Raw genomic sequence first — 72089 nt, 5'->3', positions numbered from 1 at the left:
GATCTATTGACAGAAATGCAATTTAATATGCATAACTATGTCTTCAGAGGCGTATAAAGACCTCACATAAGGAAGCGTTACGTTTTTATTACTTTAGAATGAGCTATTTTTGTCATCATACACCACAGGTCCCCTTACATGGAATTCAACATGTTGTTTCTACAGTAGCCCTAAACGGACAAACTGCTCTGCAGAGCATGTTTCGTGAATATGTTTTCTCCTTCGCCAAAGAAGCAAAAACATGACAATCTAATTTTCCCTCTGTCTGCCACAGTAGTCATTCAAAAGTTAGGAGTGAGTGACGGACTTAGCCGTTGGTTGCAATTTGCAACCTTAATGCTAGATGCCACTAAATTTCATACACTGGACCTTTAATGGGATCCGATTGATTACATTATTTTTCTTCTCTGCATCTGCTTGTTAAATTATTTTGGTGTTTTGGAAAGAGGAAACGGTTAGATGGTAGAAGTCCCTTTAAAAAAAACTTAAGAGCGACCAAAGTTTAGCAAAGGTCTTGTAGGGTAAGTGAATTCTAGGACAGTTTCACAAATCAAGAGGCCACATCCCAAAAGTAAAAATTATGTTATATATATTAAATTATGTAATGTATACATTACAGAAGAAGAATTATTCATTTGAAGTTAAAATGACTGAAGGTCAGACTGAATGGCTGAGAAAAGGTTTAGCATTTAAAAAGTTTGAAATGAGTTTATTGGGTATTTAGGACACATTCTCTCTCTCACACACACACACACACACACATTCTCTTATTCTTTCTTTCCCTATCATAATTTTCCACTTTATTTTTTCCTTCACACACAGAAAATCCTTCAGATAAATGACGTCAGAGCCGCTGTGCCTCTGGCTTGTTAAACACAGGTCAAGGTGAACGATTAAATACATGGACTCTCCATCAGGAGTTTCAGCAGAAAGTAGAAGACCTGGCACAAGCCCAGAGACCCCAGAGACTGCTACAGTAACAGCATCAGCCACAGAATTCTTATCTTCGTTTTACAAGAGCCCGAGGGACGTGAGAACTCCAGTATAATCAGAAGAAGAGTCAGGAGAGAATGATGATATCGAGTGCCCTTCTCTTGTCTCCTTTAGTGGGAACTTTGAAATGAAATTAAAGTTCTTTGCATTTTGCTCGACAATTTATATCATGGATGTGCATTAATATTTTTTAGGGTGTTTCATGTTCACACTTATAAAGATAAGGTCTATATTTAACCACATTTCCTACATATGCATCTCTTTGAGATCCTTTTTATAATATGAATATTGCAGCATAGGCTCTTGTAATGTGGGAATGTCTGAAAGGTTATGACTAATTTATGCTTCGTGGACTGAACCAAATGTTTCCCACTGGACTTCTGTATCAACAGGAAGGTAGAGAAAAGTAATCAAGATGTCTGCTTTACGACAAAAAGTGTAACTCAAACTTTAATCAAAAGAGTTGATAATGATCCACTGTGGCTTCAAGCGACTGTGTTCTTGAGCTAACGTTGATTTAATTCAAAGAAGTTGTTGGTACAATGGATAGAACAAGATGCTTGAGTCATTGAGTTTAGTAGATGATGTTTATTTTTCTGACAGTTGTTTTAGGCTGTTGGGCTTGCACAGTGTGAGTCAACCAACCCTGTTTTCTTTAATTCCTCCGATCCACCCCCACCTTTCCTCATTCTTATATTTCTGACTCAATGGAGCGAAGGGGGTCCTCCAGTCTTATATGAGAGCTTTACATGTTCTTGGTTTGTAAACGTGCTTTCTGTATTGTGTTTGAGGAACATCTCTTTGGGGTGGCAGGTGTGTACAGATGGTGTTTTAGGTTATAATGACGACTTTTTCTATTAACCCCTGGCCCAAAATCTAATTTGGTGTGATTACTTATTTATCACATTCTAAACATTTAGCACCTTTTAAATCTCTTCTGACTCTAGATTCTTCAAAACTGTTTACATTTGCTTTGTTAACAGTCTCATTTTGTGCTCATTTATTTCTCCTTGTATGGTTTCTCTTCCATTCTTCTTCTACTCCTACTCATTTACAGCAGCCGCTTGGCTGTTGCATAGGATTGTTCAATGTCTGTTAGAGCCTTGCAAGGCATTCAGGCCATGTGCGAGTGGCTTTCTGACTGGGCCTTGAGCATGGAGGTGCCTCTTGTATTTCCCCCTAATTGGGTTGGAAATAATCGCGTTTCACCGCTGAATGGTTAAGCCACAGCAGAGTGGAGAGAGGGTGACAGCCTTGTCTCACGGGGTCTCATGGGTCCTTATGCTGCTGATGCAACAGCTGCCTAGCTCAGTGCCGCTTACCCCACCCATATTCTGTGATGGGAAAAAAAACAGTGAACAAACACCTGAGAAAATGTATATCTTCATTCAAGTGTGTGCATCTGCTCCCATCCTGTCCAACTGATTAGTTGTTTAATGACGAGGTGGCAAAACTGCCAACCCATGATAAGGTTGAGCGCAGGTTATAAAATATTCACTTTGACACTTGAGAAGAGAAGGCTAATTCATGAAACAAGACGGAAATGAGCTCTATATTTAGAACATGCCCTTTAGTCATTCCATGGCTAATTGTAATGTGCTTCCTATAATTTAATAATTTTTTCGATGTCTCATATCCACACCACACATGAGGACTCATATATGTTAACGTTTGTATCACGACTATTTAAAACTTCTAACTAAAATCTCAGTGTTGCCCATAGACCGTAAAAAAGATGTCTGTCCCCATTCACTTCCATTTTAGGAGAAAGAAGCAAAGATCTCTAAGATATGGCCGCTAATATATTGTCCTGATGACGTCATTTGGAGCCAGAGTCTGCGTAGTTAGAATCAAGGTTCCACCCATATTCCCTGATAAGTCATTTGTAAATTAAGGAATATGTTGCCACGGCCCTTTTTATTACATTTTATAACTACAACCGAACTTATTCGAAAAACTAACACTTTAACTTACAACAGCATAATAAAACTAACTTAAATGAAAAAAGCCTGACAGCAGCAACCTCAAAGTATTTTATTTGAAACTTGATTTTGTTTTGCTCACGTTCATTTAATTCACTTTCTCTCTCTCGCTGTCTTTCTCTTTATAGCAGGCATGGCGCCACCTGGAGTTGGCGATCAGTGATAATAAACATGCTCCACCATGGCCATCATCACAGGTGCCAGGCCATTGTGGAGGAACCGGAGAACGATCGAGAGGAGAGGATTTTGGCAATACTAGGGATTATAGGCACTGTGCTCAACCTACTGGTTGTCATCTTCGTCTACATTTATACCACGTTTTAAGATCCTAAGTTACAAGATGCCCTCATTAGCTGGAGGAATGGCAATAAGGCAGAGAAGAACAACTATGGATAAATACTGGCATCATTTGTATTCAACAAAAACCATCAAGCAGTGCCTGACCTATTCAATCACAACATACAAGTTAAAAACTTTGCTGAGATCTTCTAGATTCAGTTTAGTATAGAAGGTAAATGTTATATTTAATTTGTGTATTATTAGGATTATTAAATTATTTATTATTACATTTTGAAGTATATATATATCTGTTCATATTGTATAGTCTGAATTATAATTGCATGTTTTCTGATTTCTACATGTGTTCTAAAATGTGTGTAAAGTTCACTTACACCTGACCTTGGTGTCTAGACACAGCTAGTCTGTGGGACAAGAAAAGAGCAACATAAAGTAGGCACTAAATTCTGCTTTGAGAATGCAGAGATACTGTACTAGACAGAATCATTATTACATGTGCTGTTTTACTGCTACGGTCAAAATCCTCTCTATATGAAGCACAACACAGCAGAATGCAGCAACTTTGATCTGTTCTCAGGTTCTCAGGCATGGTCCAGGCTAAGCAAAAGTGGGAACATTTACTTGAAACGTGAAGGCACACTGACAATTGATGGTCTCTTTTGTTGCCGTCACACTCATAATGTGCACGTTCTACTCAATGTATCTTTTTTCATTTAACAAATTTGAACCTGAGAAGTAAGTTTTGTATGACAAATGTGATTTGACATTCTGTCAAATATGAAAGGCATTGGTTATAATGCGCTCTTCTGCAATGTTTTGAAAGAAAATAAAACATAAATGTCAAAGAAAAGCATCCAAATTGTTTAATAGTTTAGGATATTAAATATGTGATGATATCATGATGCTATCATAATTTACCTGCCCTCAGAGTGTTTCAAACCTGTATACATTTCTTTGTTCTGTTGAACATGATGAAAGATTTTTGGAAGAATGTTAGCAATTGTTAGCAATGTTTGCATCATTCACCACCATATTATGATTTTTTTTGTATATATTTGTTCTGTTGAACACAAAAGAAGATATTTTGAGGAATTCAGGAAAGCAAACAGTTCTGGGGCACTTTTGACTACCATTTACATTTTTTCTATGGTAGTCAATGATCTGAAAATTGCTAACATTCTTAAAAAAAGTCCTTTGCATTCAGCAGAACAAAAAAGATTTATACAGGTTTGGGACAACTCGAGGGTGAGTAGGCTATATACACTATGTTGTCAGAATTGTCAACTATCCCTTTAAGACAATGTACAGTTTTCTTCTATTGATTTTTCCACATTCTGTTTAGCTTGATTTGAAATGATGAGTAACTGTTAAAATCCAGCTGACAAAAATGGCGAAATAGTTATATTTACTAGGCCTTTTTGAATTTGTAATTTGTTGTTAGTGCAGTTAAAGCCACTGTTTAAGTAGCTAATTCTCTTAAATAAGACCCCTGGCATAAGTTGCTCTCTGACACCACAGTCGCTGGAAAGAAATGTTGAATCTCCAAGATGATATGTAAAGGTATAAAAGAAGAGAATTCCCTCACTCATATATGCTCATTGGTTAAAATGACGTAGAGGTAGGGGTGAGGGAGAGCGAGCAAGCAGAAACCACTGGGAGCTGTAATGCCCGCAGCAAACACATGCCATCTGCTCTTCTCATGGACAGTAGCATTTCCCAACACACAATCTTATTGTGACTGTAAAAGTAAAAATATCTTATGTTGTTGTATATTCTATATTAGATATGTTCTGTATGGGATATTTTTGTATTCTAAATTATTTGTATACTGTATATTCTACGGTATATACAAGTCTACAATTTTTGTCCTGTTTTCAATCATGCATTTCATACAGCACATATTAAAATATACATTTTTAGTTTTATGAACAATGCTCATGTGGCATGGACTGTCCGGAGATTGAAGACCAGTGAAGGATATTTTTATAACATTCATAATCTTAAAACAATTATGCTTAATATTTTTGTCTATCATATCAAGGTAAAAGTGTCAGGTGGCTATTTTGTTATCATATGACCATCCTTATTTATCATTGAACCATATACAGTCTAATGTAATTCTTTCTATGTGTGAGACAAATTAATCTAATCTAATACATTTTTGACTTACTTTATATTATAAACTTGTTTGATTTGCATTCAGTCATACTTAAATTGTTGCCATCCACAAAAGCTTAGAGGGTCACAGCTTTAAAGTGATACTTCACACAAAATTTTAAATGCTGTTATATTTTACTCACCTTCAAGTTGTTCCAAATCTGTATACATTTCTTTGTTCTGATGAACACAGAGATAGATATTTGGAAGAATGCTTATAGCCATACATATTTTGCACACCCATTGACTCCCATAGTAGGAAAATGTACTTTATCTTTTTACAAAAGAAGATGTTTTCAATAATGAAGGACATCAAACAGTTCTGGATAATTTTTGACATTGTATTTTTTCCTAATATGGTAGTCAATATGGGGCAAAATCTGTCTGGTGACAAGCATTCTTCCAAACATCTTTCTCTGTGTTCCTCAAAAACAAATACATTGACACAGTTTTGGAACAACTGTAGTTTTTTTAAGTCTTCACTGAGTTCAGTCTGTTGACGTACAACAATACAATGTAGACAAAACAATGCTGTCATATTCCATAGTCCCATATCTTTTAAAGCTATGAAAGTGTGACAACCAGAGACCTACAGTATATCTTTCAGATGCACATATAAATATGTATATTCTGTTTGGTTTTGTCCTTTTCTTGAACTCCCAGGAAAACATGACTATATTTAGAACCAGAAACGTGTATTTTTGTCCCTAATAAGGCATCTTGTCACTTTATCAACCCAACCATGTCGAGAGGTTGGAAAGTTCAGCGTTTGGCAGTGTTTGTCTTCAACACAGCTCCACACATTGTCCCAAGTAAAGCATTTACATTTATTCATTTGGCAGACGCTTTTATCCAAAGCGACATACAAGTAGTTTTTACAGTGGCACATTGGCCACTGTAAGATTGGCAGAGCAATCAGGGGTAAGGTGCCTTGCTCAAGGGCCCTTCAGTCATGACCTGCTGGCACTGAGATTAGAACCGACAACCTTCTGATCACAAGCCCAACGTTCTAATTAGGCCACAAGCGTTCCCTTACAGTTGCAAAACTTTCACTTACAGTTGCAAAAGACACATCAGTGTCCTGCCGTCTGTGTCCTGCCGTCCATCTGACTTATTTTTGACTCTTGTGTTCCCCTGTCTTGCCCTAGATTGGACATTCCCCTGTACTCTTGTGTTCTGTATTGTATTTAACTTATTACCCTGTTTTGTTTGGTCACTGTCTGTCTTGTCTTGTTTGTGTCTTGAGGAGCGTCAGGTTGCCGCTCCTTAAGGAGAGCCTAGTCTAGTCTAGTCTAGTCTAGAATTAATTTTAGTCTTGTTTAAGTGTAGTTAGTCTTAGTCCTGTCCTGTCTTGTCATGTTATTATTTTCCCATCATTTATATTTTTATTAAAGTCTTGTGTTAACTCTTTCACTGCCAAGTAATACAAGCATTTTTGATAATTTTCACAAAACCTTCATGGCCCCCAGAGTAGTTTCTTCTAGGAATACATGAAGATGCAATATATCAAATGAGAGTGCAGAACCTTTGTTTAAAAATATATATTTTAATTTGTTCATTTATCTCACTTCATCCAGTGCGGATTTATAGAGCATTTGCTTGTATTTGGATCTGTAAATGCTGTAATCTTTTAGAAAATTCCCCCTTCTTCTGTTTACACAGAACAAATACCGTAAAAAACATAAATGTGTTTACATGTTTTACATGTAAATTTGCAGTCTTTTTCTGTAATTTCACGTTTTTCAAAAACATAAATGTCCTTAAAGTTACAGTATTTTACATTATACTGTAGGTGACAATCAGAGAAAAGGGTTAATATCATCTAATTTCTTCAGTGTATAAAGAACAAAAAATGTATGAAAGACTTTGTGTCAATCAAACAGACTTATGTTTGACATTCAAAGATCTGGCTTTACAAGATTAACCCTATAGCTGGTCTTTACGTAGCCTATAAACTAAAAAAGGAATTCTAAATTGTATCTTTTAAATTCACTTTTTAATTTAATACTAGTGTTTGTTTTTTGGCTCTGGTCTTATTGTCCTTGCCTCTTTTGAACTCTAGCCATAAAGACGTCTGACCTCCAATTATTTCGCAACTCCTCATTAGGAATGTGTCCAGGTGAGTTCAGGGTGGATGTTATACTGTAATTGGCCGTCTCTCTCTCCCTCTGTTTGAATGATATCGGTGCAAATAACATCTTGTCGGCATCTAGGAAGAAAAAGGCTTTTGTTATTTTTCTCAAGGAGGAGTCTATGGTTGATGTTTTGGTTGAGCAAGGGTTGTTTTTGGAGATGTGTTTTGCCAGTGTTGCCGTTACTTGGCCAAAAAGGTGATGCTTTCTAACGTACCTCCGTTTATATCAAATGATTCACTTGATCCCTTACTTAGTCGCTACAGTAAAATAGTGGGACGGATAAAAATGATTCCTCTTGGTCTTAAAAACCCCAAGTTAAAACATGTTATGTATTTTGACACCAGGCATACATGTTGCTGAATGCAGATAGCCGATCTTTCAATGTTTCTGCATAAATGCCGATGCCAGGTGAAGTTTACAAAATATTTTTTAGTACGGATACAATTAAATGTTTTAAATGCAGCAAATGTGGGCATACTAAGCTGATGTGTACAACAACTACTGAAGTTGTGAATCAAGCTGAGAATCAGGCTGTGAATCAAGCTGAGAATCAAACTGTGAATCTAGCTGAGAATCAAGTTGAGAATCAAGTTGAGAATCAAGCTAAGAGAATCGGGCTGAGAAAATCGGGCTGAGAGAATCGGCTGAGAATAGGGCTGAGAGAATCGGGCTGAGAATAGGGCTGAGAGAATCGGGCTGAGAGAATCGGGCTGAGGGAATCGGGCTGAGAGAATCGGGCTGAGGGAATCGGGCTGAGGGAATCGGGCTGAGGGAATCGGGCTGAGAGAATCGGGCTGAGGGAATCGGGCTGAGAGAATCGGGCTGAGGGAATCGGGCTGAGAGAATCGGGCTGAGAAAATCGGACTGAGAGAATCGGGCAGAGAGAATCGGGCTGAGAGAATCGAGCTGAGGGAATCGGGCTGAGAGAATCGGGCTGAGAATAGGGCTGAGATAATCGGGCTGAGAGAATCGGGCTGAGAATAGGGCTGAGAGAATCGGGCTGAGAATAGGGCTGAGAGAATCGGGCTGAGAGAATCGGGCTGAGGGAATCGGGCTGAGAGAATCGGGCTCTGGGAATCGGGCTGAGAATAGGGCTGAGAGAATCGGGCTGAGAGAATAGGGCTGAGAGAATCGGGCTGAGAGAATCGGGCTCTGGGAATCGGGCTGAGAATAGGGCTTAGAGAATCTCGCTGAGAATAGGGCTGAGAGAATCGGGCTGAGAGAATCGGGCTGAGGGAATCGGGCTGAGAGAATCGGGCTGAGGGAATCGGGCTGAGGGAATCGGGCTGAGAGAATCGGGCTGAGAGAATCGGGCTGAGGGAATCGGGCTGAGAGAATCGAGCTGAGAATAGGGCTGAGAGAATCGGGCTGAGAATAGGGCTGAGAGAATCGGGCTCTGGGAATCGGGCTGAGGGAATCGGGCTGAGGGAATAGGGCTGAGAGAATCGGGCTGAGGGAATCGGGCTGAGGGAATCGGGCTGAGGGAATCGGGCTGAGAGAATCGGGCTGAGAGAATCGGGCCGAGAGAATCGGGCAGAGAGATTCGGGCTGAGAGAATCGGGCTGAGAGAATCGGGCTGAGGGAATCGGGCTGAGAGAATCGGGCTGAGAATAGGGCTGAGATAATCGGGCTGAGAGAATCGGGCTGAGAATCGGGCTGAGAATCGGGCTGAGAATCGGGCTGAGAATAGGGCTGAGAGAATCGGGCTGAGAGAATCGGGCTGAGAATAGGGCTGAGAGAATCGGGCTGAGAGAATCGGGCTGAGGGAATCGGGCTGAGAGAATCGGGCTGAGAATAGGGCTGAGAGAATCGGGCTGAGAATAGGGCTGAGAGAATCGGGTTGAGAATCGGGCTGATCCTGCTAAAGTAGTGCAAGCGAATAGTGAGGGGGAAAAGAATGTACAAACTAAAATATTGTCTGTAAATAAAGGAGAATGTCAAATTCAGCCTGCATTAGCAGAGCGTGAGGTTGCTAAAAGTGAGATTTCTATTAATACAGATACATTTACATTTGCATTACAATGCACAAAGTGTTGGTCGAGAGCATTTATCTTTTTTGTAATTGTCTGAGGCTCTTTCTCAGTGTCCTGAAGATAATATTGTGGTAATTGTACGTTGAATTCACAGCTAGATAATCATGATGAAGCCCATCCATTATCTGCTGAAGCTTTCAAAAAATTTTATTAATCAACATAAGATTTCAATCATTGAGACAATGGTGGGACATTGACAAATGCCATATTAAAAGTCTTTGTAAGTCGTCTGGGTTGGATGGGCTTTCAGTAGAATTTTACAAGCATTTCTAGAAGTTACTGGGCAAAGATTTGCATGATGTACTTATATATATTAATGAAGAGACTATGCCTCTAAGTTGTCGAAGAGCAGTATTAACACTGATTCCAAAAAAGGAGATCCTATGCGGATGATATAGTTATTAAATATTCTGAAGATGTAAAAAAATTTGGTAACTTGTTTAAATGATTTTCAAAAAGCATCATCAGCTTCATCAAAAATATGCATCTTTTTTGCTTGGCGAGTGGCATATTTTAGGACCTCCAAAATTACCAAGACAAAGAAGTTGGGAAATAAATGAATTTAAGATGCTTGGAGTTTATTTTGGAAGTGAACTGTATGAAAACAGAGAATTGGGAGGGATTAGCTCATAAAAGATCAATGGTAGACTTCAAATATGGAAGTGGTTATGGTCACAACTTTCTTTTAGAGGGAGGTGCTTGGTGGTTGATAATTTAGCAGCCTTAATGTTGTGGCATAAATGTATTGTTTTAGGCCCTCTATTGACCTATTGATAACTGTTCAAAAAGCATTTCTAAACTTGACTGGCTGTCATTGGCTTCCCCCAGGTATTTTGTACCTTCCTGTGGCAGAGGGAGGTCAAGGGTTTATACATTTGGAATCAAAGATCTTAGCTGTGAGATTACAAATGTTGCAGAAGTTATTGTACAGCTCGGATAACGTACTGCATTTTTAATGCAGAGATCTGTTGATAAAAAACCCACTGAGCTGAATGAAAATTTTTATATTTCAGTACTTAAATCTTGGAATTTGTTTTAAGTATTAAGAACAGATGATCTACATTATGGGTTAGAACATTTTTTTATAATCCTTTGATACAACTTCCATCAAATGAGTCAATTTCTTTGATTAATCGATTTTTAAGTATGGGTATTGTTAAAATTATAGATTTGATTTATGCAAGCACTGATAAATGGAAAATCATGCAATTACTTGTTGACCAGGTTGGTTAAAATTCTGTTAGAATTGTAGAGAGCTTTGTGAAGGGTATTAAAGCTGCTTTTCTCCAAATCAATTGAAGGTCTTATTCATCAATAAATTAAATAATGGTTTTGTACTGCAGGAATTCCCTCAGTTAAAGGTGATTCATAAGAACTGTGGAATTTAGGAAGATGCTGATTGTAAAGCTTTATTAAAATGTTATGGAGAATTGTTTTTTGATTGCATAGAGAAGCAGACTTTGCATATTACATTACATTTGTGGGAAAATTTATACAAAATTGAGATCTAAAGTGATGATTTTTTCCCATTTTGAAGATTATAATGTACAAATCTCATATTCCAAAAATATGTGGAGATCTCTCTCCTTATGCAATGAACCCTGTGTCAGGTGTCTTGCTCATGTAAACACTGTATTTAAAGTTTATCATAGACTATATATACCTTTAACTTAATATTATTTATATTTTTCTGTTGTGATGTATTTTATAATAATTGCACTGTTTTTGGAGCTGACTTGACCTGACCTGGCCTCTGTTTCATTGCTGGTTGTATATTCTCTATATGTATGTGACAAATAAAAATGAATCTTGAATCATGAATCTTTTATCTGAGGAACGTCTCTGCTGTTAATCCTGCTCCAAAGGGCTTGGAGTTTGTGTACTGAAAGCTAAAATTACCTTCCCTTTAAAAGTCACAGGACACTTCCCAAACAGAAGGGTCTTGTTTTTTCTCTTTGGATTATACATTCAGTAGGTTACTGTCATTACAAACTGTTGAGGACAAATGAAAAAATGTCACAAAACGCATGCACTATATTTATAGACTATATCTTTAAAGCAATTTAAATAGTTTTTCAATAAAATCATGAAAAATCTTGCCTGAGAGCTATGGTCATTAATGACTTTTTACTTTATGTAAAAGAGAAGTTTGAGCATTCTGATGTAAACACATGGAACAAAAGTTTTTTAGGTGACTGATTCTTTTAAAGAGCAATAACCCTTTAAAAACATAAAATAATCTTTCATCTGTACTCACCTTGTGTTCTTCAAAAGAAAGAAAGTCATACAAGGTTTGGAATGACATTAAGGGGAGGAAATGGTAATGTTGTTGTTTGTTTGTTTTTATGTGAACTTTCCCTAGAATGAAGACAGATTATTCTTTTATCCAATCAATCTCGTGTATTTATTCGTATCGATTAAGTAAAGCCCTTTTTCTCTGTGTCTTTTTGGTAAAGCAGTCAACAGTAAGAGGCTGTAGCCCATCAGAGGATAGACAGAATGTTTTGGTGAGGTTGGGGGAGAACACAGCAGGATCCTTTCCATTCCTGATCGTAACCCCATGCAGTCCAAAACCAGTGCACACCAGATAATAAATGTGAAGCAGTCCATATTTGAAGAAGGGCTCTCCATGCATCCAAAAAGGCACAGGCTGTAACCTGACTCTTTACAAAAGAACTCCAGAGGAACGTGCAGGAGAAGCTTGTGGAATGACAGTAGATCCAGTCAGTGAAGAGAGGAAAGGACATAAAATCCATTTGCTTGATAGAAAGAGGAACAATGGCTCAGGACGATGCACTTCAGGTAAATCAGGTTTATCATAAATGTATTATATAAAACTAACTCAGATGTAAAATGGTTGCAATGTCTGGGTCACTTTCGATCTGTCTGAGGAATGTAAATTGGAGGTTAACTCATGTGTGCATCTATTGAATAATAAAATACATAGCATACATACATACATACAATAAACAGGAGATGAATAGTGCCTTTAAGTTGTTTAAGACAAATTGACATGTTCCTTCTGGCAGTGCTTTTGTGTGTTAATTTCTAACACATTTGAAATGTTGCTGGCCAAAACAATGGGTTTATTGTGTCTTTTCAACATTACTTTTTAAATTGTTGCTGTTTTGTGCTTCTTGTTTGTTTAACTGTTCATGCATGGTTTAAGTCGTTGGGGCATGTTGTCATGCTCCGTGTGGTGAAACGATTTCTTTGAATTTTAGTGCCATCTAGTGAATATGACACAACAGCACAGATTTAAGCCTTACCTTGATACAAAAATGTTCCCACATTTCCTATTTTCGTACACATCAGGACTTAGATCAAAGAATATTATTTTTCTTTACATTTTGACAGGGCTGGAAATGGGAGGAAAGTGAATTTCAATTGCTTTCCATCTCACTAATAGTCTCCAAATTCTAAATACGCTACTTTTTACTTGAGTAGATTTATATACTGGTAATATTTTAAATGTACTCAAGTACAATTTCATCAAAGTAGTAGTACTTGTTTTTCAGTATTACATTTTAGTTCTTTTTCCACCTCCGGTTTTATCTCCTCTGTCACAGGAATCGCCTACAGAAGTCGTAGCATCGGTCCCTGGTGAGGAAGGTCAAGTGTCCATTGAGGACGATGACAGCAAGGACTGTGGAGAGAGGATATTCTTCCTTATTGGTGTCTCTGCCATTATCCTCAATCTTCTAGTGGTGGTGTTTGTGTACATTTACACCCCCGTGTGAAGAGAAGTTCATTGCTTTTGACTAGACACCCAACCATCAACCTTCAGACATCTGGACTTTTTTACCACTCAAAGGATTGGGCACACGGTTGTTGACTGAGCAACATTTTGTTGCTTGATGTTTTGTGATTTATATGTATTTTGTTACAGTGTTAAAATGCACATCTGTGGCAGAATAAGGTTTCGGTTACATGCAAGCGTCTTGATTTTAATGCTTATTTCAAATTGATACAAAATGTTAACCTTGCATAAATAAATAATGAGAAGCTTGTGAAAAACGATGTTTTATTTTCTTTTTGATTTTTTAACACTTACTTTTGATAAATAAAAATAAATAAAAAAATAAGAAAATAAATTAGTTTAATTATTATTGTATATCATTACATATGCATTTTTTATATGATTAGTTAACAACAAAAAATTAAGTTTGTTTTGATTGTGGCTTTTATTTTGATAATGGGGAATATAAGAGTGCAGCTCCCCCTCATGAAAATATGAATGAATAATAAATTAAACCCGTATAAATAATATGATAAGAATAAATTATGTGAACCAACGATATAAAACTATAAAACACGTTAATACGAAATTACATTTTTTAAACTGTTGATAATTTTCAGGTAATGTTTACAAAGTCTCAAGCGTGTCGCTCTCTGAGTCTGGGCTCTGGTTGGCTGACTTCTGCCTACAAGGCAGAAATCATTCTGATTGGCTGAAAGTCTTTTGCACCTCTTTCATTCATGTCACTCGTGAAGTCTGCGGACTGAGCGCCAGAACAGAGATGGAGAGAAAACGCCGATACAATGAATGAGGAACCAGTTACACTGATGCATGAGTGATTTTGTCTTTCAATCTCAGAGCAACACAACAAAAGTAATCAACTGAAAAGTACCGCATTCGGAACAGCGATGTCAGAACAGAGGAGACTGTCTTTCTGCATATCTGCAAGTCTATTTATAGCTGTTATTTCACTCGCGATCGCAAACTCATCAGTCAATGATCAGTCATCGTCACATCACATCGGTCATAATAACAACGATTCTGCGCAAACCCGGAGCAAAGCACAGAGACAAAGACCTCAGACCAACACTACACGATTACAAGTTGATTTAAAGGGGTGAGTGCGTTCTTTGAAGTCATCTCAAACATCAGCCTTGAATTGAATTTACAGAGGCTTTAGTAGGCTACAATAAATTAGACACTTTCAGTTCTATTTGTGATTTCAGTATTTTTTTAGATTCCAAAACAAATGAATTCAATCAATAATTGTGCAATTAACATTTAATCATTTTTTAGAAACTTTGGTTATTGTTATTATTAAGTTAGGCTACTTAAAATAAAAACAAGAGCCAATGATAACAGTACTGCGATGTCAAATTTGACGTTTTAGTCCAGATGCAAAGCAAAAACTGAAAGTAGAAAAATATAGAAAAAGGGAAAACAACAAAGATATTTAAAAAGGGTTATTCATAGGAAGTGCCTTATGTATACATTCAAAGAACATTAAAAATGTTTTGACTATATACCAGCAGAACTCCTTGCAAAGGAGGCCGGTCATGCTTTTAACTAAACATCCAATCCTTGTCTTTACCGATGTCTAAACTGTTGCTTTTTGTCTGGTGTATCATAGTGTTCTACATTTACAAGCCATTTATAGATCCCACAAGACAGCTCCTCACTTAACTTTAAACAGACACCCCACAGTTATATAAAGGATTATCATAACACCATAAAAACTGACCATAAATATCTTCACGGTGGTACTAAGGACCCTAACTTTCACCCAAAGCTTTCACCGGAAGTGTTGATCCTTGAAGAATGAGAGGAATTCATGATTATCCTGCAAAAGCTGAGACATATCGACTGGTCTTTTTAAGCCATTACAATGCAGAAAATGACTTCCTCTTTTTGCATTCATATTGAGCTAAATTGCAATTGAATCTCTGCAAAAGTTAACCATGCACCACTGCTCTTCTGAAACAATCCCACAGACCCTGGACGTTGTGTGTATATCATTGTGCCTACAGGTCATCCAAGGACATTGACTAAACGTTCTTTGGTGGCAGGGAGGAAGTATATAGTAGCGTTTTCACAAGCTGTGAAAGGAGAGGGAGGTGTTGTTGTGGAGTTTAGTAATGCGAACAGGCCAAATGCAGGTTCAGGAGTTCAGAGCACGAAAGGCAAGTTTTAAGAACGGGCTCCAATTCAGATCCCATCAACGGTGCCTTTGACACCTCTGAAATTTTAAAGGGGGACAGAAACACTTTCATTCCTTATTGATGGTGGTGGCAAGCAAATGGGAGCTTTGTGATAATCCAGCAGTTAACGCACATGTTTGACCTCGATGACTGCAGTCAAAGTTTTATAGGAGCCTCTGTTTGGAGCTCTGTTATGGGGTGCTGAGGAAAAAAGTTGGAACCAAGAAGAAAACCATAAACTTTGTATTTTTCTCTCACTCTATTTGGAATGCAATGCTATTAATATAGTTTTTTAAAACAACCTATTTGTTTGAGGTGCTCATGCTTGTTTTACTTTGGGAAAGATTCGCTTATTGCTCTAGTAACTTTGTATTAGCACCTATTGTACTATTACTCTTTAAGGACTTATTGCTGCCTGAACTCGCTAAATCGCTTTGGATAAAAGGGTCTGCTAAATGACTAAATGTAAATAAATGTGCAGCATTGCACTTTTGAAATCTTTATCTGTCTCTCTTTGTTTGAGGTGCTCATGCCTGTTTTACTTTGGGAAAGATGTAAAGACTCGCTTATTGCTCCATTCTGTTTGATGCCTTAGAAACATTGCCTTCTTTATTCGCAGCTCACACAGGGAGAACAAAATGTTAAATGTTGCCTTTAGGCCGAGAGATGCAAAACAGCCTGTAAAGAACAGGCGTTGCATTCTTGAGACGATACCCGTACACAACATAATTGTTCTCAAAATTATGAGTGGATTTTAAGTTATCCTTATTGAAAAAAAAAGAAAAACAATTTACTCAACCTTAAGTTGTTTCAAATCTGTGTAAATTTTGTTGTTCTGTTAAACATTTAGAAAGAAAGACATTTATAAGAATGTTTGTAACCAAACAGATCTGGGGCACTATTTACTTCTGTATAGGGAACAAACTACTATGGTAGTTAATGGTGCCCCACAGCTGTTTAGTTTCCGACATTCTTCAAAATAACTTCTTTTGTGGTCAACAAAACAAAGATTTTATACAATCTTGGAACAACTTTGGGGTTAGTAAATGATTACAAAATATTCACTTAAACTATCCCTTTAAGTACTGCAGTTTGTCTGTTGTGTCATGGTTACCACATGGAGTAATTTGATGTGAGGGAGGTCACTCCCACTTTCAGCTCTGTCAACATTGCTAAGGTCTGATTGGGAATGTATCGTTTAGGTGTTGAGTCCGCATTAAAACCCAAACTGGGAATAAAAGCGGACACTAACTTTCCATTCTGCCAGTGCAGGCATTTCCCTATTTGGGTCTAATAGTGAAGGGTCAAGGCCTTTATTTATGAGATCAGACAGATAGGCTGGGGTAAAGGAGCTCAGTGTTCATGTCTGGGACGTGAGAGTTTCAGTTTGAGGATGAACAGAAGCATATTAATGTTTCTGTAGCATGCACTATTATGAAGGGAATACTAATACTTAAAGACATGCTTATGGAAACTAATACTGTGCATTATAGTGTGTGCTGTTAATAGATTTTGGTGTAAAAAATCTTTCAATTAAATAATGAGTCATGAGAAAATAAATTTATATATATATATAAAATTATATTTTTTATCATTTACATTTTTACATGTGCTTGTAGATAAATCTTTGTATCTGTGTCTTAGAATTTTATTGTAGTTTAAAGGGGCAATGTGAGAGATTTACTGTGCGTTCACACCGCCAGCGACACCTAGCCACAAATTTGAATGTATAAAATTTTGTTTGTTGTATGTTCCTGTCATTCTACTAATTATTTGTTTATTTTTCATATTGGTTCATGAATGCATTTTAAAGTTTTCTTTACATTGTTTTAATTTAGCTACATACAGTATATAACTATAAACTATATAAATATAGTCATTATTTATTTTTTGTTATAATTTTAGTGCCTCAACTTAACCTCTTGAGACGCACTCGTTCGTTGGCGTTATTGACGTCACTATCTTTAACGTTGTTTACAATGTGACTATAGATTATAGTTTGAAAATATCACAAAATATACATTGTTAAGAGTGTATTATGCTTTACTGTCAGTATATGATCTCTGTTTTGCGATAAAGATGCTTCAGCAACAGTAATATAGTCATTTGTGACGGAAGTGCAAATAACAACATGCAGAATAAAAATGGGACTTTATACCTTTGTTTTTGATATAACGATCACGATGAGTCAAATCCAATCTGTCGCAGCTATGAGAAAAGTTCAGGAAAATACATGAATGTCTAGGAGAATACATCCAATGGCCCATTTTTGCCCCCAAGAGCGCAAAAACTTTCAGTTGCCAAGGCTATAAACATTTCTATTTTCGTTTATATGTTCAAATATTTAGATCTGTTTTACTTCATTTCAATGAACAGAAATATTTTAAGTAAACTAGTTTCATTAAACTTTAATAACCTAAATTAGTATTAAGTACTCTTCGAGTTCTATTGAAAGGTTTTAGGCCATTCTGGCCTCCGATCACCAATACAACTTCTGTCTCAATCAGCTTGTGCTGAAAAGAGATCACATATCTCTCTTCCTCACATAAAGCTCCAGTAATCTTCTGAAGCCAGACAATAAAAGCACAAAACTGTAACTAATTAGAAAGTCCCTCTCAGAGCTGCAGAAGGGTTTGGAGTTATGCACGCCGGTCAGTGTTTAAAACAAGTCGTGGGGTTGTGCTAGTGTGCTATTACCTTTATGTCCCAAAGCCACTAAACACATTGATGCTGCCGGGCATCTAAAGGAAAACTCTTAATTCACTAAAGTTTACCCATCTGAAAAGTGCTATGCCTACGCTGCTCTGGGAAACGCAATATTTCTCATGTGCCTTGGCGCAGGGGCAGAGGCCCAACAAGAGGGGCGTCCATAACAAACTTCCACCCCGTTTTTATTCTCCGCCGCTATTTGTCCAATCTGAATACAACACAGGGTGAAGGGTCAGCTTAAACTCAAGGCTATTCACCCAGTCAATGCATCTTAAGGGGCCCGGGGCCACCAATTGTAAGTCTTTTAAAGCTGCTCTTTCAGAGGTGTTTAAATCGCAATTATGCCCGACAGATTGAATTTGCGTGGAGTCTGCAATAAACAGTCAAATAAGCAATGACGTTTTTCTCAACTGTACACAGCGTGATGTGTGTGAAAATAAAGGATGGTTTAGTTTGTGCTTATGCTTTTTTAAATCATACAAATCACCCCATCACCTTTGGTCTCTCTGACACTGTTGATCTCTTTTTGCAGACCCAACGTTTGTGGCACTAGGTGTTGCCTTTCATGGCTAGTCAACCCCAAGACCAGACAATGCACAAAACGTGAGTAGATTTTCAGGCTTCACTTCTGATGAGTTAATACACTTCATGTTGATACAAAGACACACACACACACACACACACACACACATATATATATATATATATATAGATATATAGATGCCAGAATCTATCTTGCTCAAATCCGTTTATTTTGTCACACTTGTAAAATGTGCAGGATGAACAGGAGTATCAACACAGCTGGCTATTGTAACATCTTCATTCATAAACAGAAGGGGGATGATGTGCAAAGCCAATGAGCTTTCATTTAAACAGGATGGATGACGTATAAAACAAACCTTCCAATAGTAATTTGTTTAAACAGAATGTGTCACAGATATGATCTTATACGTGTGTAAATGGAAAAAACACACAGATTGTATGACATCAGTCATAATTTGCTTCTCGGATTATGCTTTAACCCTTACAACAAACAAATTATGTGAAAAATTGGGTGCAAGTTTTAGGTCAGCCTTGTATTGTCTTTAATACAACTCTGTCATCATCAGAAGAACACAAAAGAAGGTATTTTGAAGCATGTCGGTAACCAAACATTGGCAGTTCTTATTCACTTGAATTGTATTTTTTGTCCATAAAATAGAAGTCAATGGGTACCGCCGTTGTTTAATGGATCACAATTACGATTACGTCCATGTCACTGTGGATGGAGACAGTTTCTATTATACAATAGACAAGCCTCTTTTATTGCCTCAAGTGATTCTTAAGTTAATGGTCATTAGTGAACACATGTAAATCTGGTTTTGATTTAGTTTTACTGTACACAGGGTTCTTTGTTTTAGTGTGTAGCTGTTGTTGTTGTTATTTGTTCACAATTCATTCTTTGTTTATTCCGTTTTTATTGATGTATTTTTATTAGGCTTATGTGGGGCATTAAAGATTTGCACTCACAGAAATCCCTTTGAGTTTCTGCCGTAAAAACATACTTTTGAGTTTGAACATTATAACATTCCTCTTAAGTAGGCCAAAACCACCAGGCCAATACCAGGTTAAGGCAGCTTTCAACAGCCTGAGCTCTCGACCACAAGTAATCCAGTACCTCAGCTTTCTTACATAATCCACCCATTGCTAATCCTTGTTTAGATAGATTTACACTCTAATAACTAACCCCTTGACCCAGGTGCCTTTAAAGGGCCAGTGCAACTTGGTAGAGCAACCAGAAAAACTGCCCCAGATCCTGTGGTTAAGGGGGAATAGCCCATCTCTTTGCACAAAATGAGTGGGGCTTCCCAACACGTTTTGGTCCTGAGACCTGTAAAATTTGTCCAATTTCTGAGTTTCTGTGGGGGGCTGCAATGCTCCGTTTTACAAGTTGTAAAAATATTAAAAGAACGTTTTGCCACGTTGGCATAAAATACAATATATATGTTCTGTCTGTATGTCACGGTCTCACTAGCAAGATGTCATCCCCGATGCCATAATAAAGCCATTTGTCGTCGGTTGAACATCTGTCAGTGTCGTCCTGGATTTCACAGTCATCGCTGTCAGCACGCTAATGTTTCCTCAACCCCGAGCTCCTGGTTTGAAGCACAGCATGGTCCCACCGTACCCTCAACTACAGCCACACCGGCAGTCACTGCAGTTTTCACCACCACCCGCCAGAACGTCTCCATGTTTGACTTGGACCGAGCTCCCAGAGATGCCAAGTCGTATTCATTACAGTGGCAACCGCTCAAGTAAGTGAACTTTTGTAAATGTATGGTAAACTTTTAACTGTGAGATGCAAAACAGTACCAAGAAATGTTAAACGCTTCAAATTAGGAGAATGGCACTTGTTATCACCTCCAAAATAAACACTTAAGGTAATTTAGAGTAAAATGTATCAAAACGCTATTAATCCTATGCCATTGGAAAATGCTATTATATAGTCATGGCGTGCTCTAATACTGCCAGAAGAAAGCAGATCCCCTCCTTTATGTCCATAACGTAATCATAAATGGCCTCACTGCGTCTCATTTGTACAAATGATTAAAATATTGATGTCTGAGATTCTGTGAGACTGGAGACTGTAGTGTATACTGAGTTTATAAATGTTTCGCCTAAATAACTACCTCATAAATGGCGGAATGAGTGGAGGCCTGGACCCGGAAACAGTACTCCTTACGTCGCGACTTAACAAGGCGATTGGAGCTGAATGACAGGTCACATTAAAATGTAGCCGGTTGGAAAACCTTATTCTTCATGATAATTCTATGAATTATTTATATACTTGTGTACTATGCATCCGGTTTCAAAAGCATTAGTCATCAGGTATGCCATGCATATCTAGAACTTGCAGGTCCAGAATATACAAGCTGTATGCCGCAAAAAAGTATGACTATGTTAGTAGGAAGTACGAGTATCAACAGTGGGAGAATGGCAATATGTGATTCTGAACAATCCTATACACTTAAACCTGTGATTTGACCTTTACTCTATGACATACACCCCCCCCAGTTTATGTTAGGAGACACATTAAAGTGAGATCATATCAGTTACGCATGTGAGGGTGAAAGTAAACAGTTGTCTTATTTATTTTTTTCTTGTAAGCTTTAAAACGTCACATTTTATCAGTGACAGTCCTGCTGATGGAACCCATATGACTGTTATACTCGGATGCCTGTTTTACTCTCCAAAACCCACACATGGAGCCGTGGTGTGCTGACCATGCATTGTTTTGCTCTGATACATCTTAGGAAAAAAACACAAATGTTGGTGCTTTTACAAATGCTTTACATTACGGTTGTATTTGTTAACATTCGTAAATCATGAACTAACATTAAAGGAGCAGTTCACCAAATTGTTCCAAGTCTGTATTTCTTTGTTTTGATGTACTCAGAGAAAGATATTTGGAAGAATGTTTGTAACGAAACAGTTCCTAGCCACCCTTGACTGCCATAGTAGGAAAAAATTGCTTTATAAATGTCTTTGTTCTGTTGAACACAACAGAATATATTTTGAAGAACGTAGGACAGCAAACAGTTCTGTGGCACTTTTGACTACCATTGAATTTGTTCCTACTATGGGAGTCAACTGTTTGATTCATTCTTCCAAATATCTTTCTCTGTGCTCATCAGAATGACGACAGAGTTTTCATTTTTGGGTGAACTGTCTCTTTAACCAACAATGAGCAATATCGTTTTTAGCATTTATTAATGCTTGTTAATGTTGGTTAATATCAATACAGTTGTTCATGTTAGTTCATGGTGTATTAACCAATGTTAACATTTGCAACATTTGATTTTAAACTAATTATTAAATGCGAAAAAGGTGAATAAAGGCTTTAGAAGTATTGTTCATTGTTATTTCAAGTTAGCTATTGCATTAACTAACATTAACAGATACAACCTTATTGTAAAGTGTTACCCAAATGTTTTTCCAAAAATAAATGTTGTTACTAGAACTTGTCCACAGGGGGCACTCTCAAACTCCAGATTCACATGATCCACTGTAAATTCCCACACTACTGTATCCCGCAGCCAGTAAACGGCAGCACAACGCTTGTATAGAGTACATCACTGTAAAGAGGACACCTAAAGCACTGATCAAGTTCCTTAAATTAACACTAAATAAGGACATTTTATGTTTATATTTAGGATTTTAATTCTATTTAACATGTTCAATGCTGTCATAATATGAATCATTGTAACAACTGTAAACAATTATGTTGATTGTCTTCTCTTTTTGCAGTCAGAAACCTTAAGTAACCCTTCTCTTCACATGCAGTATTCCACCCTCATCCAAAAACTTGAGCTATCACACTAATCTCACCGGGATAATCTGAGCAAGAAGAAGGACTGCTCACTGTTAAACTGACATATTTATTGTGATTGGCACGTCCAATGAGCAGATGCTAATTTATGAGAGTCTTTTGTATTCCGTTCAGATGCATAATAACAAAAGACGATCTCTCTTTAAAGATTTAGAAGAAAAGTATTATGTTTGGAGAGCCACACCTCATCTGATCTCAGATTGATGGGGCAATGAATATCACAAAGTGAAAAAGTCTTGTCCTTTGGAAGTCTCTGATCTGAGCTTTGATATCCAATATGGACCGTATCTACTCTCTCTCAAAACAAGATAGAATTGAAGATTTGGTGTATTGAAGAAAGTGTATTGGGCTTGGCAGTCATGGTTCATGGTCGTCCAGTTGCATTTGGGAGCAGAGATTCAGATGTGTTTTTGAAGGAACTCATCAATGCCAAACAAGAATGACTAGTTTACCTCTCTGTCTTCAACCTAGTGATAATGGATTTTATTTGCATGTGGTTCGCATTTATATTGATGAAATGGTTAAACTCAGACGTTCCACCATGAGTTGTACCTCGTAAATAGACTCACATGGAATAAACAACTATTTTCCCAAACTGTTCATTTCGCCTGTCAAGAAGCTGCAAAATCTCTGTCTGATGTAGTATAATAAAAACCATTTATTTTATATAAATATAAACTACAACAAATGTTATAGTTTGGGTTTGAGTTCCAGTGCTTTATTGCCTGTTCTGAGGTAGTTTAGACCCACTTGGTCTATGCCATGATGTCAGACTGTTGAGCAAGATAGTCAGAATTTAAGTTTGGGAAGGAAGGGCCTGGTCCTGTGGAAACAGCTCGCTCACAATAGGCTATTGAAAAGCTCCATTTAAGGGTCCGCTTCATCTGCTGTACCTGACGGGCCAATGTTGCTTACCCTGTACTGACAGGCTACAATTTCCTGAGATTTCAACAGCTTTTTTTGATATCAGATTCAATGTATAAACAAGATTGCATGATAGGTTTTCTGGTTTTGCATTGCTCCATGCCTGGCAACCTGCCCCATGGAGTGTAAACAACTGCAAAAACAACAAAGTTCTGCTGTTATTTCCACGGCTTATCTCTATACGAAAGCGTCCGGTATGAAAGGTATGGGGTTTATGTTCAGTATATATTTTAGAAACGTCTTTGTCTAAAATGTTCTCCGAAAGGTTGTGACTCATTACAGAGAGGTTTACAGAAAGGGTTCCTGACTATAGAAAGTGTTAAGGGGATTTTCTTAAAAGCATAAAATAGCAAACAGAGTATTAGTGTACACAGACCGAAATGTATTTGGGTTTACAATCCAAAAGGAATATCGCACTTGGAAGAAAACTACTTTATTGTACAGTATATATGTTCGTGCGTTTGTTTAAAAAAATTGTTCATCTGCAAAAACAGTCACTTTAGGAAGCACAACAGTCAGTTCCACGATCTACAGTAGATGTGAAAATTTTTCATTTTGTTAGAGCTTAGAGCAAATATTGTAAATCCTCAGGGCTGTGTATTAGGATCTGCCCACTTGTCTTATTTCATGATTTTCAGTGAATAGGACCTTGCTCAAATCATCCCAAGTGGATATCTGGTGTGTTTACATTCATTACGTGTGTGTGTGTGTGTGTGTGTGTGTGTGTGTGTGTGTGTGTGTGTGTGTGTGTGTGTGCGTGTGTGTGTGTGTGTGTGTGTGTGAGAGGCACTGGCTGTGTGTAAATATGAATGTCCATAATCTGTTTTGCTATGGACTCTCACCAGCATGTCTTTAAAGTCTGTGTTCAAGAAAATTAGCTTATGTTTTAGTCAGCCATAGTACCAACCTGTTTCTTTTACATGGCAATAAGAAACATGATGCCTTTGTATGTGTGCCTGTGCCCATTTCATTTCTGTATAAATATTCAAACATGATGTCATCTGTAATGTCAAACCATTCCCTGTCATATTTCACTAAACCTCCGTCATGTTTACTTTGAGTCAGGCCGCAGGTTTGGAGCGGACTCGCAACATTTGGTTCAGCTTGGACATGCAATTGTTCAGGAAACCGCTGCCATGTGAAAAAAAAGTTGGTTTCTGCTGCTCTCTTGTAATATTAGCCAGATCTCTTTTAATATTTTTAATGGACTGTAAAACCATGCGCTATTTGAATTCAAAGCAGAAATATTAGATGGCTTGAATGGCTTTTAAGTGTTACAAATGTCTGGAATCATGGTGGGTTCTATTTTTAATGTACTTCTTTATTATGAATCAGAATACAAAACATACTTTGTATGCTGCACCTAACGTCAGAGTCGTCATTCGCTGAAATGCATATACATCTTTTAAATATACATTATATTATTATATACTATATTATTACATTATCCTTCTACTGTATATATGTATCATAATATTTTACTGTAATATATGCAGTGTATGCTTCTTATTGGATATAGGTATTTTAGTCTTCAAAGAGGAAGCATGTACTTGTTTCATTGTAGGTTTACTGTGTCTCAGGTCAGCCGTACTGAAGAAAGCTCTGACCAGTAAAACTGCTGGAGAGAAGATCACAGGACTTATACTGAAATACATTGAATCAGAGCGAAGTAAACTACAGTCCTCCTCTTCTACTCAAGTAACAACAGTCTCCAGCACAAAGAACTTTCACACACAACGGGGCCAGTACACCCTCATCTACACAGCAGGTCAGTCCATACAAACTAGACCAATGTTTAAAATCAATGTGTTTTATGCAAAACGGACACCTTACTGTATAGGTCTTAATAGCTCAGTTGTTTCTACTAAACAGCACTGAGATTAAATAAAGGCTTGTATTATGCGTCTCAAAAAATGTATCCTGAAATAGTTATCCAGTAATCTGTCATGTGACTCCTCAAGATTTTTAGAAGAAAACAAAGTCTCTGAGGTTTCTTGAAGTGTTGTTATGAACTCAAATATTTCTCATTAAATAAACAGATTTGAAATGTGGTGCTCATAGTTATATCATAGTACTGCACTTTATATAAATAAATATCATCGCATTTTAATTTTTTGTAGCAAGGTTTCTGTTTATTATTTCTTGTTTATCTGTTAATTTTAGTTTCTGGTTATTCTAATAAAATAAAATATTAGATTAATTTAGTTTCTGTTTACTATTAATTATTATTTAATGTTTATCTGTTTATTTTAGTTTATGCTTGGTGAAATCAAATAAAATATTGGCCTAAAAATGATTGGAAAAACTTAAACTAAACGGAAAATTGAAATGTTGCCTCAGAATCTCATCTCAATCTCATTATAAAAAATACACTGATAATAAAATATCAAAAACATATTGCTAAAAATGTAACCCAAATTAATATTAAAAACAAGAAAACTACCAATAACATTTCATTTAAAATATTAATAAAACTAAAATAACTGTAAATAGGCACAGAAGTTTCAAAACGTAAAGTCATTTACTGAGTTGAAACTAAACTAAACTTTCTCTATGATAAAAAAGCCATGGGTAGTTGACAGACTAATATAATATGTCAACTGATGTATGGAATGAGACTTTTTCTATAATATTAGGACTGTATTTATAAAAGCAAATTGTACATTCTAAAGTTAAATATGTCAGTATGTTAACCTTCAAGAAGCAGCAATGGCTTTAGAATAAACATAACTTGCTACATTATATCTTGTTTTGATAATTTGGCATGTTTCCTGGTTTGAAAACTTTTAGGCAGCGACAAGGTTTATCTGTCCGTAGATTCGGGCTAGTTTGGATTTGGACAGTCCCTGATACGCCATTGTAGCTGATTCCTGCAATTGTTTAGTTTGGCCCAGAGGTGTTGGTGCAGTAATTACTCAGGAGATGAATGTGGTGTTTGGTTAATGGGAACCCCTGTGTCTCCATGACCTCAGTGTTGGAATGGCCCTCTGTGGTTACAGATAGGAACTGTGGGGAGTCTGACCCCATTTTCACTCACTAACACACACACGCACATCACAGGACACATGTCTGCTGTTGCTTGTCTGCAGATTTATGGTCTTGAAGCCCTTAAATAATATTCCAGATCTGATAAATGAAGGATTAGGGATTACTGACATTGAACTGCGTGTCACTGCATCTTTTGGTAATTCAAGGAATTTAAAAGGAACCATGACTTTGTTATGAAGATGTTTCTTTGAGCTGGCATATACAGTTTTACTTTATCCGAGTGCAGTTTTACATAATGATGTGCAAACTTTAGCAGAGGCCACAAATATTTCCCAGAAGGCCCTTTCTTCATCAGTCCTTGGCTTTTGAATTGAGAGCCAATTTGTAAAAAAAACCAAACGTAACCTCAGGGCTTTCCTGCTCACCTTTCTTATCTGTCATGTTAACATTAAACACTACAGTAGTAAAATACATCCATTATCAGATTGTAAATGGTTTTCGGCTTTTGAAATGGAAATTAAACCAGAGACGTCACCTCACGTGGAAAAAGAAAGGGCTCCTGCCGAAAGCCAAATCTCTCGAAATCCACCACCAAATGCAGACTGTAAAGGTAGAGTCCAAGTTTCCATATCGGGAGAATTTGAAATGAGTGACATAGACTCTCCACATTCCGAGTGGAACCTTTTTTATTTATGAATTACCTATTTTAGCGATAACGTGCAAGATGGCACACATACATATTTACACTCGTGTTAATAACATGAAGATATTGCAGTTGGCCACAGTGATACTGCTGTGGCTGGACTTGATGAAGACATTACTGTAGATCTTTATTGATGGAGTCAGGAGTGTTGCGCAATACCTGGACTCTTAAGCGCTCAATCAAGATTTTATTGTCCAGTTTGTGTTGCCAAATGTGAATGCTTGTGTGAGATGTTGTTGACAGTGGATTTAGGTATGCTTGTGATGAATGCTGTGATGACTTTCTTCGGTGTCGGTTTGTCCGAAGCCAATAGCAATGGTAAATGGAACAGACCAAATGGGGGGAAAGCAGTTGTAGGTTTGAAAACAATCTTAAAAGTACACTTGATGCTAAATCCACACTACATAATATTAAAACGAGTGGACAAATGATCTTCTCAGCTGTTGTAATGAAGTGATGGTCAGTTATATGGTGTTTATTTTTCTTCCATTGGCAGATACTTGACTAAACATTAGTCATTTTGCTTCTCAATTAATTTTTTCTTAATTTAAGAATTTTGAGCATTTTTTATACTACCTCTGAAATGTCTTTTTTTCAATGCTGCCCATCTAAATTAAGCATCTGTAACAACCACCCCACCACCATGTGAAGGGCTTTGCTGACAGTCTGATAAATATTTTGTGATATAATCGTAGTCGTACCAAAGACTGGTTGCCAAGGTACGGCATGTTTTTCTGCCTCATTAATATGTTAAGTCTGACATCATGACACATTTTGACAAGTACTCTCAAAGTGACTGACTTCCCTGTCCAGTAATAACAACTGGTGTGCATTATACTTTCATATATACGGCAGTCATGGTATGGGGTGGGAATCGAAAAACAATTTCAATTCTGGAATCAGAATCGAAAGCTTAAGAATTTGATACTTGATATAAAATTGTAATTTAAATTCCTCTTAGGCTATCTATTCCACATGTTAAAGGGATAGTTCACCCAAAAATGCTAATTGTATCATAATTTTGATTGTATGAAATTTCTTTGTTTGGATGAACACAGAGAAAGATATTTGGAAGAATGTTAGAAATCTTGCCTCCTGGGACACTATTGACTATCATTGTAGGAAAAAATTCAATGGTAGTACAAGATGCCCCATTTTTGGGTGAACTATTCCTTTAACTTATGATCTGCTAATATCTCAACAAAAGCCCTAATACAAATGAATATTTTTACTGTAGCAACCATAGTTTAAGTATGATATTTGTTGTAAAGCACAGTAACCACAAATGTACCATAGTTACATTATACAGGTCCTTCTAAAAAAATTAGCATATTGTGATAAAGTTCATTATTTTCCATAATGTAATGATAAAAATTAAACTTTCATATATTTTAGATTCATTGCACACCAACTGAAATATTTCAGGTCTTTTATTGTTTTAATACTGATGATTTTGGCATACAGCTCAAGAAAACCCAAAATTCCTCAAAACATTAGCATATTTCATCCGACCAATAAAAGAAAAGTGTTTATAATACAAAAAGTCAACCATCAAATAATTATGTTCAGTTATGCACTCAATACTTGGTCGGGAATCCTTTTGCAGAAATGACTGCTTCAATGCGGCGTGGCATGGAGGCAATCAGCCTGTGGCACTGCTGAGGTGTTGATGCTTCGATAGCGGCCTTAAGATCATCCAGAGTGTTGGGTCTTGCGTCTCTCAACTTTCTCTTCACAATATCCGACATATTCTCTACGGGGTTCAGGTCAGGAGAGTTGGCAGGCCAGTTGAGCACAGTAATACCATGGTCAGTAAATCATTTACCAGTGGTTTTGGCACTGTGAGCAGGTGCCAGGTCGTGCTGAAAAATGAAATCTTCATCTCCATAAAGCTTTTCAGCAGATGGAAGCATGAAGAGCTCCAAAATCTCCTGATAGCTAGCTGCATTGACCCTGCCCTTGATAAAACACAGTGGACCAACACCAGCAGCTGACATGGCAACCCAGACCATCACTGACTGTCGGTACTTGACACTGGACTTCAGGCATTTTGGCATTTCCTTCTCCCCAGTCTTCCTCCAGACTCTGGCACCTTGATTTCCGAATGACATGCAAAATAAGCTTTCATCCGAAAAAAGTACTTTAGAGCACTGAGCAACAGTCCAGTGCTGCTTCTCTGTAGCCCATTTCCTGCACACGCCTGTACACGGTGGCTCTGAATGTTTCTACTCCAGACTCAGTCCACTGCTTCCGCAGGTCCCCCAAGGTCTGGAATCGGTCCTTCTCCACAATCTTCCTCAGGGTCCGGTCACCTCTTCTCGTTGTGCAGCGTTTTTTGCCACACTTTTTCCTTCCCACAGACTTCCCACTGAGGTGCCTTGATACAGCACTCTGGGAACAGCCTATTCGTTCAGAAATTTCTTTCTGTGTCTTACCCTCTTGCTTGAGGGTGTCAATGATGGCCTTCTGGACAGCAGTCAGGTCGGCAGTCTTACCCATGATTGCGGTTTTGAGTAATGAACCAGGCTGGGAGTTTTTAAAAGCCTCAGGAATCTTTTGCAGGTGTTTAGAGTTAATTAGTTGATTCAGATGATTAGGTTAATAGCTCGTTTAGAGAACCTTTTCATGATATGCAAATTTTTTGAGATTTTTTGAGATTTTTTGAGGGAATTTTGGGTTTTCATGAGCTGTATGCCAAAATCATCAGTATTAAAACATAAAAGACCTGAAATATTTCAGTTGGTGTTCAATGAATTTAAAATATATGAAAGTTTAATTTTTATCATTACATTATGGAAAATAATGAACTTTATCACAATATGCAATTTTTTTTAGAAGGACCTGTACTTACTACAGTTTAACCATGATGTTGTAGTTAAACTACTGTAATGAATCAGACAAAACATGGTTACTTTGTGATACACAATACGGTGCTCATAAATACTGTATATATTTTTGCAAACCAGTTAAGAAGTAGGCTAGATTACCATTCAAGGTTGACATCTACAATGTTGTACTTCAACCTGGGAATGTTGTAATAAAATGAACAGAATCTGAATTGATAACAAAAGACGAAAGCCAACCTTAGTTATAATGTGCATTGATAACTTTGTTTAGAATGTGAAATAATGCAAATGAGCCACATCAATTGCGTTCTAAATGATTTGGTTTTTTTCGCTAAAAGAACGTGGACGAAAACATTTATTTGAATTCAGTTAAATACATTTTTACATTTTCCTTTCCAGAGGCAAACATAATTTATTTGATAAAATCTCTAGAAGATATAATTGAAAGACTAAAGCAGGAGGTCATGTGGGGTGAGCGGGGTTGGATCCTCCCTGCGGTAATATTGTTAATTTATCGTCCCACAAGGCTTTCTTCCACCAGCTGCAGAGACTCGCAGTCAGTGTTCTGGACTACAGGTGTCAGGGAGAAATGTGGTCTTCTCGAAAATGAGTTACCCCTCGAGGCCCCCAGATAGAAAACATGGTCATTTGTACCAGATTAAAAAAATGTGTTAAGTCGCCTAATTCTCTGCCATTTAACCCATTGTTGGTGCCTTTCCAAAGGAATATTTTTTGCTCAGGGTTGCTCTCTAACAGCTCTGTGATGTTTTCTTTATTTAAGAACAATAATAATATTAAAACAAATGACACTAGTGTAAATGCTACATTACCATTTGGACACTTTTATTAAAAAGTGAGATAAATAACAAAGCGATCCATCCAATAAAAGCAACAGCTATAGGATGAATATGGATAGAACTCAGATCATTTAGTTTTGAATATAATGAGACATATTTGAGTTCATATTTAAATCTTGTTCAGTTTTTATATCTTTGTTTGTTGTTTGTATGTTTTTATATGTATCCGTTGTATGTTGGTATGAAGTCTGTTTATGATATAGATAATAGTTCATCCAACAATGAAAGATGTGTCATTTACTCATGTCGCTTCGAACCCTCTCTTATGTACAAGACAAAAGGTGGAATATTATCGCTGTCAGATGTTGTCAAGCTCCAAATTGACAAATGATTCTATTAAAGTGTCAAACACAAATTCATTTGACTTGGATACTTTATACAAATCTTTTGTTTTTATCACATGTAACACTTTTAATATATATCTTAATACTGGTATACTATATTACCTAGTATACCTACCTAGTATATCCTTCAAAGCATACAATTTTGTGTTCCACAGCACAAAATTATGTTCTCTCTGCTAGCTTTGAAACAACCTGAGAGCGAGTAAATGATGACACAATTTTCATTGTGGGTGAACTATCCCTTTAATATTTGGAGAACACTGCAGGAGAACAATAAAATCTTGCCAAATGACAGTGTTGAACATGCAGAGCGAAAGAAAAATACCCTTCATCTACAAGCCTCCAGTACTCACACACATGCACATTTAAACAGCGCTGACCTCACCCCCATGTTCAATGCCAGAAACTCAAAGTCTCTCCCCCTCTAGTTTTCTCTCTTTCCTCTTCTCGTTCACCGCCCACTCTCGTTTCTCCTCCTCATATGAAGGAGAAACTTCTCCTCATGTAACGAGTGTACGTAGAAGTCTGTCAGTGTGTTTGTCTGCACCGAGCAGAAAGCGTAGGGCAGCGAGGACCAGTGAACACCAGTGGGTGATGGATACAAACTCGACTACACGAAGCGTTTGGATCGCAGCAAGAGTTTGCTTTTAGATATCCGGACAGCATTAGTCACTTTTATTCACTTTCTTGCGCTTCTAAACATTTACACACCCTTACAAAGCTGCGCAGTGTCTATGCATACACAGGTGTGAGTGGCACACATTACCCATTATTCTGTGCACTGTTTGGCATCGTTCTTTTCATTGGGATATTGCAGGGAAAAACAGACACAGGAGGACGTTGAGAAAAAGGGTCAATTTACTCCTTCATTTTCGGGAACTTGGCTGGCTTGTGTGTCCGCATGTGTGTGTGATACGTCTGTAAACGGGTCTCACCATGCATCCTCACAGACTGACTCTGCTGCTTTGCTTTGGCTTTGCTCTCTACATCTGTTTAGTTAACGCTCAGCCGTCATCCGGCCAACATTCGCCCGGAGTCATACACGGGGGTCCAGAGCGGATCAAGGTTATGTTCACCCCCACCATCTGCAGACTGCGCTGCATGCAGGGACGCTGCACCAACTACTGTGAGCGGGGAAATGTCACCACTATCTACAACAGTGAACAGGGACGACAACCGGTGCCCGGATCTGGCTTCAGAGTTTGTGAGTACACACACACTCCTAACCCAAAACAACAATTCTGTCATCATTGATTTTCCCTCATGTCATTTAAAACCTATTTGTGTCTCTTTCTTCTGTTAAGCACAAAAAAGATATTTTGAGAAATGTCTCAGTGTTTTTGTGTCCATACAATGGAAGTCAAAGGGGACCAATGTTGTTTGATTACCAACGCTCTTTAAAATATCTTCTTCTGCGTTCATTTATACTTTACTTGGACAACCTAAAGAGAAACTTTGTCAGGTGTACTGTAGCTAACCTCTGTGGACACATTGCTCCCCAAAGTATGTGAAGCACACTCGCACATGCACAGACCTGCAGGTGTGCAAGGCATTTATCTTCAAGTATTTACGAGCAGTCTTTTGTATTTAGACATCTGTTGCGTCTGTGTTATTTAGGAACAACAAATGTGAGGGGTGTGACCTTCGCTGATGTTTAGCAGACCAGATAGTTTCGTCTGTCCTGAGAGATGAAGGTCATGACCTGAGCATCTGGATTGAGATGCTTTATCAAACGTTTTGTTGTTCTTTCTTTGTTTCTTCCATGGTAAAACCAGGGTGTTTATATAATATTTGGGTGTATAGGTGCACATGCAGAATCAGAATACTGTAGGGGGGTCAAAATTAATAGGTTTGGCTTATGAGCGTTATTCATAATATTCTGTAGGTCACTGTTTAACATTTACAGAACTTTACCTTGGTCTTAAAGTTGGCATTTTTTGTTGGTATTGGAAACCATTTTGTAGCATTGTGTCTGTTATGGTACGGCCACGGCGATGTTTATTCTGGTCTTTTTTGGATTAAATAAAACCCCTAGGCGAGTGACACTGGTTTGCACTCAGGACCTGGTTTCTATTCAGAGGAAATCGGCTCCAACAACCCAGAAACATTGTGACCTATTTATACAAGTGCCGCCTGTAATCTCCATCAAGACAAGACCATTATGGGCCGCTGAAATGAACTTGTAAAACAACAAAGCCTTCTCTGACAAATTTTATGCAAGGAGATGGTCATTTGTGCTTTAGTCTGGTAAACATGCTTCCCCTACATAAAAGGAGGAGATGATTTATACACATTATCCAACGGTGTGGCACCCATATGCGCTTGCCGTGAGCTGTTAGGAGGTAAATGTGCGTGATTTGCGGATCAAAGAAATGGCATTGGGTTCCAGTTTTGAGATGCTGTAGCTGCAGGTATGTGCTGTTATTTAACATTGTCTCAGACTCCTTAACTTCTGCCTATGTTGTCGAGTGGATTCTGGAGTTTGGATCTTCTTCAGTGTTTTTGTTGACCTGGAGTGGTATCTTCAACAAGTTCAAAACACAAAATGTATCCTAAAGACCTATTGTGTACCTTTAAATGGGAAGTTCACCCACAAATAAACTTTGTGTGATTTGTTTACTCACCCACATGACGTTAAACAAAATACCGGCTTCAATCGATATATTCTCCTCTGTCTTTTCTGTGTATGCCGTGCGTTTGGACGTCACCTAAATATTTTCATTTGTGCTCCGAAGACGCCGGAAGTTCTCTAAACATGTTTAACGTTTTGGGTGAACTTACCCTTTAAATGTACAGATAATGTTAGGGAAACAAAACATGTAACAATAGGTGTTTAGGGGTACAATTATGTAGCCAAAAAAATATATACCACCCCAGTAATGGCAATGTTTGTGCAAGAACCTTATTATGACCTATAATTATATTTAAAAGATCAAAAATGTTAGTATTGCATCACGTGTGATGTCATAAAATTACATTTGAATGCTGGACATAAAACGTGTACTTTTCAGATGGTCCCTCATCCACTGCTTTTCCAATATTTCATATTCATGTATTTTGCCGGTATTGAGGTTTGTGTTCCCTGGCCTTCTTGTATTGCTGATGTGATGCTTCACCATTTGAGTTATATTAATTTCTGATGAGCACGCAAAAGAAACCCCACAAAACAATAAGACGAACGTTCATTTGGCCGGGAAAGCAGCATGTTTTAGTAAACACTCCTATGGATTATATTTGAAGGAAGTGACAAACAACCTATATGGTCGTGTGAGTTGGAGGATATGTTACCAATAGCATGCAGGTTCTGGGTGAACCAAAAGAAAAAGCTTGCGATCGTTCAATTGCTTTAACTAGAGATGAATGGCGATATGCACTTCCTGTGTGCATCATTAATGTGCCTGTCTGAAGAGCAATCAAGCAGCCATTACTCCTCACACTGTACATGTGTTATATATCTCAGGGTTAATTCGTTTACCTGCAGTGGACCTCAAGGGCCTGAAAGACAGCTGGACGATGGCACAGGGCCAGAGAATATCAAGGGTGTACCTCAATCTATGTTAGCGTATGCGTGTGCATCTCTTATTCCACATGCATTTACACATGAGTGGATGATCCATAAAAAACCTATTAGTGCAGCATCCATTTGACAGAAATGTACATAAACTTATGTATTAATGGATTTTAAGGGGATTGGTGATATATTGCACAGTAAACTTTTTAACTCCGGTGTGTAAGATACATTATCATTGTATACTTTTTTCATGGCTCTTTAGGGACTGCCAACCGAGGCCATAGCAGGCCGTTGATAAGAAGACACATGATTGGTGACGTTTTCTATTGGGGTTACTGCTGTAATGACGTGGTAGAGAGTAAATGTGAATAAATGTAAATGCGAATAAATGAATAAGGCAGTGAATAAATGTAAATGTAGATGAACCCGAAAGCAGAAATTCTAAGCTTTGCATAGAGACCAAACTTGAAAAGCTGACAGCAGCGAGGGTTGTTTGTAGGCGTGTGTCCGGCCATTTTGGAAACAGTAACAGTGACTTCCTCTTGATCAAGTTTTGAAGTGTAAATGAGAACGTAACCGATCTCCGCTACCTTGGAAAAATTATTTTTTTCACTTTTCTATCCTATCAACGGTTTTATAATTTTGTTGTTTCAGTCAAGCAGAGCATCCCTGGTGTTTCTTTATTTCAAAAGAATTTTATTTACATATTTTTCTGATTACCGAAGGGGCTTCCTGTTTTATAGATGAAGCCAATATTTATCTGAACCCCCGATAGTTTAAAAACAACTGTGTATCTATGGTCTAACAATTCCCAAATTGATGGTAGAAAGCTAGAAAATAAAGGGTAATGGTTAAAGGGAATTTTCAGTTGAAGTGATATGAAGTGCAATTTTATTGCCAGCTGTTTATATTTAGATGGATGGGCTGACGGGTAAACTATCGTCCTGGTATGAAGACCACCACACCTCCTTTATCTATGAACTACAAACCTCTGCCACATCATATCCAAACAACGCCCTGCTCACCCGCTCCCTCTTTTTTTTCTCAATTTACATCTGGAACGGTCTGTGTTTGAAGAGAGGGTTTATACAAGGCTTAGTCTTGTGTGTTTGTGTGTACAATACTACATCCACGAAGTTCATAGGCTAATGATTTAGGTAAAATACAAACTTCACAAAATATACGTTTAGCCATGTATTAGAAAATGTATTGCCAGTTCATGTCATGAGGTATTCCTTTACTGGACTTATAAGATGACATTTAGTCTTTATTGTCCCTAAATGGGGTCATATTGGATGGCTAAAATGAACATTATTGTGTGTATTTGGTATTTTCTGTAAATAAAAACACATTCAATTTCACATACCGTGCATTACTCTGTGCTCCGCCTTTCTTAAACGCCTAAAGTTTTTGCGCTGTGTGCTCTTATTGGCCAGCTTCCCATTGCGTTGTGATTGGACGTATACCTCAAGCACGTGGCGGAAATGTAACACCCCTTACCATATTCAGAACAACTTCTTGAGCTGCCTTTGACGCTGTGTCTACCGTCAATAAAACATATTATAATGAGGCATTTATTGCATCCAGTGGGGTCATCGTAGGACCAACAAAAAGCTTAGAATGTGGGGGCGGTGCTATCAGGGGCTTATTTCTGCCCCTCCCCTTCAGCAACATGTCACTGAAAAGATTCAAATCTGACTCAATTTTGTCAGCCCAACGATCTAATCAGTTTGCGATGGACAAAAGCAAGTCCTGCCTACATTTTCACCATATCAGAAGTGTGACTGAAAACCATACAGTATGCTCTGATGGCCTTCATGACTGCAAACTGTGATCTGAATCTGATGCACTGGTAGAAAGTTGGAATCAAATCTAATGGGAACAGATTGTCCAACCACCTCACATTACGTGCATTGACAAAATGGAAAATCCAGGTTGTCAAAGAAACATGCCTCAAACCCCATAACCTCCTGCCTTTTGCATTAATTAAACCGCTTCCTGTGCAAAGCACAATCCTTTCCTGGACCACTGTAGCACAGCAAAACAGCTCATTTGTGCCAGAGAGATTCAAGTAGATGATTCAGTGATTAAAGCCTTGAAGAAATGAAAGGAAAGTGGGTTTCAGGTAAGCCCTGCTGCCAGTCAGACTACACAAGACAGAAAGTATGTGCTTAGATCATTTCCTCTTTACACGCCTGTGAGCACAGCTACCCTGGAGTCATCGGCTTTTCTAAAATGTGATTTGAGGTTCATTTTCTAATATGTAAGAACAGTTTGGTCTTATGCTCATCGTGATCCTAGTAAAATAGGCCATTGTATGTTGTGTTTTAGTTGCATGGTATTGTTTGTTCACCAGCACCAAACCAGAAGGGAAAGCCATCCAGTTCTGCCTTAATTGTTAAGGAAATTGATGCTCATTTTATATCTGATTCAGATATCTGTCAAACCGTCGAATCTTCTCTGGAGTAGTTGTGTTTATTAGGAGACTAATGCTATGTCAGGGAGACCGTTTGGTAGCAAACAAACCACTTTAATGTGCACAAATACTTCAATACAACACCGGATTATCTCTCCCCGGAGCCTCTTAAAACACACATGCAAACTAACACACATAACAGAAAGTCATCCTTGACACTCGGAGTGGTTTTGACTGTCACACACATGCACAGAGTCACTAGTGACCCAGCATAGAACCCTGCCAGAAAGATTATGAATACGTGTGGACTTTGGATGCCGTTCAGCCATTCAGCTTCCGCTAAATCTTGGCTAATAGTTGTGTGTCTGTCTCTGAGGAACGAAAGCTAAAACTCATCTAACTGAACATAATTGCTTGGGTGACCTCAGCTTAAGACTGAATGAAAGTCAAATCACATGCATACTTTTGTCACCACCAGCTGAGAGGAATTAGGCCTGCCAAAGCATGCTGACCTTTTCTCCACACTGTTACTTTTTAAATCTTACAGGAACGCAAGACTGGCCTACTATTATATTATGTCATTTATTTTTATTGAAACGTGGTTTTGTTTAAATGTGTGCGTGCTACAAAGTTTTCACACGGCATGCCTTGCCCACGTTTTTTTATTAATATTTTAAATTGATGGTGAAAAGTCGGTTAAGTCACTTTATTAGACTTTAATGAAATTCAACAAAGACATAAGACATTACATAAATATACATTTTGTCATAATGTCTATTGGTGATTCATGCACATAACCAGAAATTATCATTTACGTTGTGATGTCACTCATGACATATTACATTTAATATGTTTTTTGATGTCATGTTTACATTAGATACGTTACAGAGCATGTGGTTTGGTTATGTCACATTCACTCTCTAAATCTTCTTCAAAATCCAACTTGTTTTCGCTTTCCATCATATTATTTCTCTTCCTGTAAGAAGCAACCGCGGAGAGATCTTTCTCTTTCCTTAACTTTGAATTGATATGGCACATTGATTTCCGTTTATTTAGGCCTGATCCCAGTCCAAGCTCTCCAGATTAATACATCACAGACATGTGATATTGAGAGCATGCTCAGGGTCCTAATGAAATGTAAAAATTACATTTCGGAAATGGTTGTATAACATTGATAATATTATATGTGAGCTTGTCTAAAAAAATGACTAAATGTAAATGTCTTTTTTTGCTGATAAATCTCAATCAGCCGTGTTCCAACAAGAAAAGAATAACTTGATAAAGTCTCTAAAAGACTGAAATTCATAGTTTTCAAATACATCACATCATTTTATTTTTCTATTGTTTAATAGCCTGAAGGAATGAAAAATGCTGCCATTTAATAGTAATTGAGGTTTATTTCTCTCATCTTTGTTACTAATGTTCTCTCTTTTTCTCTGCAGTCGTGTGTCCTATGTTGTGTAAGAATGGAGGTGTGTGCATTCAGAAGGACCAGTGTCTGTGTCCACCCAACTTCACTGGGAAGTTCTGCCACATCCCTGTCTCTTCTGGCTCTTCCACCAATGATATTGAAAACCCATCGTCAGATGCTGCCGATTCAGCCAATCACCCAATGACGTCTGAGTATATGTTGCCACTGCAGACTCTGGAGCAAAGCAACACCAACAGTGAGTTTCTGAGAGTTTGCACAGGCTTTAAATCTGATCATAGGTCAAACAACAAATGGCAAGTACAAAACATAAAAAACATAGTAAGGTCATAACACGTCACCGCATTAAAGTCTTCATAACAATAACTCGGGTCTTAGCTCCAGCCTGACTTTTATCCTTCATTTTGTCCTCAAAATCAACAGACCGTTAACTTTTATGTAATAAATATGACATCGCTCTTTCTGTAGTCTTTCGAATGCCCGCTTGTTCTTTTCCCTCTGTCAACATGAGCGGACGCTGCTGATAGGCTACAAATTAGTTTTGGTACTCGGCCCGACTCAGCTTTCTAAAGCGCTTTAGAAAAAATGCTAACCCCGCCTTTAAGTAATCTACTGTATGTGAGTATATTGCACCACACCTTTGCAGGCCTAATTACATCAAATTAAGTGAAATGTCTCAGAAAGAGTAATGTGCTTTGGCAATAAGGTGAGTTATGTAACCCATGACCACATAAAAAGCCAGACTGTTTCATGATGATGAAAAATAACAGTGTCACAGACTGGCGACACTTATTTTCGGTTTTCATTTGGCAGCTGCTCACAATTTGGACGCATCCCAAAAGTGCCAGTATCAGCCTTGCTGTTTACTCAAAGCGCACCGTTGAATGAAAGCAGAAACATGCCCGATACATCATGCAAATGTCAGTCACATCTGGAATGTCTAAACACGGTAGTAGATCATGTGTCTGTCAAAACATCAAGACAGGATAAATGTGTGTTGGGAGTCCTGACGTCAGCTTGTACCATATCCATCGAGAAACATAAGCTCCGAACTTTAACGTAATCAAGAAACTTTGGCCAGTGTCAGGATGTGGCCCCTGCTAAGCCGTGATGACATTTTAATTTCTTTTTGCGCCTTTTTTGCCTCTTTATTAGACAGATGTATTGTTTAGACAGGTTATGGAAAAAGGACCAGAACGCAGCACAGGCCAGAAGTGAATTTGCATTACACAAATGAGCACCATTGATTACCGATGCAAAATCGCTGTGCCGTAGCTCCAGTGGATTTTTTATTTTATAAGCACCAATGCCATGTGATTTTAGCACTGCATTTGCCATCATGCCTAAGAAAAAACTTAACTATGTTATCGTAAAAAGTAAAAATAAGTATAGAAAGGGTTTAAGTCATTCAGTAAAGCATCAGATACTTTGCTGTTTATTTCTTTACAAATTTGTGTTTATATAATCAAGCAATAATGATGAATGTTTTTCAGTTTCCATCTGTCATTTCTTCTTTTTGCATGGATCAAAATGATCAGGCACACAAAGGCCACCTCTGTAACTTCTGTATGTTGAAGAAAAAAGATGAATTGCGCTATAAATGTTTCCCAGCTACAGAGAACTGCCTTATAAGTTTTGTCTGCAGGCACATATGCTTTTAAAAGGTGTGAACATGGATTTCCGACTGGCTTGTGATGTGTCTCCATTATGTTTCACCTCTCTGCCTTATAAGTTCCTCTGATTTGATCTCTCTGTCATTGGGAGGGGATAAACAGTCCTGGGCCTTGTAATAAGGCACGGCCAACTAAACGTGTCTTCAAACTGCTTATTGTATAGGGGATAGGTTCCAGCCTCATAATTTAGTCCTAGGCTTTATAAATTATAGTGGAAGCACTAGATAAAAAATAGGATACAGTACTTTGTAGTTATAAATCGTTCTTTTAACAGTAAGTTCTAGATGCATGAACCTTGTGTTATTTCATGTAGTGGAATTTGTCAAATTTACTGACTACATGGTGATGCCAGGAGTGCAAATATCGGAAATAAGTTTGCCCCGATAAGGCTTGTAAGTAATTTTATCACTAGCATTAACACAAATATTATGTGTATTGACTTTTACTTCAAAACACACATTTTAATGTGTTTTTTTGGTGCTCTGGAATCTTTTTGTTTGTATCCACAAACTGAAGGATGAGTTAAAATTTGTTTTGTGGTTGTCAACAGCTCAGAACAGATGCTACCCAGATCTTTTCTTCCGTCACATATTGAACCATTTGTGTGCTGTGTTGCAAAATAACATCTTTTTTATTTGGTTTTACATTAAAATAAGGGGAAGTGACATTATGAACAGAAATAACACACACACACACACTTTCCTACTATGAAAGTCAATTGTGCCCCAGAACTGTCTGGTCACAAGCTTTCTTCCAAATATCTTTCTCTTTGTTCATCAGAACAAATATATTTATACAGATTTATAACTCGAGGGTGAGCAAATGATGACAGAATTTAAATTTTTTTGGTGAACTGTTCCTTTAAATGAGCTTGCTTAAACTTTGTGAAGTGAAACATTACTTTGGTATTTTGTTTCACAGTTTTTTCTTGGTTCTCATGTGCCAGTGCCAGGGAGGACCTCTTATTGTGCAAGCATTAACTTGAATCAGGATTATTGGCCCTTAAAACTGTCTACACTGTTGTGAAACAATTCGATTCCCAACTAAACCTAATCTTCCCAGATGGTGCTGGAGAGATGTTCTGCAAATAAGACCCACACTCTCTATTTCATATTTAGGCCTTCATTATCAGATAGCAATGTGTCTACACACCGATACACTATTCATCCAGACATTAAAATCATCAGCTATTCTATTATTCAACATTTAGGACTGGAAAGCGACAGCATTGTGTTTTACTGCCTTTTTGGCAGGAAATGGGTGATCCCAGAGGAAAATTGGAAAAGCTTTTTGCCAAGTTTAAACTCCCAGAGGCACCCTAGTGACTCACGGTTCGAACATGTTTCAGGAGAATGAGTTCTCTGTTTTCTGAGATCGTAACATTCGGTTCTCCCTGCGCTTTTTGCTTTCATTGTGTTATTTCTGGAGCATCAGTCTGTTTATGTGAAAAACAGTTAACGCGTTACAGGAATTAGGACTCTTTCTCAAGTGTGAGGTGTGAGTGACAGATGGGGTGGGCCGTAAATTCCTGAACTCGGTTGCATTGTGTGCTTAGCAGATAGTGTTATGACATGACCCGTGACAGCTGGCCTTCAAGCAATGACGGAGGGGTCAGAATATGTGTGCGAGTAAGCGTGTTAGGAATGGTTATAAAGCCTTCCGCGGTGTTTACAGGCATGGTGCGGTTGAGATGCTTGAGGGATTGTTCCCAGGGGTCGGTTTTTATTGCGACTAACAGATTTCAGGCGTTTCCCTTTAGGTATATGTGTCACATTAAACTGTCTTGGAAAATGGGTGCAATGCCTTTTATAATTTTTTTCGCTTCCTTTTAAGTGCCATTTATGCATTTTACTGTTTCTCTCATAATTTACTCACCGTGATGCCATCACAGATGTGTATGACTTCATTTCTTCAGTCGAACACATGAAAGCATTTTAGTATAAAATTATTTGTTTGTTTTCCTCTTCTACGGGGATCTAAGATGTCGAAGCTCCAAAAAGCCCATACATCCATCATTGATGTAATCCATATGAATCAAATGGGTTAATTCATGTCTAATTGTCCGGCATAAAAAATGAATATTAACTACAATGTGGATCACACGTCATGCTGACATCCAAAGTTTGATTTTGATCTCTCTTCAGGGTCCCCCATGGTGAAGGTCAGAGTCCAGCACCCTCCAGAGGCCAGTGTTAAAATCCACCAGGTGTTAAAGGTGGGTTACGGTCCCACCGTGCACCAGCAATCCGAAATGGTCACCTGGTCTGCGGGGCTTTCGGGTGCTCGCACGCACCATCTTCCAGGGGAGAGAGCAGAGGCCCCACCCCCACAGATACAAGCCCAGACCATACGTGGGGATTCGGTGTACACAGAATCTTCTGGGTTCAAATACTGCTTCAGAGAAATCCGCAATGGACAGGTTAGATTGAAGCTCCTTTGTTTCAGATCTGCTCTCTATTCTCATACTTTACATATCTTTCGCAGTTGATTCAGATCCAGCTAGAATAAACCCTGTGTAAGCTTGGAGTATGATGGATAAATCAGGGTCGACTTGTATATGAATGTGATTTTTGCAGTTTAGTTTTCGTACTGTAAATGGTTTGGGAGCTTTTTGTTTGTAAATGTTTGAGAGTATGTCTGCATATTAATCCCAAAATGTTTTCAAGACTCCTAGTGAATAAAAGTGAAGCAACTAAATGAACGTATATGTCTTCTTTCTTTCCCACAGTGCAGTTCTCCTCTGCCCGGTCTGCGCAGTCAAGAAATTTGCTGCCGGGGGATCGGGAAAGCCTGGGGTATCAACGAATGCACGCTCTGCCCAACAGGCTCAGGTGAGTCTTATTCCAGCTGCCGGACCCCCTCACTGCTGTCAGACAGGAATCGTGTTGCAACAATAAACACTGTTATTGTTCACTTTTACTGGGAGATACAGATTTTGGAAGCACAGTTTGTACTAACAGGCAACAAAGCATTAATAAAAAAAAAATTCCCTCTGAACAAATCAGGTCAGCTGGCTACCAAAACATACGTCTTATAAAGCAGAAAATGGAAAATAAGGAGATAAACAAAGCTTTTTCTGGGTTCTTGGGCTTGTCATTTTACTAGCTATTATTATTGTTACTGTCAATGTGTCGCCATCTTAAGGCTGTCTGTCTGGCCAAACATTAAAGTATTTACATTCCTGATAAATATTTATTTTCCTTCATAGCTTTAATAGTAAGTGACACCATCTTTTAATAAACACAGTGAAAAATGATTACATATTCAATGGTTATTTTATGATACACATAGTAATACACATATAAAACATGCAGTGTTTGATACAGTGGTGCCAAACTTTTACGGGAAATGTTGTCACATTATTGGTTAATATAATGGCTTTTGAAAAAGAAACATTATAACAATATTAGAAAATCCACAATAGAAACGACCATTGGAAGATGACCCTATAGCCTAAAACACACGTGACAACTTACCCTGACATGACATCTATGACAAATACATTTAGCCTTACACTAAAATTCAACTTTTTGATTGTTACTGACCTTCATTGTTTTGTTTTCTTTGCCTGTGTGGTTGGCTCATATTGTTGCTCATTTGTTTCAGTACACAAATGATTCTAATTTAAAATAGTTTTGAAGTAAATGTTTGAAAGCAACACACAAAAGCACTGTTAGAAAAAACAAACATTTGCGCAATTGGAATTTGGATTCAGAACGTAGTTACAGAGATGTTCTCTTGAAATCTTCTGGGCACTTCTTCTGTTGTTCCTTTGTCTTGTTTGCCAGCAATGTATTTTCATAACTGCTTGCCGACCCTGAGGGGTTGATAACTCTGAGCACATGGTTACATAATTTCACCTAGTGATGTTAAAGCTCCAATACAATACAATGCGATGGTTTGTGTTGCACCCCAGTGCCACAAATATTTAACCTCACAGGGACAAACAGTTATTTTTATTTTTCATGAGGCACTGCGGAAACTATTTCTGAATTGCTCGAAGACTTTGTTGTGAAGAAACGATTAGTTACCACATAAAGGGAGTATTCACTCAATCTACATTAGGTGATGGGGTGCAGGCTCTTCACAGTTTCTTTTAGGAAACTGAGGGTTTGGTCAATGACCCAAAAAAAGGGATTGTAATACATTTTCCCATATGTAAGACCAAAAACTAAATCACCTGCTGGGGAGGCTAAGTCCAGATCTGGCTGTTTATTGTTGTATTTGTTTTATCCATATTGTTAAAAAATTCCATGCTGTGGTCTTCAGAGTAATTTCTGCAGGCGTTCTTACAGTAGCTTAGGTCATTGAAGCTCAATGTGCTGCTATCTTCACAGGAAACAGAGTGAATGGACAGGGGAGTTGCCCGAAAGGCTTTGAGAGGGTCAACGGGACGCAGTGTGTGGGTAAGAGTCCCCCATTCTTCTGTCTTGGATGAGTGATAGTGCTCATGTTCTTTTTTGCAGGGGCCAAACCCTCATCTTTCTTATTCAAGGAAGATAAATGAATCTTCTGAGCTAATCCAGGGTTATTCACAACACTGGTTTAAAACAAAATCTTTTCATTTAAGATTTAATTTCATGTTGAAATTGGGAACTACAAGTATCACACTCCAAAAAAAGTTTTATTTTGAAGTCAGAGTTGGGTGAAAAGGGCACAAATTGAACCTAGAAAATGCTTGTATTTGACCCAAAAATGGATTAAAACAACCCAGCATTTTGGGTTGAAACAACCTTGCATAAATTAAGTTACAATTCAATGGTTTGGTTTGTCCCTTTTTGACCCAGAAACCCAGCATTTTGGGTGTACCATCTTATTCCATAACCATACCATAGTACCAACACAGTCTTTTTTGGTAAAGACCACTGGCAATAACTGAAGACCAGGAAACAGTTCAGTTATTCTTCAGTTTTAACTAAATACCATGTAGTTTATCCAACAGGATTTAGCCACTCCATCTTTACAAAACACATTCCCCCCAATATACATGTTTTACTTATAAAGCTATTACTCCAAATAAGATGCTGTAATTATGAATGGATGAGTGTTTTCTGATATGTCATGATTTGATGTCTATGATACAATGTCACAAAAGGTCTGAAAGGTGTACTTCGCTGATTATTTCCACAGCATCCACAGCATTGTTGCTAAACAGATCAGATTTTAAAGTTATTGCTGAAAGTGATCTGATGTTCAAATAATGCCAACTCCAGATCTTTTAAATCTCACTTACTCCATTGGGACATAGGCTACAGGGATTATCATTATTTTAGCTTTTTTTACTATTTTTGCAATACTGTTTGCTAATGCTAATGCTAATGGGAAAGACTTGAGTGTTACTTTGTGTCAACTTCTGGCACGAGTTTAACGTGGGTCTCTGTTTATCTGAACATGTTAAGAGGGTTCTGGAAACCATTGTTTTTGCTATTCTTTTAGCTTCATTTTCTGCAGCAGATAATGGCCAAACAAAAGCAGCTTGTTAAATGGCTAACATGAATATAAAACAAATATTTACAAACAAACTTTTTTAGGGCTGTCAGCGTTAACGCATGCAATACTCTATTTTCCGATTAACACATTAAAAATATAGAATTTTTGTCATCCTTTGTCTAGCGTTACATTATATAATGTAAAGGCTTTTAAACCACTTAAGTGTGATTGGAAAGTTGCTTTGACGCATTCAGTGTAGATTGACAGCTTCTAGCTGTGGGAAGTGGCAAAAGCAATGCGACAGCGGTCCAGTCTAGCGTATGCAGTCACGGGCTAAAGGCTGCGTCAGCACACCAGTATTTAGTTCTCTTTCATGCTTGAATGAACAAAACCACACAAGATTATGGCAGAAAGCCCGTTTTGTCTAGCATTTTTGTTAAAACAGACTTCAACGTGTTAAATCAAATCTTAAATGAATGCAATGAGTTGTGAAAATGGAAAAGGGCGTCAGATCTGCGTAATGATAGAGCTCTTAAAGGGGCCGCATTCTATAACCTGCTAATGTTTATCGAAGAACAAAACAAAAGAGGAATCCAATGTGTGTTGTAGCTTTAAAAAGAATTCTTCTGTATTTAATTTAGAATTTAGCATTAAAAAACTGTAAAGTGTTTGAGAACTTCATTCAATGTCTGTACATTTCCTACCTGTTAGACATGATACCTCTCAATTATGCTGTTGAATGGCTATAATTAATAATAAAAAATATATCAATTTAATTGAGACATCAGTTGCAGTGGCTTTCGTTCCTAAAATAATGCTGTTAAAGAAATTGTTGTTTCTACATTACTTTTGAGGTTGTTATGCGATTAATCACAGAAAAATTTTAATCGATTGACAGCACTAACACAACACATATCAAAAAGGACATATCATCACATCTGCCATGTTGTGGGGTTGTGACGGCCGTGTTTCCTCCTCTGGTGTAGATTTTAACGAGTGTTTGCAGCCTGGTTTCTGTGAGAATGGGAATTGTGTTAACACCCGGGGTAGCTACAGCTGTGTCTGCAAAGAGGGCTACATATTGGACGCCTCTCAAGGGATCTGCATCTGTGAGTATGGAGCTGTCGGACGCCACGCCGTCGCCTGAGAGGAGGCTGGTGACGGGAATACGACGGGGCAGCCATGCCACACAGCTACAAGCCTCAGTGATACATGAACTTAATATAAATGTGAGAGTGAGACCTTTTAGCAGGGCATGATACACCTGCAGAAAAGATCTTGTCCAAAAAAAGGTCTTGTCTTAAGAGATTTATTCTGGTTAAAGAGAATTGAAGGTTTTGGCTGTGTGGCAGTGTAGTTCTGTCTATTCCCGCAGGCATTTCTTAGCACCTGTAGCTCGGCTTCTGAGATGACTGCTGGGCGGAGCTATCCCTTGACCTCTGACCTGACTTAATGCGTCTTTGCATCGGGGCCTGTCTGATCATCCCTGTCTCTGTATTATAAGCAACTGACCGTTCAGTCCCTCTGGTGTTTTCTGAATGATTTGGAGCTGCCTCTCTTTGTCTGTGTTTTGCATCTGGGATACTCAGTGGTTCTATTTTCTTCTTCTTTGAATGTTCTTTGAGCCTCCTTTAGACTCTGAGCGCATGTACATTATATGTGTGTCAGTCAGCTTTCAGGTAAGTTTACTCAAGTGAACTGTCCTGATGTGTGTACTAGATGTGTATTACTGCAGTGATTGCTCAAGCTTTTCTATAATGTATGTCATTTCCAGTGGCTCTTTGGCTGATTATTGTATGCCTGGCTCTACTTGAAACCTTGTTTGTGCTGCTAAACCATAATTGACATTTATGTGGAATGAGTAGCAGAATTGCTTATTTCCTTTGGACTGTTTGTTTTTTCTTATAAATTGAAATGTTGTTTTAGTGTTTAAGGTGGGACAACACTTTCAAAACCGTCTAGTCTCTTTTGATATGCACTGAATACAAAGAAACAATCCACCAAATATTGTTATATGTCTTTTTTTATATAAATACAATTATTCACTCTCTCATGTCAGGATAAACCTTTAAAACCTTTAAAAACAAAAGGGGTGTTTTGCACAATGTACAATGATGCTAATGTGCAATTACTTAAAGTGACAGTTCACCCAAAAATTACAATTCTTACATCATCACTATCCCTCGAGTTGTTCCAAAAGAAAAACACAGAGAAAGTATATTGGGAAGAATGCTTGTAACCAAACAGTTCTTGGCCACCATTGACTACCATAATAGGAAAAATGACCATGGTTGTCAAAAGTGGGCCAATGTTGTTTGATTATCAACATTCTTCAAAATATCTTCTTTTGTGTTCTGCAGAAGAAAGTAAGTCATACAGGTTTGAAATGAAATGAGGATGAGTAAATAATGACAGAAGAGTTAACTATCCCTTTAAGAGACATTGAAACGATCTTAAGTAACCGTATGGAAAACCATCTCCCTTAAAAAGCTTTTCAGTTTGTTAAAGGAATGTGATATGCATGTACGTTCCTGCATGTTCAGATTTATGTTATCTTTATTAGTTGTCTAAAACGAAATTATCTGGTTCCTAACTGTGTGTTAGTCGTAAGTGTTATTCCTCTATTATCTCCCCCCACAGCACAGAAGGTGATCTCTGAGGAGAAGGACCAGTGTTTCCGCATCGTAAATCAGGGTTCCTGTTCGCTACCCATCCTGAGGAACATCACCAAGCAAATCTGCTGCTGCAGTAGAGTTGGCAAAGCCTGGGGGAAGAAGTGTGAGTTATGTCCTTACTTTGGCTCAGGTAAGACGTTTTCACAGTCACACAAACCTACATCATAACATTCGTGGAATGCATTTGTGTTAAAAAAATCCACTGGAATGAACATCTTTGATGCAGAAGGGCAGGCGGAGAGTGGGAAAAGATAAATAATAGAACCGAGAACCATATTTTAGTACAGAACATTGAAACAACATGGATTTCGACTATTCCTCATGGACGTCGTCCCACCCACACATCAGCAATATTTCTTTGAAAATATCTGTCGGCATATCAAAGGAGCCAATATTTACTGTGAAATTTGTCTTTATCCACATATCGCTTGGGTTTCAAAACAAGTTTGTTGTTTTGTGCCTGTTGACCATTCCAGAACACTTGAAAAACACTTCATAGACTAAATTCTTGGTGTTGAACTCTGTCCACAGCTGCTTTCAAAGAGATCTGTCCTGCTGGACCAGGATACCATTATTCTGCGTCAGCCGTCAAGTTTAACCAGAAGCTAGCTGAGATGCTCGACACTGGTGGGCCGCCTTTGGTCTCTGAGAACCTTCGGACATCCACTCTAAACATCGGACTCCAACCTGAAAGCTCAAGAACAAACACAAATGCACAGTCGACCAGAACCCAGCAACCTCCACAACTGTCCAACACACAAACCATTAGAGTTCAACAACCACCGATCACTCAGTCAAGACCAGTTCAACCTCCACAATCCACTTCAGTTATTGTACAAACCCCACCAAAACCAAACCTGTCGACAGGAAGCGGGTCTCAAACCACTAATGCCAGACCTCAGCAGCCCAACGTCCGTCCTGGTAGCGTCGCCACGGCAACCAGCCAACCAACCAGAGTGATCACACGTTAGTGATAATCTCCATAAGGAATCTTAAAAGATGTGTATTTATTATTGTGTGTGTTATTGTGTATGAGTTCAATTGAATTGTTTTCAGCTGTTGTCCGGACGTACACAAGCCGACCATCTGTTAACAGGCAGCCAATATCTCCAGCCAGACCACTTCCTTTGCCAGCTACGCCCCGCCCACTTCCACCTAGACAAGGTATAGCAAACATTAAGCCTTATTCCAAGTAAAAAATAAAAAATTTGTAATTTTTTTGAGTTTGCACTGGTGTGGACTTTTACTTCTACTCTAATCTAATGGAAATATAGATGTTGGGTTAAATTAAGGGAACATTTATGTAAAGAGGTACTGGGATTTCTTCAAGATGTTTGTAATATTTGTCCTAAAAGGATAAAAAAATTCAAAGTCAAACGGACTTGTCCTTATTGTTTCGGCAAATGGATGAACACAAAGACTATTTGAGAGATTTTGAGCTCGCCAAGAAAATTCACCGGCTGCCTCATACACTTGACGACCTTTCTGATTACTGAAGTTGAAGTGTTACCAAATGTAAATCAAGCTTAAAGAATGTAGAGCCGGAGGACGCGCTATAATTTTGTCATTATTCACATGTGGTTCAATGAATTTTGGTTTGGAGGCGGATGAATAAGTGTCAGTCATGTTAAGTGCTCAGCATCTGAGATGTGGACCAGACATTATTATGTCCTCATGTGTGCTTTATCCAGGCGTGCGAGTATGTAAATCAAGACCTCAGGTGTGTGGACAGGGTCACTGCATTGACCAACCAGGTGGCAGACACTCATGTACGTGCAACACTGGATATATATTCAATGCACAGCAAGGTCATTGCCAAGGTATGAATATTTGTCTTATTTCATTACTTTAAATTGAACTTTAATGCAGACTTCTATATAACAGAACATTAAAAAATTGTGAAAAAATATCAAAAACATTAAAATAATGCCTTCCAAATTATATAAATATCTTAATTGTTCCTTCGTCACCAAATCTCTACATTGTTCCATGGCACATTTCTGACTGTTTTGCCTATTTTTGCCATTGTTTGAGGATTCCTTTGTCTCCTTGGCATTTCCACAATAAAAGTTCAAAGGTCAGGGGAGAGTTTTCTCTGTAGTTACATTGATGTGAAAGTGCTTTGACCTCCAGGGTCATGAGAGTGAAGTGTTCAGGGACAATAATCATTTCGTGTAAGGTCATTGCTCACCGTCATCTCTCTATGCACACACGCACGCAGATATAAACGAGTGCCTGTTGACACCCAGGCCGTGCTCTGCAGGACAGTGTCAGAACACAGAGGGGAGTTTCCGCTGCCTTTGTCCATCAGGATACCAAACCAACACCCAGCAGACCCAGTGCATTGGTCAGACATGTTTTCTCTAATGTCCTCTTAAAACATCCTCTTTTTATTAGATCCAAGTACATTGGGATTTATATTACATTTTTGCATGATTTAGCAATATACATAATCATAAAGTAATTATGAAATAGCGATGATGTTATTGCAGATGAAAACAGCACTTGCATTCTTTAATGAGATTGATGATAATGATGAATAGTCGTAATGAATCATTTACTGATAAATCCGAATGTATCAACGCCACAGATGTTGATGAGTGCCGTCAGGTGCCGAACCCCTGTAATAATGGCCGCTGTGAGAACACACTTGGCAGCTTCAGGTGTGTGTGCAGAATTGGATACAAGCTACAGGAAAACAGCTGCATAGGTAATTACAATCATTTAAGCTGCAAAGGAAAAATTACAGTACAATATAACAGTAACGTTTGGTTTTGTTGTCACTTTGAACCCGTCTATTTTATGTAATTACATAAATATTTACAATTTATTTATAAAATGTAGTAACTATTACATTATATTACATTTCTTATTTTAGTATCAGTATATTTTCTAAAGAAATTATTGACAGGCATGTGGTCAAAGTCATGTTTTTCATGTCTGAAGAAGTGAATTCTGATTCATTTTATGTGATATTTTGTTTATTTAGACATAGATGAGTGTGTTGACCCTCTACGGTGCTCAGGTCAGGAATGTGTGAACACTCCGGGTTCATTCAAGTGTATTACCTGTAAGCCTGGTTTCGATCTACTCAATGGACAGTGTTCAGGTTATCCCAAGAACCCTACCAATCATGAACCTTTCTTTTACAATATTTGAGACGTATCAGTTAAGCAACATTCCCAAGATCTTCTTGAGTAAAGAATGTCTTTCCCTGATTTAGATATCGACGAATGTCGTCGGACCCCGTCCCCCTGCGCTGACGGCCGTTGTGAGAATACACCAGGCAGCTACAGGTGCTTGTGTCGAACAGGATACAAGTTCCAGGCCAACACCTGTGTAGGTAAGAAAATATGAATTATAAAAAAATTATGATCATGACTCCAGGTGGGTTTAGATGTAAACCACAATTGAATGTGTGGGCCCATGGTGTACATTACAGATGTGGATGAGTGTCAGGACCCATTACAGTGTCCTGGTCAGGAGTGTGTGAACTCTCAGGGTTCGTACAGGTGTGTGTCGTGCAGACCTGGCTTCGGTCCCATCAATGGAAGATGTTCAGGTAAAAAACCTTATAAAAGCTTGCAAACCTCTAGAAGGGGGAGTTATGATTCTGCAAAACAACACCACTACCAGAATGATAACACATCTTCTTTCTGTTCAGATATTGATGAATGCCGTCAGACACCTTCTCCTTGTTCTAATGGTCTGTGCGAGAACACACCTGGCAGTTTCAGGTGTACGTGCAGGACAGGATTCAGACAGCAGGGAGGCACATGCATAGGTACAGTTATTTATATGAATTATGAAGTGTACATTTTCTGATTTTGTGCATCTCATGTATGTGTGTGTTTGTGTACACGGACGTTTCATAATATTTCAGATGTGAATGAGTGTGAAGATCCAGCTCAATGTCCTGGACAGGAGTGTTTGAACACTCAGGGCTCCTATAGATGTATCTCCTGCAGGCCTGGATTTAGCCTAAGAAATGGCGCATGTGCAGGTATACAATATTAAAGTTCATAAGAATCAAGAAATTGACTAAGCTGCTATAAAACCAAAAAGCATTAAATGATAAGTGTATGAAATGTTGTGAAATGCAACCAATGGCTCATACAGCAGGGTAGATAGATATATGTTCCTTCATTATGTTTTATACACCTAGTAACCACATTATTATGTACATAATACAAGACCAACATTTCAGAGAGGTGACGCTGGTGCTTCAATTTGGTAGCACCAGAGTCGTGGGGTGAGGCAGGAAAAAAGAAACACTGAAACTACATCCAAACATAAAGATAACGATTATTGATTTTATTGTTTGTACACAAACTCTCTTTCAACGCAAAGTAGGCCTTAAGTGTAAAGTGTATTTATAGGGTAAACGTAGGGTGACAGAGAACTCAGTTTAGAAGAAATTAGTTGCAAATTGCACACATTTGGTCGCAGTCTAGAGCCCTGTTGCATTTCTGTCAGAAGATCCTAGAAAAAATTACACATTGGACCTTTAAACCATTCAACCGTTATCTTAAGTTGCATGTAAATGCATGACTTATAATTCACTTTGTAATTTTATACATCTCAGATATCGACGAGTGTCGTCAGACTCCTTCACTGTGTGTTGATGGACGATGTGAGAACACTGCAGGTAGCTACAGCTGTCTCTGTCGGCCTGGCTTCAGATTGGATGGAAATATCTGCAGAGGTATAGCATGACATATCCATCAATGCTGCTTTACTACATTGCACCTTGTTAAGTGCAACATTTTATTACTGTGTTTTGATATCACACTCGAAGGTTATTTAAAGTAGCTCGGGTCAGGAAATAATGATGTTTAGAGTTTTTTTCTTACCGTGTTCCAGATGTGAACGAGTGTGAGAATGAACTTCAGTGCCCAGGGAAACACTGTGTGAACTCTGTTGGCTCCTTCAGTTGCGTGTCCTGCCAGCCGGGCTTCGAGGTTCTGAACGGCCAATGTCAAGGTATAGATATTTGTCATGGTTCTCATGGGGTGAGACACGGAGAGAGGACCCAGGTGCAAGGGGTTAACATATATTTAATAAATAATAAAACAAAGACCCACGTGGGGGTAACAGAACAAAACATGACATGACTACAATAACAAGACAGGACTAAAATTACCTACACTTAAACAAGACTAAAATAAACTATCAACGTCAACGTCAACGTCAACGTCAACGACTAGACTAGACTAGACTAGACTAGACTAGACTAGACTAGACTAGACTAGACTAGACTAGACTAGACTAGACTAGACTAGACTAGACTAGACTAGACTAGACTAGACTAGACTAGACTAGACTAGACTAGACTAACAAGACACAGGAACTCACCACACAAACCACAATGAACCAGCACAAGACAGAAGACACAAGGGCATTAAATAAGGGAGCAAATCAAGAGGGAAACAGGTGAAAGGCATTAATCAATAACGAGGGTAACGAGAGGATGGGAACAAAGACGAGACCGGAGAGAGATTATGGAAGGCCATAAGAACAATAATTGTCTCTCTCCACATTTAACATGAGGTTCTGTCATGATCCTGCCACTACACTAAGAAAACATGACATGATGCCGCAGAATCATGACAGATATTATTCAAACTTCTCTTTTAAAGTTTTACGTTAAACAAATGTAACGAATGTAAGCGTATGTTTTAGATGTCACAACTACCCATACAAAAAAGAAGTGTGACGTTAGTATAACCTACTTTCGGTTCATTAGTTTTTGTGTTGTTCTCAGAAATAATAGTTTTATTAATTACACCTTTACCTGTTAAGTATACTTTGACTTCTGTTAGTATACTGTAAAAAATGTAATAGAAATAATACATACTAAATCAATTTTAAAGGGATAGTTCATCCAAAAATGAAATTCTGTCATGAACTACTCACCCTTAAGTTGTTCCAAACCTGTATACATTTATTTTCTCAACTTTTCAGACATTTTTGGGTAAACTAAGTATGATGTTAACTTCACAGTGTGTACTTTTATACACTAAAATACTTCTCCTACAAGTATTGACCTAGTAAACTATGAGTATGCCTATAAGTTGAAATACAAAATGTTGTGTATTTGAAGTTTATTGTCACACTTAAAGTATACTTTAAAGTACTTCTAAAGAAAATGAAAAGCTGACGACGCCCTGGGTTTTATGCTGCAGTCCCGCCGGCTGCTCCGCCATCTTGGGAGGCTCATTCTCCACTGTTATTATTGTTTTGATATGTACCGTTACTTCTTTTGATTGATATTTGGAGAAATCGAAAGGGAAACTACCAGAGCCTTTTCCAGAACGACTACGCGTAATGGTATTGTAGTTTTTAATACAGCAAGACCTACCATATATTATATTACTTAATCAAACAAGAAAAAACAAAACACTCCATTGAACGCAATAGCAGCCTGCCTCCCAACGTGGCGGAACATTCAACACGACATGACGTCGATAGACAAGCTCTATAAACAAAAAATAGTACACTTAGAAGTATATTATTAGTACATTGATGCAAGAAGTGTGCTTCTTTTTTGCGGAGGTAGTCAACATTGATTTAAATGTTCACTGTTTTGATAAACCTTTTGAAGGTCACTTTAAGGTATGGAACAACAATCTGCAGCCATTTTGCAAACTTGACGTCCTTCACAGCTGCTTTGTTTCACTTGTGTCTTTTCAGACATAGATGAATGCGTCGGAAATCCCTCGCGCTGCACTAACGGCCAGTGTAAGAACACTCCGGGCAGCTATAGATGCGTTTGCTCTCTTGGGTTCCAGCTAAAAGACGGTGCCTGTGCTGGTAAGAGAACATGCAGGGTGATTTCATCATTGTGTGATTTCTTCCATCTCATTTTACAGCATTGACACAATCTTTATATATCTGTCTCTATCAGACATTGACGAATGTTTGGACCCACTGCAGTGTCCCGGTCAGCAATGCCTGAATTCTCCAGGCTCGTACCGCTGTGTTCCCTGCAGAGACGGGTACAGCATGCAGAACGGACACTGTTCAGGTTAGATGAGCCCTAAAACCCAAACCGCAGCTCGCAACCACAACCATTTACGACATCTGGATCTATAAAATCCAAATGTCACTTTGAATCTTTGTAAATGCTTGTTTTGCACGCGTCTAGGAGCAACCTTTATACTGTGGATCTTTCAAGTCCTCTTGAAGGTTATTTGAGTGTAAACAGCTGCTTCTCTGCTGGCTTTTCTTAAGAGCGTCACAATAAAGAATGTACCGGAGAAAGTTGCCTTTGGCAGACAAAAGGCATCTAATGTGTCATCACAAAACTTCATTCCTCCGGGGAATATCTGTCTGTGATCGGCTCTCTTCCTTCCTCTCTCTGTAGATGAGAATTAGGTGTGAAGGGGGCATGTGGCCTACAGATGGCAGAACTCAAACCTCGTGTTTGGGCACGATTATCTATTTCCGCGTTTCGGTTTGAATCATACAGACGATGAGATAACTAAAGGTGATGGGGTCAGGGATGTGTGGAAAGGATAAACTCAAAACATATGTCTTGAAGATGTATCGTCTATCTGTCCCTCTCCCTTAAAGGCAGATATAATTATAAACAGCACATCATAGAATCTTCAAGGCATTACATACACATTTAAATATGAAGTCATTTTAATAGTATTCAAACCCCATTCTAAAGAAGCAATTTTTGTGGTGGATTTGTTTGTTTGTTTGGATCAGACCAACCCGGCTACATTCCCAAAGGTGCGAGTTTAGGGGGAACTATCTGTTTGTCCGACCAATGACAGATGTGAAAGGTTAAGTGGTAAAATGGACATCGTTTTTTCAGCTCTGTTTAGTGATTAACTAAAAGTCAGAAAGTATACTTTCAGTCTACTTTTTATGTTCTTATCAGAAGTGAACATAAAATGACACGTATAGTATACTATAAGTACATTTTGCCTATACGTTAACCTATTTTAGTCAAGCTATATTTCAGATCTGTACTTAAATTACAATTAAATGTATATTTTATAAAATGTAATTCCTAAATAGGAACATAGTAGTATACCTTAAGTGTTTATAGGAAGTTCCCTAAAAGAAATGCTTACTACAGTAAGTATGGTTTCACGTTACCTTCCGATCTGTTTTCGGTTATAATATAAAAATGTATTTAATATTGTAAATATATTAATAATATATAAAAACTACTCAACATGTATTGATTTTTTTGCGGAGGTTCACAACTTGTACTTTAGGAGAGTTGCAGTACAAACAAACAAACAAAGTTATAAAATTGTTCTGCTACTAAAGTATTCTTAAAAGTATACTTCTACTAACTAGTAAATGGTAGACCAATTTAGTCTTGAATAGTATTGAAACGATAAACTTAAAAGAATACTAATAATAAATTATTATTGTTTGGATACCACAAGTGAATTGAAAATAAACAGTATTTGAACTTAATTTAAGGATACTTTATACAATTTGAAACATACTTTTGTGAAGGTTAGGTATTTTGGTAACACAAACCAGCTGGTGTTTGTCAGCTATACAAAGTTCATTAAGGGGTGACAAAAACAACATGCCCATACGGTTAACTGCCCATATGGTGTTAACTTAGAGGATGTAATCATAAGACAGGGGTTACAATCTCTTAATATAAAAATAGGGATGTAAAAAACATAAGTCTTAGCCAAAATCATCTTGTCAGACAGATTGTCTGTTAGTTTCTGGCTTGTCGCACACATTAATAAACGCTTAATGCTAAACATAACTTGTTTGTTTTCTCTTCAGACATTGATGAATGTGCGAGCGCTCAGATGTGTGGACCACAGAACTTGTGTGTGAATACAGACGGGTCTTATCGCTGCGACTGCCTGCCAGGATACAGAGCAGCTGGTCCCGGACGCCAATGCCGAGGTCAGAGAGCATTTAGATTCACATTTAATTTATTATACTCAAAAATGTTATAATGTAGTCTTTAACACTTCTGCCATAACACTTTGACATTTCTCTCAGGCAAGTTTCTTACATTCTAAAAACTGAATGAATATTTAAAGAGGTCAGCACTGAGGCTGCTTGTTGCTAAGCAACCGCTGATACACTGTAACACTGATATGGAATGTGAATGTCTGACTCTGGGTTTGTTTTTGATCCAATTTCTCCCGTTCAATCATTCTGTGCTTATTCTGGCTCAGACATTAATGAGTGTCTGGAAGGAGACTTCTGCTTTCCAAGAGGAGAGTGTGTGAATACAGACGGCTCATATAAGTGCGTTTGCGCGCAGGGCTACAAGAGCGGCGTCAACGGGACGTCCTGTCAAGGTATGACGCAAGACATAATACACAGCCATAGATCGTACTGTTATACTGCCATTCATCAGCGAGAGGAGATGGGAAATTTTAAATCTCAAAAGAAAAATGTGTTCTTGTTGTCATCCTTATAAATCTCAGCCCTCGGATCTGTGGACTTGTTTTAAAGGGAAGGTCTCAAATCAGAAAAATTTCAAAACAAACTTGCTCAGAATAATAAAATAAACTTTTCTGTTTTATGTCTTCCACTTCACACCACTCTAGATAAAATAAATATATAGAATAATTACACATTATCAAGGGGGGCAACACATGCAGTTTCTGCCAATGTCATGTTAATCTTGAGTAACTTTAGAGCGTATCTGTAGAGTGCATTACTTTGCGGCCCCCCAAATTAAAACTTTACCAAATAACGTTTTACAAAACAATCTTAAACTTAGAATTTCAATACAACCAAAACAAGTTTTGTTATACAATGCTGGAACATCCAAACTTTTGATTTGTGGTCTTATTTCTCGGATGTTTGACTGCATGAAATGTACGATAATTTTCTAGATTTCATAGAATGCCACAAAATCTGTGGTCCCCTAAATCCATCTCGGGGCCCCCAATTTGAGAACCACTGCTATAGAGTACAGTGTGTTTTTCACCTTTCCCCAGTCAACTCATTGTCAGAGAAGAAATGTTTTATGTTTTGGTAGTAATTGAGTTTTGTTCGGGAGGATGTCATTCTGATTTGTGTTACCAGATATTGATGAGTGTGCACGAGAGGGAGTTTGCCAGGACGGCGGTTGCACCAATACAGAGGGATCATTCCTGTGCCACTGCCAAGCTGGCTTCACCACTAACCCAGAGAGAACAGCATGCCTGGGTACAAACATACACATGCCATTGCATACAGACAACAGCATTTAACTGGGAATTGCTTCACATTTCATTAAAGGGTATTGAAAGTTGGAGAGAATGTAAATGACATTTGAACTGCGATTTAAAGAATTTGAGATTTAGGCATTTAAGATTAACCTTCCTGCACTGTGCAAACTTTAGCAATGGTTTCATGTGTGGGGTTATATTGACCTCAGAAATGTTTTAATATAAAATTAATTACTCAAATTTAAATTATTAGATTTTTTTATATTATAAGAAGCTGTTGAATCTCATAGAATTTAAACATCTTTTTTTAAAGAATAAACAACACCATTCTAGCTTTAGTTCCAGAGGGAATGGGAGAAGAATTAATGAAAACAATAAAAAATATATATTATTTTCATATATTTATGTTATTATCACATAAATGCATTTTCTTGATGACAATTGTAAAGACAAAAGATGTCAAAGTTGCTTTGGGGTCTTTTAGACCCTAAACATAGATGGACGGTTAAATTACATTTACATTTAGTCATTTAGCAGACGCTTTTATCCAAAGCGACTTACAGATGAGGAAACATTGGAAGCAATTATAACAACATAGGCAACAAAATACATAAGTGCATCAAAACTAGTCCATTAAAGCCTAGCACAGTATTCAAAGCTAAGAAAAGTGAGGTTTGTAGTTTTTTATTTTTTATTTTTTTTAAAGAAGGAAAGGGAAGAGAGTTAGGAAAAATTAATCAGCGACGTGTTGACGGAAGAGATGCGTTTTTAGGCGTTTTTTAAAGATGGCAACCGAGTCTGCTGATCTTGTAGCAGCTGGTAGATCATTTCACCAATGTGGAACAGATCCAGAGAAGGTACGGGAGAGTGACTTTTTTCCTTTTTGGGATGGTACCACTAGTCGTTGTTACTTTGCAGACCGCAGTGATCTGGCAGGAACATAGATCTGCATTAGCGAGTGGAGATACGATGGTGCAGACCCGGTGTTGGTCTTGTAGGCCAGGAGCATAGCTTTGAACTTTATGCGGGCGGCAACAGGGAGCCAGTGTAACCTGATGAAGAGCGGAGTTACATGCGCTCTCTTCGGTTCATTGAAGACCACTCTTGCCGCCGCATTCTGGATCATCTGGAGAGGTTTGATTGTGCAAGCAGGAAGTCCAGCCAGAAGGGCATTCCAATAATCCAGTTTGGACAGGACAAGAGCCTGGACTAGGACTTGCGTAGAGTGCTCCGATAGGAAAGGTCTAATTTTCCTAATTTTGTAGAGGATGAATCTACAGGACCGGGTGGTGCTGGCAACATGACTTGTGAGGTTAAGCCGATCATCGATTACCACTCCCAGGTTTCTGGCTGTGCTGGACGGTGTAATCGTTGATGAGCCTAGTTGAATGGCAAGGTTGTGGTGAATCTTTGGGTTGGCTGGGATCACAAGCAGTTCCGTTTTTGCAAGGTTTAGCTGCAGGTGATGATCCTTCATCCAAAGCGAGATGTCACTCAGGCATGCCGCGATGCGAGCAGCGACCGTCGGATCGTCCGGTTGAAATGACAAGTAGAGTTGTGTGTCGTCGGCATAGCAGTGATAGGAGAAGCCATGCTTCTGAATGACCGAGCCGAGGGATGTCATGTAAATGGAGAAGAGTAGCGGTCCAAGCACTGAGCCCTGTGGCACCCCCGTGTTGAGCTGTTGGGACGCGGAGACCTCATCTCTCCAGGATACTCTGAATGACCTACCCGAGAGGTAGGACTCAAACCATTGCAACGCCATTCCAGAGACACCCATAGCACTGAGTGAAGCCAGGAGGATGTCATGGTGACAGTGTCAAAGGCAGCAGACAGATCCAGTAGGATGATTACAGATGACATGGATGATGCTTTTGCCAGTCTCAGGGCTTCGATGACTGAGAGCAGTGCAGTCTCTGTGGAATGACCAGTCTTGAAACCAGATTGACTGTCCAGGAGTTTGTTTTGCATGAGAAAGGGGGAGAGCTGGTTGAACACAACTCGCTCCAGGGCTTTGGCGATGAAGGGAAGAAGGGAGACAGGCCTGTAGTTTTCTAGCAGTGTAGGGTCCAGGGTGGGTTTCTTTAGAAGCGGTGTGATGCGGGCCTCTTTGAACGCTGTGGGACAAGAGCAGGCACAACCGTTGGAGAGATGGCCTGGAGGAGATGGGTGGGGATGGGATCCAGTGGGCAGGTGGTAGGGTGGCTGGAACCAATGACCTTGGAGACATCAGCTTCAGACAGAGGAGAAAAGGCGGGGAGCACACACGTGTCAGGGATGTGGGCGGGTTCAACAGGTGGTGGCGTAGAGAACTGGCTGCTGATGGCAGTAGTTTTCTTTACGAAGAACGATGCAAAATCAGCAGCTGTTAACTCCGATGAAGGTGCGGGAGCAGGCGGACAGAGGAGAGCAGAGAAGGTTTTGAAGAGCGTTCGAGAGTCCGGAGAGTTGCAGATCCTCGAGTGGTAGTAATCTGTAATATTTAAACAAACAAAAATACCTAAGTTTATTCGTGTAAATATATTGATTTTGACCAACTATGCTAATTTATTTCTTGTTCAGTAAAATATTTTTTTCTAAATTGGCCGTTCAAATCAGTGGCATTACGTATTTGTCTCTCTATCGCCATCTCTGTTTGAAACATAAAATTGCAGGTTGTCTTTAACATTTCCCACAAAATTAGCAAACAGTTGGGGATTTGGGGTAAGGTAAGAAGACTCTTACCAGATTTTTATGTATATGCTTAATACATTTTTCTTAAGAATAATTTTAGTTTTTCAACCAGAAAGGTTACAGATTGCATCTCTAATTATAATATCATCGTCGCGGTCCTTCCGAAACCTTGAATGTGCAGATAAGCAGTTTTTTAGGAAATGACAAACAGTGTACTTTTTAAATTATTAAATACTGTGTTGTAAGTTCACAAGCACTTAACGATAGTTTTTTTGGTTAGATATAAAAAACTGTGAAAGGGCAACTAACCAACAATACTGATTTATAATGCCAAAATAAATCACACAATATGGAGAGGTTTCAGAGGGACAGCAGCGATATGCTTTTGGAAATACTATTTTATGTTTTGTATAACCCTGAATCTTATCTGAATTGGTAATAAAACAATTCAAAAACATTGCTCTGTACTGTCTAAAATCTCCAACAAACAAGGACAAGTGTGCTTGTGTGCTCATTGCAAGCTTTTTCCTTCTTCAGATGTGAATGAGTGTTTGGACTCTGAGGGGGCCGTGTGTGGATCCCAGCGCTGTGAGAACACCATCGGCTCTTTCCACTGCGTGTCATCCTGTGAGCCTGGATACCACATCACAGTCATAGGAGAGTGTGTGGGTAAGCTTCAGAGCCCATAAACAAATAACCCAAAATAAGACTTTTGCCATGTTCTGTGTACAGAAATCAAATGAAGAATCTCTCTCGCAGATATCAATGAGTGTGCCAATGCGACTGTGTGTGGGAAAAACTCCTATTGTCAGAATCTGATTGGCACATATCAGTGCATCTGCGACCGGGGCTATGAGTCCATGGGCAACGGGCAGGCATGTGTCGGTGAGTCATGTACATACATGCATGCTTTCAGATTCTGTAAATGTGTGCAGAAAAACTTTGCAATAGTGTCACAATAAATGTACAGTACACTTTATGTTTCTTTCTCATCAGACATAAATGAGTGTGAGATGATGGAGGGTGTGTGCGGCTCCGCACGCTGCTGGAATGTGGAGGGAAGTTTCACATGCGAGTGTGAGAATGCACAGGAGGAATATAGCCCACAAGCACAGCGGTGTATGAGGAGAGAGAGTGCAGGTGGGTAGCACACACTCACACAAATAAGAACTTTTTTGAAGATTATTACTGTTTCACTGCTGCCCTCTAGTGTTCGACTGAGGACAGAAAAGGTTATTTTTGGACACTTACTTCAAATCAAATGTTCTTTAAAATAGTATTTTAACAGCAGTTAACCCTGCAAATATGAGTTCAATAAAAGGCAGAATAAGTATTAAATCAAATGGTAAATTAATTCAAATAAATCATGATAATTAAATAAAAATAAAGTGAGTAGTTTAGGAATTTATCGTGATGATCAAAAAATGATTAACTCAGTTAAGGTATTTTTCCTTTCATGGCCTTGACAATTATATACAGTTTAAAACTTGATCTTGTTTTAACTTCTTATTTATTTATTTTTGTACATTTTGGTACATGAATGTGTGTGCATCGTATGTGTGCATTTAGTAAAAGTGAAGTGCACATTTTAAATGAAATGTATTAAACTTTTGATTATCACCTAATTTTATTTTTAAAAGTGTGTAAATATTAAGATATATGAAAAGTTTTTTTATCCTAAAAATGAAGTTTTTTTGCATTACAATAAATCAATCTAACTGCATTTTGGTTGTTTTGATTAAGTAATAACTCAACAAATCACATCTTACACAATTAAACACAATAAAAACATGATAACTTAATAAACAAAATTTGTATATAAAAATGAAGAGAATTTCAAATTATATTTTCATTGCTTCAGGATTCTCTGTATATGTATGTTTACTGTATTTTTGCACCAAATTGCACTGTAACTTCAATAACTGCATTAACTAATCTACTGCCCTGTAACCTTATTAACTGCTTTAACTCATCTTCTGGACTGCAACCTATTAACTGCAGTAACTTGTATACTGCACCGTAACTTTAATAACTGCATTAACTTCAACAACTGCATTAACTCATCTTCTGGACTGCAACCTATTAACTGCATTAACTCGTATACTGCACCGTAACTTTAATAACTGCATTAACTTCAACAACTGCATTAACTCACCTATTGCACTGCAACTTTAATAGCCAATGTCAATAATTTATGCATACCTAAGTCACTTGCACTATTTTAGTCTAAATTATTATCTGTTCATATCCACCTGTACATTAATGTTCATAGTATATAGCCATCTGTATATATTGTTCATAGTATATACCTACTGTCATATTTTCATAGAACATACCTACTGCAAAATATTTTTATAATCCATGCCCACTGTATTATATTCTCTCATATTGTATTCTGTATTTATTCACTGTATATCCTGCACTTGCTAACTGCACTTCTGGTTAGACCTAAGCTACATTTCGTTACACTGTACTTGTATATGTGTAATGACAATAAAGTTGAATCTAATCCAAATTTTTGTGTGGATTTACTGCAGGTAGTTCAGGACACCCAGACGGAGCTTCCTCTTCCACAGCTGTGCATGGATCAATTGGTTCTGGCTCAGAGTCTGGTTCCCTTCCTCAACATCGTCCTGGAGAGCTGAGAGAGTGTTACTACGGCATCTCTGAGCCCTACTCGTGCAAGATATTGACTCGGAACACCACGCTGCAAGAGTGCTGCTGTACGGTGGGCCAGGGCTGGGGTCTCCTCTGCCAGTATGACATCTGCCCTGAACCTGGAACAGGTGAGGAAAATTTAATATACGTGTTCATTAAGCCGAATGTCATGCTTTTAACTTTCTCTTACTCATCAATAACTCTCCACGTTTAGCGGAATACCAGTCGCTCTGTCCTAACGGAAGGGGTTATGTTACCGTGGATATGGGACCTTTCAGCTATAAAGGTAAAGCATAATCCGAACGCTCGCACAGGCTCTATATGCTCTCACGGTTATCTGTGATACATCTTGCCATTTGTTCTTTCTAATCTGTGTCTGGTTGACCTCTGAACAGATGTGGATGAATGTAAGCTGTTTGATCCGGAGGTGTGTAAGGGTGGCGTGTGTGTCAACAACATTCCTGGCTACGCGTGTTACTGCCCCAGTGGATTGTACTATGACATGGAGCTGATGGAGTGTATCGGTCAGCATTAACAATATTATTGATAATGATACTTTACTTAGCCTTGAAGGAATCCATGGATATTCTTTGGGGGGATATTTATGACATAGCATCGTGTGTAGCCTACTACGGTCCCAATACTTAAAGGGACCGTTTACCCCAAAACTCACTCACTCTCTTGTCATTCCAAACCTGTACGACTAAAGGTAAATAAATGATGATAACATTTTAAAAATCTATCTTTTCGTACGTCTCTCTTTCTGTAGATAATGATGAATGTCAAAGTGAAGATTCCTGTCCTGGGAGCATGTGTGTAAATACATTAGGGACATTTTACTGTACGTGTGAGCCGCCTCTAGTGCTGGATGACACACAGCGCAGCTGCGTCAATGCAAGTGACCTTACTCAGGGTAAGAGAGAAATTAATACACACGTTCGAACACATGTTAAGTAAAGTAACAAAACGTACCAGCCATTAACTTTTCCTATGTTTGTTTTAATGATCTGTTCCGCTTGTTCAGATGAAAACTCAGATTTCTGTTGGCGTCATGTGACGGCGAGTCTGGTGTGTCAGAGCCCTCTGCTGGAAGTTCAGCTGACCTTCACTCAGTGCTGCTGTTTGTTTGGTGAGGCGTGGGGTCTGCAGTGCGCCCTCTGTCCCCGCAAAGATGAAGGTACCCACACATACTCATGCAATCTGTTACGGCCCTCTTATGACTTTTTAACACTAATAATGTTGTTTTAACTTGTGATCAGAAGACCATGAGGCTTTGTGTAATGAGCTGGGTCCTCCTCCGTATTCTCCACGTTATTTTGAGCGCTTTGGCCTGCAGCCTCCACCTGGTAGAGGAGAATACCTTCCACCTTACGGCCGCCCTGAGTTTCCCGAACCTCTGCCAGGGCGTCCGGAGTACCTCCCTACTGATTATGATGACTACAGCCCAGGGGGGAGACGGTCTGGGCTAAGAGAAAGACCACCCACATCATATGGACTCCCAGATTCCCCCTATAGACGGCCATCGACGAGGTAAGCTGCGTAACGGATGAATCCCCTTTTACAACTTGTTAGTTGCTCATTTTCAGTCCGTTCCCTTTGTTACACCAATAACTTGACTAATTTAACCTGCGATCAAATTGTGTATAACTCTACTGATCAATTTTTTCAGTGGAAGTCGTTATTATGAGGAAGACGATTATGAAACTGCCCCTGGTCCTCCTTTCGGGATCCCCGATCCTCGCAACGAACGGGCATTCGATGCACGACCCCTGCCAGCCCGCCCAGACGGGCGCCCACTGAGCCTGGCCCCCCTCCCTGAAAACTCCCCCTACAGTGAGAGGGAGGAGTCATGGAGAGTCCCGCCCCCATTCCCAATCCTCCCTGACAGGCGAGAGGGACCGCGGAGAATCTATGACCGTGAGGAATGGCAGCAGAATTTTAATCGTGGTGGGTTGACTGTTCTTTTAACAATGTTTGTTTGGTTGTTTTAGGGAGATATGAACCATATGGAAGTCTGAGTTCAGAGGAATGTGGTATCCTTCAGGGTTGTGAGAATGGCCGATGCATCCGTGTGGATGAAGGATACACCTGTGACTGTTACGATGGTTACCATCTTGACATCACCACCATGACTTGCATAGGTAAGACTTTCTTTTTTATCCGTCATATTCATAGCTATTGATTTTGTCTCTAATACAAAGATGGACACTGAAACAGACTAAAATAAAAACAGAATAAAAAGAAAAGAATTGCATGAATGTTTTGTAAGTTGCTTTAGGCAAAAGTGGCTGTAAAGTTGTAGTTGCAGTACACCACTCATCCATTAACTTTATTATTAAATATTAATAAATCGTGGTTTTATTTAAAAAAATTATTTATCGCCGTAGATGTTGATGAGTGTGAGGAAGAAGACACAATAGACTGTGTGAACAGTCGCTGTGTGAACACGGAAGGCTCATACAGGTGCGTGTGTCTCAGGGGATTCATCATGTCCCGAAGACCCAACCACTGCATCCTTGCTTGAGCGATCACACACACAAACCCAACAAAACACACAGTCATGTAAGTGTGTAAGCCGTACTGCCAATCATCTGACAGTTTATAGATTAGTCCTATCAGGTCAATAGTCATTTTTTTCTCTGCATTGCTGTAAATTGTTACTTGATTTACAATGTTTGTATCGTAAGACTTAATACCGAATCTTTACACATTATAACACAAGTGAAAGACTTGGATACTGTCTGAAAATTTTGTGTCTTTAAATAAACGTGTTAAAGTTTGGTTATGTTTTTTCAGAATGCGGCTACAGTAGATAAGCTTAAATGACTAAGATAAAGATGAAACCACATCAAGCAGGAGCGCTTTTGAAACCTAAATTCTGTACGGTTTACTCCAATTTTAATATTTATATACCCAGATCAATGAAGGCAATTTCATATATACTATATAAATATTTTTACAGTACATGATTTTATATTTTTGTCTGTAACTTTGGTGTCTGAGAATCTTCCTGTGTTATTATTTGTTACTGTAAACGTTTTCCGCCACTTTTTTACTTTAAAGCTAGTCTTCTGCCTCACCACAAATCTTATTTCATGTAACAGAATGCACTGTATTTGTGGGGGAAATGCCGTTGTGTGAACTTTCACGCAACTACTATTGTAAAAAATACTACTATTGTTAGTTACAGTACATTATTTTTATGTATGTTTTTGATATCCTCTACTTTATGTTAGAAAAAAATTATTTGCACACATTCTATTGTATCGCGTGTTCTGTATTCATTTGTTGACTTAATGTTGATTTTTTTTTATTTTCATTTACATCTGGATGAAGAAGATTTTTTCTTGTTCAACGGTGAGCCTTGAATTAGACAGACATAATTGAAATCCTGTTTGTTGTCATTCTTAGGCGCTCTCATTACCCCCTCACGTGCTTTGTGTGAGGTATCTAACCAGCTTATCTGCGTGGCCATAATGTTCCTATAGTGTTTATATGAATCCAGCTCATACTGTATGTCCCTTTATAGGCCAATCCTCCCACATCACACAGGCAAGCTGATTAAAAGGCTTCACTTCACTCTTAATGTGCTTCTATGGATTACACAGACCAGCAGAATATCAGCTTTCTCTCCATTGTGCCTCCACCCTACAAAATGCAGTGGAGATTTCCAGTTTGCCTATAAACCTCCTCTGATCCTCGTTTGTTGATAGTGTTGTGTTGTATTTAGTTAAAACACTGCAGCAATGGGTTGAAGTGAGTGCATTACACATATACACATACGTAAAATGCTAGAAGTGCTGCTGAGTGTTTATGGTGGAGCTTTAGGTCAAAGTTCGATTCAGTTCATAGTCATGTCAACACGTGGATCAAACAACGTTATGGATGTGACGTTTTGAGTCAAAACTTGAAATGTAAATTTCTAGAGAATGTATTAATCGGCAATATATTGAATCGTCTATTTACTTTAATAAACCCCTGTTGATAGAGTCCAGACATCAGAAACGTATTAGTCTATGCACGAGTTTTCTATTTTAAAAAAGGCTGTTTTGGATATGACCAGAGCCAGAGTCGCAATAACAGAATTTCAAAACTTTTGCATGTCACATGATTCAAGTAGCATTCAGATAGTTCCAGGAAGTTATGTTTTCTCTTTACATGCTTTATTTCTTTCTTTTTTTATTCATTAAATGACTTTCGATCTTTAGATGTGTTAAACGTTCGTCACAACTGGTCTGTTGTGCTGCAGCTCCATTCGTTAGTAGTAACTTCCGGGAGACTATTAAGAGGCTCCATGAACGCCATTGCTGTGAAAAAGATTTTCCTTCGGATCTCTCTCTCTGTCAATGGCTCTGGAGTTGACAAAAAAGGATGCATGTTTTAAAAAATTCTTTGTAAGAGTTCTGTGAATTAAAATGTACAAAACAGCTCAAATAGTCAACCAATGGAGAATGGATGATTTCATAGAACACAAACTAGTTTTATTTTCACGTGCCTATTTGTAAGAAACAGGACTGTTCGGCATGTGTTCGTTTTTTATGTGACAATTCACTTACCAGACTGTGGACAATTGTGCTTTAAAAACACACAAAAAAAGCTTAAGAAACTTTGGGACTCACATATTGGCATCTGACCAACAGGTACGATGAAAACCATTGGTATATATTGGATTTTTTATATTAAGGTTGACATTTGCATGGAGTTACACACATGGGAACTGCTATAGCTTAATCTCACTTGGAAGAGCAAGTCACCTTTCACTTTTAGGCTTGTGCTTATTCACAGCTAAATCTGACATAAAATGGCCAAGTTTGCTTAAAATGGACAACTTTTTTTAAGAACATTTTGCATTGCATAATGAATTATGCTTTGTGACATTATTGTAACTTTTAACCATTTTACATAAATGAAGTAACATTTTTTATTTGATGGTGATGGTAATTGCAATATGATCCCTGACCCACTTCTTAACACTTTTCAGGTCATTCGACGTGCGAGTGTGGTAGACTGGTTGAAGTGTTTGAAGTGTGCGTTTGAGATGAAAGTCAGCAGTCTGTCAGATTAACTCTCTCGCCATGACGCTGCGGGAAAGAAATACACTGGCACAACCCGCTGCACCCACTGGCCCCATTATCAGCGCTACCACACACTGCATGCTTGAGCGAGAGATCTTATGTTAATAGGAAGATAGGAAATGTTTCTGCATGAGTACAAAAGGGGCGTGGCATTATACAAAACTAATTGTCTCAATTTGTTGCTGAGGAGGCCTTTCCCGGATTAAGGCCTGTGCAGAACGAGACAGGTGTTACTTGAAGCCTAGACATTAATCCTCTCACCTGCCTGAGATAGATGCCGTTATTGCGCTGGATCAGAAATGGGTCAGTGTCCCATAATACAGCAATACAGGGTCATCACCTCACACTCAAAACAGGGTCAAGGTATGATGTAAGTGGACCCCCCCAAATTCTAGGAATTGCTCTAATCCTCCTCACAAGCCAAGTGTACAAAAAACGTGCTTGGAAAAAATTGTTACACATGCACAAAATTATTTATAATAGCAAGCAAGCAAAAATAACAAATAAAACGTGACTTAAATACAGCATTCATGGATGTGGTTGTTTTGACCACATAAAACGTGGACCCTATGTAGTTAGTTTGTGTAATATTGCATCATACCAGTACCGTTACAGTTCTCATAGTGGGTCACTTCAGTACAAAGAGTTCAGCTGAATATCAGACCTCAGCGCATTTGACTGATCAACAGATTTGTAATAGAACAAGTACACACCCCCTTCAAGTAATCTTCACATCTATACAAAACCTGATATACTGACTAAACATCTTCACTTCTCCACTATACAATAATAATATGCATAATCATCTCCTTTTTCACTATGTTTATCACCCCCATACAATTTTGGTTGTAAAACAACACATTTGATGAAAAAATACAGACATTTAAATAAAACAATGATAAAAAATAGCTGATATAAAACTAATAATCAGTCAATGAATTCCATATGATTGGGCAAGAGAGGTTCTAGTGATGCAGAGTTCCTGTTATTCTAGTAAAGAGAACTCAAAGTAGACACTGTCAACAATGAAGGAAGGCAGCAACAAGGAAACGACAATGATTTCAGTGGAGTGGTTTGTTGGTGTCTCAGCCAACTGCAGATAAGAACTGTCTTTGTATTTATTTACATACAACAAAACACACTGGGGTGTGGCCTTACAATGGAAAGAAAATTACACAAATATATCAATAAAGCATATATACTCAACACAAGATTTTTAAATAGCTCTTCATTAGATTTTCAGTTTTATGATTATCTAATTCCATTCTTGTGTAAATGTAAAGTTGAATCATCTTTTTTGTAACGACTAGCCTTTATCGAGTAATTTGCAGTTGGCCTGCATGCATTGTTGTTTTTGAGGATTTGACTTGTCAGTTATGAGAACTCATCAATAGGGTTTTAATCAGCTTGGCCCCACCCATCTCTCTGCATCAGTTAAATAAACCTCAATCTGTGGAGATGCTGGTTAGTGTGTCAGCTCTTTCCCCTCCCTCTCATCTCTACTGCTTTCTTTACTTTCTCCTTTTTAAAGTTACAGTCTCCTGGTAAATATAGTTATGGATCTGAAAGAGTTTTGCCTGAATGAAAACTTCCATTTTCTTAACCAGCATGAGTAAGTTTCCATTTATTGTTCTTGTTTTGTGCTATATTATTTTATAACAGTGTAAGACTTATATGTTTGGACTTTGTATGTAATTTTAAAATGTTACTTAACATTTACTTTTTAAGTAGCCTAATCCAGTGCTTCTAACAATAGGCCTATGCATGTCCTCAAAAAGTCCAATGTTTTGTTTTTGTTTTGTTTCATCTTCTGCTACCTTACATCAAAAATAATAAGTGGGCTTTTACTGTAGTAATAATTTATGTTTATTAATTATTAGGTGATTCATTAAAAAATATTAACATTATAAAAACTTAAGAGCTTGTCAAATGTATGACTGTAGCTACTTTTAAAAATTCGAAACTTTTTTGTTTGATCTTTCCAAGTCTTCTAGATGCGTCATCAACCGATGATCCTCCGTCCCCCGTGGATCCGCCGGTTAAAGTCAGCCCTCAGAGCACGTCGTTCAGCAGCGCAACGCCGTTCAGTCCCGGCAGTGCCTCGGACAGTAGCGGCTACAGTCTCTTCTCCCAGAGTCATCTGAACCCGGACTCTCCCATCATCCTCAGCGGTGACTACATCCCGTCACTGAACCCCGGGCCCAAACGCTTGTGTCTGGTGTGCGGAGACTTCGCGTCCGGTTATCACTATGGCGTCGCGTCCTGTGAGGCGTGCAAGGCCTTCTTCAAGAGAACCATTCAAGGTAAAGACCGAAACCTTTGTAGAATTGAAGAGTTGCAAAACATTATTGCATTATGTACAGTACAAACGTCACTGTGCATGCACGCTTTTGTGGGCTGAACTCAACTTCCGGTATACATCCACATAGAATAGAGTCCCTGCAGATGATTTCTGTTCACAAGCGAAATAAATAAATAAAAATTATTTTGTTCTTGTTCGTCTACAATTCAGTAGAAGAACCGTTGGCTAAACTTACAAGACCCGTTCAACAAATTGTTTTTTCATAAAATTGATATACAGTCAAATCCAACAAATTGTTTGTTTAATACAATAATTATACAATAAAATACGAATATACATTTATACGAATAAAATTGTAATGATATATAAATAGTTATATTATTAGCCACTAGCCACACAGATAAACAAGCACAGACCGGAAGTTAACTTCGAGCCAGGCGCTTACGTCAGATGAAAGCATCTTTATATTTAATTGTCCACTTTGAAGTACATTATAATATTTGTATGATAATATTCTATATTGCAAACTTTTATATTTTAACACAATAAAGTTCAATGACAATTTGAAATGCTTGTATGGCTCTATTCTACAGCAATATAATAAAAAGATTGAAACAAAACAGATATAAATACATAGACATCAAAAATACATTATATTTAGTTGATGAGAAAGGCAATGAAAGTTTGTTAAGTGTTCGAATGAGTGTGTGAGAGGCTTAAGGTGCTAAATACAATGATCAATATTGCATCAGCTAACTATCTGGCCGAGATTGATTTGTGTGTGAATACTCAGTGTGCTGTTTAAACAAC

General features: G+C 38.2%; 2 protein-coding genes across 5 annotated transcripts in view; both read left to right on the top strand.

Annotated features, from left to right (window-relative positions):
* Positions 1 to 14090: 14090 nt before the first annotated feature.
* ltbp4 (latent transforming growth factor beta binding protein 4) lies at positions 14091 to 68117 on the top strand. Of its 3 annotated transcripts, none has more exons than XM_079466035.1 (40): positions 14091 to 14453; positions 18776 to 18846; positions 20258 to 20537; positions 25117 to 25304; positions 32272 to 32478; positions 38644 to 38868; positions 42448 to 42722; positions 43032 to 43134; positions 44641 to 44709; positions 46720 to 46842; positions 48374 to 48538; positions 48940 to 49374; positions 49465 to 49572; positions 50100 to 50228; positions 50630 to 50755; positions 50999 to 51118; positions 51398 to 51517; positions 51632 to 51751; positions 51851 to 51970; positions 52073 to 52192; positions 52292 to 52411; positions 52994 to 53113; positions 53272 to 53391; positions 55102 to 55221; positions 55316 to 55435; positions 57181 to 57306; positions 57585 to 57710; positions 58447 to 58569; positions 61782 to 61913; positions 62004 to 62129; positions 62241 to 62384; positions 63782 to 64030; positions 64117 to 64188; positions 64298 to 64426; positions 64672 to 64815; positions 64927 to 65079; positions 65162 to 65432; positions 65572 to 65819; positions 65894 to 66043; positions 66290 to 68117. In XM_079466035.1, the coding sequence occupies exons 1-40, from the start codon at positions 14245 to 14247 to the stop codon at positions 66424 to 66426; spliced, it is 6243 nt and encodes a 2080-aa protein (XP_079322161.1). In that variant the 5' UTR covers positions 14091 to 14244; the 3' UTR covers positions 66427 to 68117. The 3 variants fall into 3 exon arrangements, with proteins under 3 accessions (XP_079322161.1, XP_079322162.1, XP_079322163.1); XM_079466036.1 differs by having other exon boundaries at positions 14109 to 14453; positions 51398 to 51478; XM_079466037.1 differs by lacking the exon at positions 46720 to 46842 and having other exon boundaries at positions 14109 to 14453.
* Positions 68118 to 70401: 2284 nt separating this feature from the next.
* esrrd (estrogen-related receptor delta) overlaps positions 70402 to 72089 on the top strand; it is a 5794-nt gene continuing 4106 nt past the window's right edge. Inside the window, exons 1-2 of one of the 2 annotated variants that reach the window (XM_079466033.1) lie at positions 70402 to 70589; positions 70964 to 71280. In XM_079466033.1, the coding sequence (XP_079322159.1) occupies positions 70534 to 70589; positions 70964 to 71280 (373 nt within the window). In that variant the 5' untranslated portion in view covers positions 70402 to 70533. The remainder of the gene's footprint in view (positions 70590 to 70963; positions 71281 to 72089) is intronic. The other variant, XM_079466034.1, reaches the window with a different exon arrangement.

The sequence above is a fragment of the Barbatula barbatula genome (genome assembly GCF_947034865.1).
Source record: "Barbatula barbatula genome assembly, chromosome: 10".
NCBI lineage: Eukaryota > Metazoa > Chordata > Actinopteri > Cypriniformes > Nemacheilidae > Barbatula > Barbatula barbatula.
The sequence above is the reverse complement of the archived record's forward strand: the minus strand, read 5'-3'. Positions and strand labels throughout refer to the sequence as shown.

What these genes read in the sequence shown, in the direction of transcription:
- ltbp4 (XM_079466035.1), top strand. Translation starts at nt 14,245, where the DNA reads ATGTCAGAACAGAGGAGACTGTCTTTCTGCATATCTGCAAGTCTATTT. An exon ending in CTGCCCTGAACCTGGAACAG is followed by an intron (nt 64,031 to 64,116) that starts GTGAGGAAAATT and finishes CTCCACGTTTAG; the next exon opens with CGGAATACCAGTCGCTCTGT. An exon ending in CACCACCATGACTTGCATAG is followed by an intron (nt 66,044 to 66,289) that starts GTAAGACTTTCT and finishes TTATCGCCGTAG; the next exon opens with ATGTTGATGAGTGTGAGGAA.